At 36.1% G+C, this 72089-nt stretch overlaps 1 long non-coding RNA gene across 1 annotated transcript; it reads right to left on the reverse strand.

Annotated features, from left to right (window-relative positions):
* Window positions 1–6343: 6343 nt before the first annotated feature.
* Window positions 6344–42758, reverse strand: LOC103092325 (uncharacterized). The gene is made up of 4 exons (XR_008916721.1): window positions 42532–42758; window positions 14735–14937; window positions 8211–8391; window positions 6344–6668 (listed from the first exon to the last, which is right to left on the reverse strand). It is a non-coding gene; the product is annotated as an uncharacterized LOC103092325 (long non-coding RNA).
* Between the last annotated feature and the right edge of the window lie 29331 nt (window positions 42759–72089).

Below are 72089 nucleotides of genomic sequence, written 5' to 3' on the forward strand. Positions count from 1 at the left end.
TCATCTCCATCTATTGACTACCCTGGCTTCCAATAAGTCCAATAAACATCCATCTTCTACAAGAATCCTTTCCCAACCTTTCAACTCTAGTGCCCTTCCCACCATCAATTATTTCTTACTTATCCTGTGTATAGTTTTTTTTTGTAAATATATATGTTTGCTTGTTGTCTCCACCAGTAGATTGTGAGCAACTTGAGAGCAGAGACTGTCCTTACCTGGTTTTTTGTTGTTTTGTTTGTTTGTTTTTATCCCCAGTTCCTGGATAATGTGATTTACAGAGCAGGTGCTTCACTGTTTATTGACTGAGAATGCAGCCAGTAGAGGAATGGCCAGCTGGGTATCAACCTGCCTTAAATGTAGATTCTGGCAGGAGCCATCCAATCAGAGAGAGGATACAGAGGCAGCAGAGGATACATTAATAAGTAAAACTTTCTGGTGAGTGCTTCCAGGATGATGAGGTTTCTGTAGTATGCTGGAGAAAGTCCAGTGTAAAACCTGGAGAGGAATGAAGACATGTATCCTTCCTCTCCACACCCCCATTTTGCTTTGGATGTTGAGAGTAAATCTGGTGCCATAGATGAAGCCTTGGACCTGGAGTGAGAAAGATCTGAATTGAAATCCTGCCTCAGACACTTAGTAGCTGGGTAACCCTATACAACTCAAGCACAGTTTCTTCATCTGTAAAATGGGAACAAAAGCCCTTGCCTTCCTGAGGTTGAATAGATCAGAGGAGATAGCATATGTTAAATAACTGACTTGAAGAACTGAAATGCTCATGTTTGTTGATATTTGAATTCATATTTGAAAAAGAAAAGCAATTTCAAATGGAGGATGGGAAGGGAAATGGTTTAGGAATTTTCTAAACTGGGCGGGTTTGTTTGCAGAATCCATTCAAGTGTTATAAGCTGGAGTAGTCTGTTTGAAGAGGAGAGGAAGAATGTTGTCAGCTTACTGAGTGTTTATAATGTTAAGCCTCAGAGATCTGGGATGCAAGGCTCAGACACACCCATACTGTGACATTTCAAAAATAGTATTGCTGCATCTGGTATGACTCAATATATAGGATACCTTGACCATCCAGTTCCCCAGGAATCTTTGTTTCACTCTTTTAAGTTTCATAAATGCTTGTTGACTGACTTAACCATACCTCATATCAGCTCTACCTCTCCCCACCTAATGGAGGAACCTGTTTTCATCCAGCGCCCAAGTGGATGTCCTCCCTTTTACAAATCCTTTCAAGGAAGCACATATTTTCTGAGCAGAGATTATGTCATCTGAGTCATTTTCTCTTGATCCTGGAACCATGTTGCATTTCAGAAAAGGTTATTAGAAGTCTATATTCTCCTAATGTCTTAGAACTAGTCATTTCACACTAAACAAATATGCTAGGAGGAGAAAGTCTGCCCTTGCCATCTGGGCCTGTGAGAATATATTATGTTCCATGAATGGATATGATCATTTAAAAACCAGCTTCTTTTATTTTGGAATCCCACCATATCAGCTTTCAATTCCATAAAGCAGGCTAAGCTTCAAAGCCTCAATTATTCTAGCACTTACCTCTCTCTTGCCCATCTTCTCCCCTAAGCATTCCTTTTGGGAAACTGTTCTGTACATTTTATTTAATTTTGTTTCTGATTCAGTTCAATAAACAAGGTCAAGACTGTTCCCAGGGAGGCGCAGGGTTCTGAGCAAGCCACATGGTACCCGAAATGCTGCCATTTTTAATCAAGAGAAATCTGATTTGTAAAAATAAAGAGTTGGGATAGCACAGTGGAGAGCCAGACCTAGATGGGGTAGCAGGTAGCTCTTGGGTTCAAATCTGGTCTCAGATACTCCCTAGCTGAGTGACCCTGGGAAAGTCACTCTGCCCCAACGGTCTAACCCATATCTCTCTTCTGCCTTGGAATGGACACTCAGTATTGATTCTAAGACAGAAGGTATAAAGAGTTTTTTGTTTGTTTGTTTAAACCCTTACCTTCCATCTTGGAGTCAATACTGTGGGCAGAAGAGTGGTAAGGGCTAGGCAATGGGGGTTAAGTGACTTGCCCAGGGTCACACAGCTGGGAAGTATCTGAGGCCAGATTTGAACATAGGACCTCCCATCTCTAGGTCTGACTCTCAATCCACTGAGCTACCCAGCAGCTGCCCCCTGTGTAATTCTTTTTAGAAAGGATTCCAAATAATTATTGTCCAAGTAATTGAGAAGTGACCATGTTTTATCTTCAACCCTCACTGTGGCTTCTTTCATTGAGATCTGCTTGCAGGAAGAACTTAGGCCTAATCATTCCAGACAGATAAATATCTACCCACATCTGATATAAATCTAGACAAAGAAATTCCAAAGGTTTTTCTTGGCTAGGTCTAAAGCTTTCCTTGCAGTCACCCAATCCTTAGACCTGACCTAAATCCCTCTGTCTGCCACTTTAGATCCTTTCCCCTGTTTTCCCATGAGTCCTGATGAAAGGAACCTGGATTTACAGTCAGAGGAACAAGCAAATGAAAAGGTCCCCAGTAAAAATTGCTGAAACCAGCTTTCATCTTAAATATATGGCATAAATAAAATATATGATTGTGTGATACAGCATAAAATTTTTTTACTGTGCTTACTTTGGGTGATAGACATAATTCACTTTGGCTCAGCCACAGGTGAGTAATGAGGCTGTCCCAAATTCTGACAATAACAACTTCATACTCTGTCTCACAGCCTCATGCTGCAGACAAATAGCCAAGCCTGCGTAGATGGATGACATTTATAATAAACTTAGTAATACCCCTCACTTCAGAAATATCTTTTTATTTGTGGGTTTCAAAGCACTTGACAAAGAATAATTAGCCCTCATAACACCTTCATGAGTTTTTATTATCCATTTAACAAATGAGGTGATAGATGAAGTTAATTTCTCCATGCCACACAGCTCTCTGGGTCAGAGCCAAGACTAAACTTGACCATCTTGCTCCCAATTCTAGCTTCAGGTTTACTCCTTGGAGTTATCTTCTTAAAGCCTAAAATTTTTAAATTTTGAAAAGACTCCAAAATACCTACTATTTCCTCAAGAAGAAATGCCCAAAATAATATTGTTTGAAGCAAAACAAAGCCATTCTCCTTGTTCTATTTCAATCAGGCACCCATACTTTATGGGTTTTTTTTTTCATAAATGCCTTTTCAATTCGATCTCTCTTCACCGTTCCCATAGTTATTGTGGTTACTTAAATATCCTTCTGGGTGACATTCCTGACACTGGTTTTTGTAGGCAAGTTATAGACCTCACATTCTTCATCAGTGATCTGAGGGTATTGGACTAGATGATCTCTATGATCCCTTGAACTCCAAAACTCTAATGCCAAGACTGCTCCACAAGATATCATACACTGACCCAAACATCATGCCCCTCTTCTGTTCCAGAATGTATAAAGGTTCTCATCGCCCACCCCTAGACCACAGCATTTAGTCAAAACTCTACAGCCTGGCTTTTAAAAACCTCCCTAATGTGTCCCCACCTATTTATTCCACATTTTCACAATTTCCTTACATGGACCATAGTCAGAATGGACTCACTGTCACCTTCCCTCCGCCAAGCATATAAATACTAATTCTCCACATCTTTCCTCAACCTTCATTGAGTTTCTAATTTGTATCAGCAATGATACTTGATCATGAGGAAAGATACAGTATAAAATAAGGAGACTGTGCTCCAGGGATTTATAGTCACCACAAAAAGATGATATAAACTGTACACATAAAAAGATAACTGAGGATACAGGAAGTAAATGGTTCATAAAAGCAGTAAGTAATATAGGAATTCACAGAGGGGAGAGAGACAGAGACAGAGACAAAGAGAGAGAGAGAAGAGAGAGACAGAGAGAGAGAGAGACAGAGACAGAGACAGAGAGGCAGAGAGAGAGAGAGAGAGAGAGAGAGAGAGAGAGAGAGAGAGAGAGAGAGAGAGAGAGAGAGGGGAGAGGAAGGGAGAAGAAATGAAGGGAGGGAAGGAGAGAGAGAAATGAAGGAGAGAGAGAGAAAGAGAGGAGGGGGAGAGAGAATGGAGGGAGAGAGAGCGGTCTGTGGCTCAACTGGCTGGAGTCAGAAAATTGGGTTCAAATTCCACCTCTGATATTTACTATCTGTGCCCCTTAACTTCCTTTGACCTCAGTTTCCTCATCCATGAAGTCAACCAACAAGCATTTGTTTATCAAGGACTTAATAGGTGGGAGACATGGTACTAAGCACCCAGGATTCCCCCCCAAAAAGGCAAAAGGCAAAAAAAGGATTCAAAGAAGAGTAATCCCTGCCCATAAGGAGCAATATCTATTATTAGAAGAAGGGATGCTCTCCTAATGATCTAGATGGCCCCTAAACTTTACCTGTCCAGCTCTAGATCTATAATTCTACCATCATTTGAAACTGAAGAGGTAATTGAAAGACTGTGGGTTTTCAATAGAGTCCAGTACAAAAAGTATTCTAGATAACCCAAAAATGTTGCCTGATTTTCATATTCTTTAAGCAGCTGATGGTCCTAGAGTCAGAAAGACCTCAATTCAGATCTGGCCTCAGCAATGTCAAATAACCCCTGTTTGCCTCAGTTTCTTCACCTATAAAATGGGCATAATAATAGCACCTAGGGGGCAGCTGGGTGGCTCAGTGGATTGAGAACCAAGCCTAGAGACGGGAGGTCCTAGGTTCAAATCTGGCCTCAGACCCTTCCCAGCTGTGAGACCCTGGGCAAGTCACTTGACCCCCATTGGCTAGCTCTTACCACTCTTCTGCCTTGGAGCCAACACACAGTATTGACTCCAAGATGGAAGGTAAGAGTTTAAAATAATAATAATAATAGCACCTACTCAATTGAAATAATATTTGTGAAAGTGCTTAGTAGTGTGCCTGACATATAATAGATACTATATAAATGCTTATTCCCTTTCTCTTCCCAAACTCCTTCCATAGATCTGGCTTTTTTTTTTCTGAATTCCTACCTCAGATACATAAAATTAGCACTTGATTATATACTGAAGTTTGTTGATATTTGTTTTATGTAAGTAGATCTTGTCTCCTTCAATAGATTATAAGGTCCTTAAAAGCAGAGAATTTTGCCATTGATAAGAAAGTCAGGGTACCTCAATAAATAAACATTAAGGACCTTAATCAATACTTAACAATATAAATATTGAATCATAGAGCTGAAAGGAAACCTAGAGATCTTTAGTGGAGCACCTTCCTTTGTACAAATGAAGCAACAGATCCAAGGCAGGGAAATAGATTTGCCTAAGCTGTTGATTCTTGCCTTCCTCCAATCTCTATGACATTTGTAACAATAACCTTACCAGTCTGACAGTTTATCAAATGACAATGAAAACCACATTTGATGTATTAGTTCCAAATATGAAATGTCTAGTCATTTAGGTTTTCAAATAGTTTTCACATTTTACAGTATCTCAAACTGGATTTGACAGGCTTTAGCAAAACTGATTATTGGAGGATGGTATGTAAAGCCAGTCTCCCTCACCTGCCTGCTCCTTCTCAGCCCCCTGTTATTCTCTACCATGCTCTCTTTGTTCATAATCATCAATTCTCTGGCATCTCTGCCACTCCCTTCCCATTTGCCCTAAACTCAGCTTTTCCCCTTCCTTTGCAGAGTTGTTAGAGGGTGGAAAGAAACAAATATTCCCTATGGAGGTGCTGCTTCCATCTTGGTACAATCCTTCATGCTACCTTGACCTGGAAAATGATGGGAAAATATTGATAACATCCTGGCCCTGGGCACTATTAAACATACAAACATACACACATGTAAAATGAAATCATATATAGTTCTGATCCAGTAATAGAATATAAAACTAAATCTTATTAAAAATTTAATAAAAATTTTGTCAATGATTCAGTTAATTATAATTATATAAAAATATATCTAGATAATTCTATTAATTATAAAATGAGTCAAAATATAGACAGTTGGCCTAAAAATACCTAAATACTTTCCCAAAGTCTCTCTAGCACCTAGAGTTAACCATGCAATGCAAATGAGCAGATATTTCTTTAAAAGTTACAATATTCAGGGCAAGTTCCTACCATCAATATCCATGGAATGAGGTGGCTAATACACTTTCCCTTGTGGAGATTGTCTGGGGCCTCTGGCTCATCCAAAAACCACCCAGCATCACTTCTGGTTCCTGCCTAAACTACCTCCCTTTTGGCCTCCAGGTATTAGCCTTCCTGCTCTCCTTTTCAGCTTTGACCCATTCATTCCTCTGTGGTTTCCTTTCCATAACCACTTCCAGTGCATAAATTTTTCCCTTCCCCATCTTACTCTTAAATACTACACAAAACCCTTTAAAGGTATTATCAAGAGTTTTATTGATAATAACAGGGAAACAGACAGGTATTAAAAACAAACAAACAAATATGATGAAATTATGAAGTTGCAACATCTTAAAAGTTTATAGTTATGATTTTAATAATAACAGCTCCCATTTATGGAGCCCTTTAAAATTTCCAACGCATTTTACATATGGCAACTCATTTGATCCTCGGTTGATTAATTGTCCATGGATCTAGGCCAGATGCTTTTAGCCTCATACCATTTCCTTGTCCCATCTCTAGGTTCTTCTCATAGTTGCTCCAACAAGAATCCTTTCCGGTTTTGATTCCAAAAGGCTCTGGAGTCTCCTCCTCCCTAGATGATGATAATAACAACTGGAATTTAAATAGTACTTTAATGTTTGCAAAGCATTTTACAAATAGTATCTCTTTGGATCTTCACAACCCTGGGAGGTGAATGCTAGTATTATGCTCATTATACATATGAAAGAGCTAAAACAAAGGTTAAGTGATTTGCCCAAGAACACACAGGTAATGTATGCTTGAAAACCGATTTGAACTCAAGTCTTTTATATTTTAGGTCCAGTACTCTATCCACTGTACTTCTTGGCCCATGAGGCTTTCCAGATTCTCATCCTAGGTTCCCCCCCATCTCATTCTTTTTTCCCTCACAAGAAGACCTAAAATAGAGAGGTCAACAGGTATTAATGGCTCAAACTTCAAACTGAATATCTGACCCTAAAATATTCTTGTATCCAAATAAAAAGTCATCTAAAATCACACTTACAAAGATATCCTAATACTTATTTAGTTTATGCTTGAATTCATGGGTCAAGGGGATATGATTGGGGATGTAGACTCTAAATGAACATCTTAGTGCAAACACCAACAACATGGAAATAGATTCTGATCAAGGACACAAGTAATACCCAATGAAATTGCAAATCGGCTAGGGGAAGGGTGGGTGATGGGGAGGGAGGGAAATAATGTGATTATTGTAACCAAGGAATAATGTTCTAAATTGACTAAATAAATTAATTTTAAAAATACTTATTTAGTTTACAAATTGGAAAAATAAAGTAATGCCTTACAGGCAATCAGATTCATACAAACTCTAGAATCACAGAATCTCAGAGTTGAGTGGAACCTCAGCATCTAGTTCACCTATATCTGTCCAAGAATTTTCTGTAGCATCCCCAATAAATAATCATTTGACCTTGACTTGAAGAGCCCTAATGATGGAGAACCCAACACCTTTAAAAGCAGCCCATGATATTTTTTAACAACTTTAGTTAGTAGGAAGTTTCTTCTTAAAATGAGGCTGAATAAATCTCTAAGAAATTTTGAGAGAAAGCATGATATAGTCGAATGAAAACTTAACTGGGATCAGAATAAACCTGAGTTGGAAGACAGCTGCCTATATTTACAAATTGTGTGACTGTGACAGATCATTTAATTTGATCCTCACAGAGGACCCTATTAAAAAAAAAAACAATGCCTGTAATACTTATTTCATCAGGTCTTTTGTGAGAATCAAATGAGACAATATTTGTAATTTTTTTATTATTTTGAAAACTGAAGGCAGTATATAAATATTGGCCATTAATATTCCATCTAGCTCCTGGTTCTGCCCTCCAGAGTTAAACAGAACAATCTTATCTCTTCAAATACTTGGAGATTGCTTTCAGGTCTCTCTTAAGTCTCATGTTCTCCTCTTCCTCAATACATCCACCACACTAATTTTTGTCTCATAACTCTCATCTCTCTCTCATTCTCACCCCTCATCCCATTTGTTGCCTAACACTGGCCACCTCTGATGGAAGTTTGGGGAACTTGAAGATCTTGTTGCTCAAGTGCTATTATTTTTAGCATTGTTGTCCTTTGTCTTCTTAAGTACCTTCTTGTTATGCTTCTTGGCAAAGCATAGGTCCCTCAGAAATTTGGGTTTAACTCCTTTCAAAGACATAGCTCTATGATCCAGCTTTCTGGATGCCACTTCTTGAACAGATTGTGGCTGCTGTGGTTTTTAGGTGTGGCTATTTTTACACCAAGATTTGTACCTCTGGGGAGTCCACAAACTGGAAGTGACAGAGAATAAGAGACAAAAACAATCAATTTCATGTTTTAGGACCTTATTGGTCATATACAAAGTTAGAGTTCATAATTAACTATTCAAACAGTTCCTAAAATGCAATAAATAATTATAAATTGCTCAGAACTCACAAAAATTGTGAATGCACAGGAATAAACATCTTACTTCCAAAAGATTGTATTTGAATACTAGATTGTTCAAATAATTGTTTATGTGGGTTATGAAAGACTTAATGGATACATGACTCACAGACCTTTCAACTCATTACTTCACTCCCACCTGAACTTTTCCTTCTCTTGGTCTTCAAAAGTAAGAGGAGGTGTGTTCAAAAAGAGTCCTAACTAGCCACCTACCTTCTTTGAAATGAATGCATGAGAGAGAGAATTCATGCTTATAGCTGAAGCTCACCAGATGAATTCTGCAATACAAGGAATTACTGATATTCACAGAGTCCTGTTCTCTTTGATGTTCTTAGATAAAAGTCAAAGACTGGTCCATAGAAACCTAGAGAATCTTAGTCCCTGCTAGAGGACACATGTATAATACAGGTGCAGCCTTACTTTCTGGACTAAAAAATAAAGCTATGAGTCATCACTAATCAATAAAAGAAGTCAAATACCACAGTTACATAAAATGAAAGTTCTCAATCACTTTTGAATTTTTCATTTTCTATTCTCAATGAGGGCCAATAAACCTCATGGCTATATATTAGACTGATTAATCTATACATATATAATATATGATACAAATAAAATAGTATTTATAATTATGCATAATTATAAATAAAACAAAATTATATATATATATATATATATATAATCAGCCTAATACACATATTAGGCAGATTAAATATATGTACATATAAAACCCAGGAAAAGCTATATAACATTACCTTGGTGATTGAACTACCTCAACTAATGAGATCTGGGAAATTCCCAAGAGGCTAGAATTTCCCAGTTTGGTAATGGTAGCTTATTATATAAAGTCAGAAGCCCACTGAAGTTATGCCATTAGTTATTCCATTTGGGCATATATGGAACAGATATGCGTTTACACATATAGATATAGCTATATATCTTTTCAAAGTTTATTTATTTATTTATTATTTTTTAAACCCTTACTTTCCATCTTAGAATCAATACTATGTATTGGCTCCAAGACAGAAGAGTAGTAAGGGCTAGGCAGTGGGGGTTAAGTGACTTGCCCAGGGTCACACGGCTGGGAGGTGTCTGAGGCCAGATTTAAACCTAGGACCTCCCCTCTCTAGGCCTGACTCTCAATCCACTGAGCTACCTTTAATTAATTAATTAGAATAGTTTTCCATGGTTACATGAATCATGTTCTTTCCCTCCCCTCCTCCTACGTCCCTCCCATAGCCAATGAGCAACTCCACTTGGTTTTACATGTGTCATTGATCAAGGCCTATTTCCCTATTATTGATAGCTTTGTTCAAAGATCTTCTGATTATCAATATCCAATGAAGCATAAAACAGAGAAATATATACTCACCAAAGGTGTTCACCATAGTTATGATGGATTTCCTATGCAAAATCCAAATATAAGAGGGATTGGTGGAGGGTTGGAAGTCAGAGGATCTGGTTTCTAATCCTGCCTCTGATACTGACTGACTGACTCATTCCATTTCTCTGCATCCAGCTTCATTATCTCTAAAATGAAGTCATTGGATTATCTTCTGAGGTCGCTTTCAGCTCCCTTTTGTGTATTACGATGGGTTAATTACACCCGTTCCTGAATACTGCAGCTTCTTCTGCAAGACCTACAACCATGCCAAAGAGTGCAGCCTAACAATTCAAAAGAATAAAAACAAAAACAAATGAAGGATGCCTGGTGTCCAGGTTATGTCTCGTAGTTAGACAGACAGCCTGTTCAGATGGTCCAGGCCAGATGGAATCAATCGCTCTTCTCTGCCTCTTCTTTCACTGAAGTTCAGACACTTCCTTGAGCTCTGAAAATTTGTTTTCCTTTGTCCTACTTTATTTCCCAGTGTTTTATAGGGAACAGCAAATGGGATAAAGTACATAAAGCTCTTTAATAGCTTTAAAATACTTTAGCTGTGGGCTAGAAAGTGGTATAGAAGTGTGAATTCTTTCTTTCTTTTTTTTTTAAACCCTTAGCTTCTCGATTAGTGTCCCTTCTAAGTCAGAAGAGCAGCAAGGGCTAAGCAATGGGGTGAAGTGACTTGCCCAGGGTTACAAAGCTAGGAAAATTCTTATTTCTTCAATATCTCTTGTGAGTCCTTCTGGGGCACAAAGTGAAACATTTTAAGGTCTTCACAAATTATTTTTGAATGAATTTGGTCGATGTTAAAAACAAGAGTTTTGGCACTACAATGAAATGGTTAAAAATCATTCTCAAGAGGTCTGAGAGCTCGCTGGCTGCTGTGATTACTCCATGATGCTGTTGGAGATTTACAGATCACATTTGTTAATGCCAAGTTCTGGCTTCATTTGTATGTTCTGTTTCATAGAATCTTCGCTGCCTAAGGTGGGTGACCTTTAATCCAGTAATGCTGGCTTCCTGGCTAGTCCACAAACAAGTACTCCAGGCATTCTTTCTGGTTGTCCTCCCTGCCTGGAACATTCTCCCTCCTCTGCTCCAACACTGACTTGCCTAACTTTAAGTCCTTAGAGTCATATCTAAAATCCCACCTTCTACAGGAAGCCTTCCTTGACTCGTCTGTGCCTCCCCTCTGTTAATTATTTACTGTATATCCTGGATAAAATGTTCTTCCTATATATTTGTTTGAATGTTGTCTCCCTCATTAAAATGTAAGCTCCTTGAAGACAGTGAATGTCTTTTGCCCTCTTTTTTTTTTTATTTCTAGCTTTTGGCACAGTGCCCAACACATAGTAGGCTCTTAAAAAAGAAAATCCTTATCTTCCATCTTAGATTCAATACTATGTATTGGTGCTAAGGCAGAATAGTAAGGGCTGGGCAATGGGAATCAAGTCACTTGCTAGAAAGTATCTGAGGCCTGATATGAATCCAGGATCTCCCATCTCTAGGCCTGATTCTCAATCCACTGAGTAACCTAGCTTCCCCCACAGAGTAGGCTCTTAATAAGTGTTTATTGATTAATTGATTGATTCTATGCAAGCAGGAATTCTGATTCTTTTAAAAGAAATAGTTCATGGAAGAATTCCATGTGAACTGGAACAACCTCCAGGAATTGATCCAGAGTGAAAGGAGCAGAACCAGAAGATCCTTATACACAGAAACTTATATGTGGCATAATCAAATGTAATGGACTTCTCTACTAGCAGCAATGCAGTGATCCAGGACAATTCGGAGGGACTTATGAGAAAGAACACTATCCACATTCAGAAGAAGAACTGTGGGAGCAGAAACACAGAAGAAAAACAACTGATTGATCACATGGGTCAATGGGGCTATGATTGGGGATGTAGACTCACCCTAGTGCAAATATCAATAATATGGAAATAGGTCTTGATCAATGACACATGTAAAACCCATTGGAGTTGCTCATTGGCTATGGGAGGGAGGCAGGAGGAGGGGAGGGAAAGAACATAAATCATGTAACTATGGAAAAATATTCTAAATTAATTAATTAAATAAAAATTTCCAAATCAAATAAATAAATTAAACAACGATTTCACACGTATTTTTATCTTTTACCTTCTCACTAAAATCCTAATAAAGAGAACAGAGATTACTATATTCTAAAATGCAAATGCAAAAACTAAGTCAGAGAGAAAAGCTGAAACTAAGCATTACATTTTCCATCATTGAATATCTGATGTAGAATCAGAATTAGATTCTATGCCATTCCACAAGCATTTATTAAGTGCCTATTGTTTTCCAGATGCATTATTAAGAAACTTTCTTATGTCCTGGAACTTTTCAGCCAACATTACTTCTACTTCCTTAGACTCAATCAAAATGGGATATTCCTAAGGATGCCACATCCTTTGTAAATCCCTCCACTGGGAAGTCTCTCTAACTACACAAGAGAGGAGGGCATATTCTTTGCTCCTTACTGCCACTTCTAAAATTTTACACTCCCACCATCTCTTAATGATCTTTCTAATTTTGGTATCCTTATAATCTGTTTGTACTACCCACTTTCCATTCTCTTTGATGCTATCTAGAACACCCTCCCAACTTTTTCATTGATTTTAATACTTGACTTGATATTTTTCTCTCCTCTTCTTCTCCTATCATCATTTCCCAGGCTTTTTTATTCACATTTGGCAAGCCCTTTCCCTAGCTAATCACATAATTCCCTCAACCTCTTCAACTTTAAAGAATTTTATAAAAATTTTCCTTCCCTTTCCACCTCCAAATCATTAAGATTAGGTTCAAATTTGGCTCCAGACACTTTCTAGCTGTGAGAGCTTGGGCAAGTCACTTGGCCTTTAATGCCTAGCCCTTACTATTCTTCTGACTTAGAACTAATACTTGGTATCAATTCTAAAGATTATTTTTAAAAATCAGTAAAATTTTATAAGAACTTATTCATTGGGCCTTTTCATTAATAACTTAATTTTTCAAATGGCTTCTTGTTCATTTTGACAGGTTTGTTTTTTTTTTTCTATATATGCCAGCAGCTTATTGCTGACCAAATAATTAAATAAGAGTGACCAATCTGATTTGGTCATTTAGACAGAACTTAACAATCGTGGTGCAGTTAGTTGTGTTGGCTATAGAATGGTTTTCTCAGTTGCCCTAACAACCTAAGTGAATTGAGCACACAGAGATCTGATTACTTGATTTTGTTATTTGTGGGGTTTGCATCTTTAGTCATTAATCGCTTTTAAAAATCAGTAGCCCTTAGATCAGAAGTACCAACAGGGGACTCAACTCAATAACCAATTTCTGGGTCCCAACAAGGCATTGCCTTTAAGATAAAAAGCTGTAGATTATGATCACAACTCAGCTTTCTATTTAAAAGAGACCACAAATAGTAACTCCCCATTATGAGTCAATCTGCAACCCTCATGATTCAATATATTCCTGATTGTCCTCTGGCTTGCCATATCTATTTCCCATCACGGTTCTTTCATCATCAATCTATCTGGCTCAATTTACTTTTCTCAGGCTCACATTTAGGTTACTTCCCAGGCTTGCTCCTTTAGATTGGGCATTTCTTGGTTCCCTTTTCCCTCATCCCTATCAATGAATCAGTTGATCACTCCATAAGCATTTTTAAGTTCCTACTATGTGTCAGGCACTGTGCTAGGCTTGGAGATACAAGTACAAAGATTGAAACAGCCTCTACACTCAAGGAGCTTATATCCTATGACCCATCAGTTTTGAAGAGTTATATTATTTTCTTTCTAATTAATTTTAAATTGCCTTTCCATAGGGTCTTATTGATGATGATTTTTATTATATTATGATCTGAAAAAATGCATTTATTATTTCTGCTTTCCTACATTTGTTTGCAATGTTTTTATGTCCTAGTACATGGTCAATCTTTGTATATGTGCCATGTGCTGCTGAAAACAAGGCATATTCTTTTTGATTCCTATTTATTTTTCTCCAGATATCTATTCTAATTTTTCTAACATTTCATTCACTTCCCTTACTTCTTTCTTACTTATTTTCTGGTTCAATTTATCTAGTTCTGATAGGAGAAGGTTAAGGTCCCCCACTGGTATGGTTTTACTATTTATTTCCTCCTTAAGGGAGCTTATATTCTAAAGGGGAAGACAATAAGTACCCATACAAATATACACACCTATATATAATATAATTATAAAGTGAACAAATGCAAATATATACAAAGTGGTTGAACACAAAGTAATATTAAAAGAATAGCTCTAGTAGTTGGACTATCAGGATAGACTTCATACAGAATCTGATACTTGAGTTATATTTTGAAGGAAGAAGTGGAGGTAATGAAGGGAGGGTGAAGACATAGAGACTGGAGATGGAATATTATGTGAGATGAACTGAGAGGCCAGTTTGACTAGAACACCAGCTGTGGGAGTGGGAGTCTCTCCATCGAAAACTATAAAGATAGGTTGGGGACAAAGCACGAAGGGCTTTAAAATCTAAACAGAGGAGTTCGTTTTGTTGATGTTTTTGTGGGAGGTTTTCCATTTTTTAAATTATTATTCCAAATTTTACAAAAGCAAACAAAACAAGTATTTCTATATGCAAAGAAAAAAGATAGTACATAAATGAAATCACAAATCTTCTATATGTTTAGCTTACTTTTCTTCATATGTACATAATAAATCCCATTCACGAGTGTCCCAGTCCCTCCCCATCCTCCCTGTATCTCAGAAGATATCATCAGGGATACCAATACATATACATAAATTAAGTCTTGCACATTTCACCTTTCTGTTCTCTTTCTGGAGGTAACATTCACAGTTTTAATTCTTCCAGCATTTATTTAATTCTTCCAGCATTAATTCTGTGGCTGTATATAACGTTCTTCTGGTTCTATTAATTTCATTGTTCATTATCTTGTGTAGTTCTTTCCAGTTTTTTTTTTATTTTAATCTGTTGTTTCTTGTATTGGGTTTTGATTTTTTTTTCCCTAGAGGCAATAGGAAGTCATTGGAGTTGATTAAGTAGGGTAGTGACATGGTCAGATCTGTACTTAAAAAAAAATTACTTTGGCAACAGTGTGTAAGATATACCAGAGTGGTGAGAGACTTTAAAAAAGGAGACTAATTAGGAGACTACTGCAATAATCAAGGCAAGAGGGGACAAGAGCCTGAATTATGTGTGTAGTAAAAAGAAAAAAAGGGGGCTCAACTACAAGAGATGTGAAGATAGAAGCAGCAAGATTGGGCAACTGATTAGATATATGGGGGGACAGAGAGTGAAGTATCAAGGAAAATGTTGAGTTTATAATCCTGGGAGATTGGAAGGAAAGTGAAGCATTCAACAGAAGTAAAAAGTTTGAAAGAGGAGAGAGTTTAGGGAGAAAGATAATGAGTTCTGTTTTGGATATGTTTAATTTGAGATGACTCCAGTATAACCAGTTAGATATGTCCAATAGGCAATTGGTGATTCAGGAATGAAACTCAGAGGACAAAACTAGGGAGATATTAAACAATCTCCAAATGCCTACTAGGATAATATGACTCTAAATAATCTGAAAAATTTAGGCCTTACAAGATAAAATTCCTTTTTTTCCCCTTTCCTTATATTTTTTTTAATTTAAGTATTTTTCCATGGTTACATGATTCCTGTTTTTTCCCTCCTCTTTTCCTTCCCCCTTCCTAGAGCCAACAAACAATTCCACTGGGTAATACATATATTATCACTCAATTGCTATTTCCATATTATTCATTTTTGTAATAGAGTAGTCATTTAAAACCCCAAATCCCATACCCAGTACCCATATAAACAAGAGATAAGTCAAATGTTTTTTTTCTGCATTTCTAGTTTCATAGTTCTTTCTCTCAATGTGGATAGCATAAGTCCCTCTAGATCATCCTGGAACATTGCATTGCTATCAGTAACAAAGTCAATTACCTATGATCATCCCCAATGTTTCAGTTTCTGTGTATAATGTTCTCCTGGTTCTGCTCATTTCACTCCACATCGGTTTGTGTGGAAGTCTTTCCAGCTTATATGGAAATTAAGTAGTTTATCATTTCTTATTGCACAATAGTATTTCAAAAACCCTTTCTTTAATATAAAAATTTTAATCTGAGAGAATTATTTAAAAATTGCTTTCTTCTACTCTAACCATTTAGCCATATGCCTTCATTGATGTAAAATACCTGAAAAGAAAAATGACATTAATTGCAATGCTTAATTTTTCATGGAAACCATAAACATTCTAAAATGGATTTTTTTTACTCCATATGTATTAAGCAAAATGTATTGCTTATTAAGCAAATTTTGACCCATTATCACAAAAAATGCTATGAAAATAAAAATGTAAATAAAATCAATAAATAGTAAAAGTCAACCAAAATGAGATTAGCTGAAATGATTAATCTTGGTTCCAGAAAATAAATTTCAAAGTATATGAAGATGTAGAATGTTGCAAATTCCATTAGATAGTCAATTGGGGCAGGAGACTGGGTCAGTTTTGCTTTACTATATTCATTATTTTTTGGCAGGGGATATGTTGGAAAATATCTGATGTAGAAAAAAATAGATTAAAAAATTTTGGGAACTCCTATGTAAGTGCAAGGATACCTTATAAACAACGCTTATCTTAAACATTTTGACCAACTTCTAAACAATTATCTCCTTAAAATGCTCACTGAAAATTTGAAATGGCATTCCTTAACTTGTCCTCATATTGCCCCCTTCTAACCCGATGCCTAGTATATCAACAACTTCCGAAGCTCCTTGAATGGGAAGAGAAAGAGAGTTAGCAAAACACCTGGATGGATTTAACATTGAGTATCCAGGCATGTTCTATTTTAACATTAATGAAGCTTATGCATGTACTAGTATACTGTATCTCTAAAGAACCTGTACCACTTAATTTCACTACTTGACACACCAGCCTCTCAGAACCTTTCAGAAATAACTTCATTTTTATATATAGATATATAATGTCTTTGTACATGTTTTGAGAGAGACAGGTGGACAGAGACAGAGAGAGAGAGAGAGAGAGAGAGAGAGAGAGAGAGAGAGAGAGAGAGAGAGAGGAAGTCTGATGGATGGACTATTTGATCTGATACTATTATTTTCCTTGCTGTTGCCTCTGATTTCTAAAAGAAATTTAATTTTTTTTAGATAATTTTCTCTTCTGTGCACAACAGTATGATGCATACTGGGATTGCCTAGTCATTGAATCTTTGCTGATACATATTTCCTACCTAATTTAATAAACTTGTTCTGAATGAAAATTGAAATTTACACAAAATTTCATATATTTTTCCATTCTACTTCAATACTTTAAAAAAAGTTTAATTGAAGCATTGTTTGATACTATTCTTATTTACCTTCATCACCCTACCCCCAAGGAATAAGCAAAATTGATTCATGACTATTTTCGGTACTATATGCCTAAATTCACATTTTTAGTCCACCACCTCTCTACCCAGCAGAGAGATCTATATTTCATCTGAAAGCTATGATTGATTAAGCAGCTGGGTGGAGCAACTAAGAAAGTGTTGCACCGAGAGTCAGAAAAAAACTAAGTTCAAATTCAGCTTCTCAGTCACTTTGTGACTAGTCAGTGTTACTCTGATCAAGTCACATAGCTATTGTCTCTCTAAGTTTTCTCATTTGTAAAATGGGGGAAATAATGGCACCTACCTCCCAAGACTGTTATGAGGATCAAATGATATAATATTTACACCTTGTTTTGCCAACCATGAAGTGCTATATAATTCTAGCTTTTTATCCAATCCTATTGTCAAGAAATGATCATTGGAATGACTTGAGTCAATATATGTTTTAGTGTTTTCCTTTAAATTATTGTTGATGATTTGTACATATTATTAGTAGTAGTAGTTCAATTTGTTCTGAATTCAGTCATAAAAATCTTTCCATGTTTCCATGAAGATTTCCACATGAATTCTTTTAATTCACCATTTTTCCCAACACAATACTAATCCATCATACACATATGCCACAATTTACTTCCAATATTTCTTTTGAAGAAGCTGCAACTTTAAAAAACTGCCAGACCAGGACACTAGCTCTTCTTTTAGGACCTATGATTCTGTTTGTATGGTACTCTGTTCACCAACACGAACTGCAACCATTCTCCAGTTTAATAGATGGTCTTTAAGAATCCTTTTGGACTAAAAAAATCATCTCTCTGTAACCTCTAAATTTAGCTAGATTTTCTCAGTCAATAGATTGTCCCTTGACCTACAATTGTTTCTGTTTTGAAGGATCTGTATTCTTAATATAAAAAATATTTGCATCAGTGATGAATATCATAATCCATCTTGTCTAGTCATCCAGGGCAACTCACTGACATTAGCTCATAAATTTTCCACAAAAAGTCCACCCACCATGCCAGAGGCCTTCCTCTAATTCTTTTTACACTTTGCAAATACCAATAAAGTATACATTTAGCTATTTGGCATGGCTAGTCCCCACTCTATGGCTGGCTCACTTTTTTTTCAGTTGTACATCTCTCTCTGATGACCTCTTTGACCTCAATTCACTTGCATGATGTTTGAATGGGGTACCAGGTTGTAACCTACTAAATCCTAACATATATTTCTCCATTGCCCTTTAGGTCATTGCCAACTCAAAGTCTTCAAAGAGTGCGGTATCGAATGATTCACAATCACACATCAGAAAAAAAAATTGTACTGCTCTGGCAAGTTCTACCATGATGAGAAGGTTTAAAATTCAGTTCCAGCAATAAACAATATCTGCTTTCCAGGGATTACTCTTGCTAAGTACCCAGAAGCTCAACAAATTGGTGATTCATTCTTTGGCCATGGCAGCCCATGAAACTTTCCTTATTCAGGAAAGTATAAATATATTTATTCAAAGCAATATTTCATTTAATCTTTCAATATACTGAATACACAGAAGTTCTAATTTATTATTATTTTTTAATTACGAAGCATAACTTACTTTTAAATGCCTAATGCTAATCATTCTTCTCAATGTTCGTTTGTATAAGTCCTTTTTCATGCTTTGATCACAGGTACTTTCACATGAAAGTATTGACTGAGCTTAACTCCCTGGTTTAATATTCAAACATGGGTATGAAATGCAAGTAAAGTTATTTTTTAATTAATTGTTACTATTAGTTTCTATTAAAGGAACAGCCTGTTAAATAAACTAATAAATTATAGCAGGCATTTTTCTGAGCCTCTCCCAAATCCTCCTTCTCAAACCATGCTTGCCCATGGGGACCTCTCCCACTTCTAACTTCCTATGGCAATTACTGACTTGACTACTTATTTGATGTGGAGTCATAGAGGCAGTGGGCATAATGGATAGAATGCTACATTTGGAGTCAGGGGAACCCATGTTCAAATCCAGCCCCTGAGTTTATTTGTGTGTCCCTGGACAAGTCACTTCACCCCAATATAAATGAATGAATCCATCAATGAGCACTTATCCAAACTTATTATGTAATGGCACATATTTGATGATACCAAACTAAAGGAAGACTGTGCCACCCTCATGTAGCTTATTCTAACAGAGTAAGATAAACGGAATAGAGGTATAAAGGACAGGGAAGGTTTTGTTGGTCTGGAAAGTCACAAGAATGAAGAATGGAATAGTAAAGACTTTTCTAGGAGTAATAAAAATGTTGATTTTTATTTCAGACCCCAAAACAGAGACTTAAAGTTGCCTGGGGGCAGGAGGGTGGATCTAAAAATGTTAAATATTATAATGATGTTATTTGAAAGATAACTTGTTTAGTATGACCATCTCCAGAGAAGAAATGATAAATAAAAATAAGCAAGACATATATATATATATATATATATATATGTATGTATATTTGTCAAATGATGTCTTCTCTAGTACAGGGAAGTGAGGGAGGGAGGCAGCAAGATACCAGAGAACTTTAATGTAACAAGAAAATCAATAAATACGTTTAATAAAATAAATAATAGCTAGCATTTATATAATACTCTACAATTTGCAAAGCACTTTATAAATCAAATCTCATTTTATCCTCACCACATCTCTGGTAGATAGGTATTGTTTAGGGTTCTTTCCATAACCCCTACTACCTCTCTGAATGAAAGGGGCTGAGGCTGAAGGATATTTTCCTCTTCCTGATAATTAGTATAGCAATACCAGAAACTTAGGGCAGTTAGGTGGCATAGAGGATGGAATGCTGGACTTGGAATCCGGAAGACTCATCTTCCTGAGTTCAAACCTGGCCTCAGACACTTATTAGCTGTGTGATCCTGGGCAAGTCACTTAACCTCAGTTCCTTATCTGTAAAATGTGCTGAAGAAAGAAATGGCAAACCACTTCGGTATCTTTATTAAGAAAACTCCAAATAGGGACACAAAGAGTTGGACACAACTGTAAAAAGACTCAACAACAACACACAAGGTACTTAAGAGTACATCTGAAATGAAAGGTAACAACCTGTTAAGTACTTCCCTTTGCCTGACTTGCTCCAAGTTATGTGGCTATCAGGATGTAGTTGGAACTTCAGTAAAATGCCTTTTTTTTTAACTGATAACTTCCTATTTGTGGATGATTCAAGTGTACTGCAGCAAGGTTTTACTGTATGAACCATTTTCATCTTAGCAGGATCAGCTTCATTTTGAGAGGTGGTATGGTATAATAGGTAGAGTGTTGCGCTCACAATAAGGAAGACCTAGGTTTGGATCACATCTCAGACATCAACTATAAGACCTTTGATCAAGGGTTTTAGCCTTTCCAAATCTGTTTCCCTCTCTGAAATGTTTTGTTTTGTTTTGTTTTTAAACTCCAGAACTATGTGATTCTGAGTCTCAAAAGAGATATTGTATCCAAGATACTTTGAAACTTTAAGGAACTCTACAAATGTTGGCTGTCACTAATCTTTCAGAATTAAATATTTCAAATGTTTAAAGGGCTCTAAGCTAGGAGTTCTGCTGCCAAGAAATCAAGTCTTCAGAAAGGCTTTCTTTTAAGGGTGTAATTGTTCAAATGTCACCACAGACAGTATGGAAATTTTGTCTTCAGAAACCTAAATTTTGACAAGAGCCAAGAGTATTTTCTGATCCGAAGCATTTTCCTTTGATAGCAAGGAAAGCTATGTATTTAATATAAGGTCTTGACAAAATATTAACCAGTTAATGTGAACATGGTCACATTTTTTTTCCCAATCCAGGGGGATCATTTGGGCCTCAGTTTGTTATATTCTTCTCTAGCCTATTTGAAATTCCTCAAACACAGCTCTCCCTTCTCCAAGCTTTTGCCAGAACCTGCCCATGCCTGGAATGTTCTGTTCCCTCACTTGGACCTCTGTTCCTCCAATCTCCTTCAAGACTTAGCTCCAAGCATTCTTTCAGTAGGAGACTGGTCCATATCACGTTGGCTGTTAATGTCTTCATCTTTCACCTTCTATCTGTTGTTGTTTAGTCATTTTTCAGTCACGTCTAATAATTCATGACTCTATTTGGACTTTCTTGGCAAAGATGCTAGAATAGTTTGCCATTTCTTTTTCCAGACTATTTTACAGATGGAGAAACTGAGGCAAATAGGGCTAAAAGGCTTGCCTTGGGTCACACAGTTTTTAAATGTTTGAGATTCATTTTGAACTCAGGAAGATGAGTCTTCCTGACCTCAAGCCTGTCACTCTATCCACTTCACCATCAGCTACCTGAACTGGAAGTAAACTTTCCACCATTTACTTTATATATATCTTGTATGTACTTATTTATTTGTTCTCTCCCCTATTAGAATATAAGCTCCTTGGGGCCAAGAACTGTTTTTTTTATCTTTCTTTTTGACAGTGCTGAGCCTGGCACATAAAAATCAATGAAGCTTGTTGACTAATTGACTATTGATACCACTTAAATTACCAGAGGTTTGAACAACATCAGCATTCACTCAAAATCATAGCCAATGAGCCCCCCTCCTCTACTTTTATCAGTAAGTTAGAAGCCAATTCATTCAAAGCAATTCCATTTAATTAAATAGTACAGTAAGAAAAGTAGCAATAGAAAATTTCTACCATAAACCTGGGACACCCTTGACCACAGGTATTCACAATATATGTGGGAGGAGTGGACACAAGAAAAAAGAGCCGGACAATTCACAGTAGCATGGTAACAATAATATGAAGAAAAACAACTTCGAAAAACCATGAAACTGATCAAAGGAATGAGGAATAATAACTTCAAAAGGATGATGATAAAGTGTTCCTCCCATTTCTGCACAGAGGTAATGGATTTGAGATGAAGGATGAGGTATGTATTCTGAGACTTAGCTAATGTTTACTGTATTTTACATATTTGTTATAAGGGAGGGATTCCACTGAGGGAGGGGAAAAGAAAAAAGTAAGTTACTAAGTAGGGATAAATGTGAAGGGAAAAAAAGAGCACACTTAAAACATTTTTAAATGTACAAAAAGAAAAACAAGAAAGCATGGAAGAAGACACGAAAAATGGGACAATTTTGTTACTACTTTGTAAAATTTTATCTATTTGTATATATTCTTTTTTATAACTATATATAAACAGAAGCTATTTTTATATAAACCTCTTTCTTGTTCTCTTTTATATATTACATTTTTCATAATTGTTGATCATTATTAGTTCACAATGAAAAGAGACATTTTTTAAATTTAAAAAGTTATTTTATTTTTATTATCATGCAAAACACTTCCATATTGGTCATTGTTGTAAGAGCAAACTCATACAAAACCAAAACCCAAAAATAAAACCATAAATACAGTGATATACAAGAGAGTATACTTTAATCTGCATCCAACTCCAATAGTTCTTTCTCTAGAGGTAGATGGAATTCCTTGTCATAAATCTTTCCGGATTGTCCCAGATAATTGTATTGCTGGGAGTAGCCAAGCCAATCTGATGATCAGACATTATTGCTGTTACTGAATACAATGTTCTCCCAGTTGTGCTTACTTTGCTCTATATCAGTTTCTGCAGATCTTTCCAGCTTTTTCTGAAATCATCTTGCTTATCATTTCTTATAGCCCAATAGAATTCAGTCACCAATGTTTATCACAATTTTTTCAGCCATTTACCAGTTCATAGACATCCCTCCAATTTCCAATTCTTTGCCACTACAAAAAGAGCTGCTATAAACATTTTTGTACAAATAGGTCCTTTCTCCTTTAAAGAAAAAATTTAAAAGACTAATTGTTTCTAGGGAAGATTTGTGACCAGGGCAACAGCAATGAAAGGACATATATAATTAGAGTTCACATATTTCTTACATGACACGTATCTGTGATCAATCACCAAACTTGCATTAAGCACCTATTATTAAAGCAAGGCATTATGCTGAGCCCTGAAGACACAAAGACAAAAAGAAAATTAGTGCCTGACCTCAAAGAGCTTACATTCTATTTTTTTGTCTTTTGATATTTTACTTTTTCCCAATTATATGAAAAATTAGTTCTTAACATTAATTTTCTAACATTTTGAATTTCAAATTCTCTCCTTCCTTCCTCCTTCCCTGAGATGGCAAACAATTTGATACCAGTTATGCATGTGATATCATACTAATATATTTCCCTTTTGGGGTGTATGGGGTGCTCAGGGAGGGGTAATATCTCTGGTATGGAGGGCTTGTCGTGCCCTTCTAGGGCAGCTCTCCAGCCTCTGACCCTCACCTGACACTCAGCTCTCACTTGTGGCTCCTAGTAGCTGCTAGCATGCGGCAGCGGCCACACCCCGGGCAACGGCTTCGACAGGTCGGCTAAACCTTGTGAGGGTAGCCATCGGGTTGACGTCAACCCCTGGTGAATCAGGGCTTTGCTCACCCAGCATGTGAAGACTGCTTCGCCGGAATAGGCGGAAGAAACCAACAAGAAGGTTCAACGGCTGAGATGGCAACACAGCAAGGCACTGTGGAGTGCTTAGGGCGTGTTGGAGCACAAAAAGACAACATGGCCATCCAATGCAGCTGAGGAAGTCTCCAGGTGTAACGATTTTTTGTCCCACTGGACCCAGGCTTCCAACGCCGAGAGAGTGGGACTGTCTCTGTGCATCGACTTTTCCACTTAAATCTTCAAGCACAGGTGTCTTTGTGCACAAAAACGCACAAAGACAATCGTCTTCCTCGGTTCGAGAGACAACCAACCAATTTCCCTTTTGGTCATGTTGTGGAAGAAGTCATATAAAAAAAGCATCCATGAAGAAAATAAAATGAAAAACAGTATGCTTCCATATGAATTCAGACTCTTATCAGTTCTTTCTCTGGAGGTAGATAGCATTTTTCATCATAAGTCCTTCAAATGGTATTTGCTAAGAATAGCAAATAGAATTGACAGTTACTCATTGTACTGCTACTCTATTGCTGCTACTCCATACAGTGTTCTCCTGGTTCTGCTCCCTTCACTTTGCATCAGTTTTGCAAGTTTTTCCAGGTTTTTCTGAAAGCATCCTGGAGAGCTTGCATTCTATGGGTGGAGGCAGCATATATAAGCATATATTATATATACATATAAATATATACAAAAGAAATACAAGCTAATGGGAGGAGGACCTAACAGTAGCTCTCTTGGAAAGGCTTCATCTACTATATGTGGGGCTTCAGCTGCATTTTGAAGGAAACAAGGGATTCTGAGAGGAGCAGATAAAGAAAGAGTACATTCCAGACCTAGAATCTAGCCAGTGAAAATGTACAGAGATGGATGATGCAGTATTGTGTGGGAGGACCAAGAAGGGGAGTGTGATTGAACCATTATGTGCAAAAAAGGAGATTAAAGTATAATAAGGCTAGAAAGGTAAGTTATGTTCAGATTTTGAACACAGGGCTGCCCCATCTCCAGGCTTGACTCACTAAGCAACTTAGAAGAACTTGGTGGAATAGATAAAATCAAGGCATTACAATTTCACGAAAACTTTGATTTTTCAAACTTCCTGCAACGATATTGAGAATTACTTTTCTGAGATGGAAAATCTCCAAGATCAACCAGATATAAACTAAGAAAAAAGTATCTTCAAATTTTCTGTGGAAGAGAAGAATGGTAAATTTACCTTGTAAAACAACTAACGTTTCCAGATGTAAAGATTAAAATTTAGGGGAAACGGGGAGACTGAGGCAGGTAGAAATTAGTTTCTCTCTGCAAGGAGTATTATATTTTTTAGAGTTTTTTTTAAAGGCTAAAGATTAAAGAATATACAAGTAAGAAACATGTGCCTAGGCCAGAGGCCTAGACAAAATAACCTCACATCACGCAAGAGACAAGCCTGCTCCAAAACGGAAGTCCAAAAAGAGCCAAGAGAGTGAGAGAGCCTTTGAATCAGCTTAAATACCTTCTCGATCTCGGCCCAGGTGAGATTACAAGGCATTCTGGGGAAGTGGAGCAAAGGCTCGTGGGGATTGTAGTCCTGTATTCGAGTCTATTTTTTACACAGAGAAAGTGTACTTGGTAAATGGGAAAGGGAAACACTTTTTTTAATTACTTTACCATGTCACAGAGGTTAAAGATGTAAAGATTTTGTGTATTTATAAATAAATTTTTTTCAAGACTTAAAAAGAAAACCCACATTCATGTTTTGAAGGACTTTACAAACCAAACAAAAGAATTCATATTTGATTCTAGAGGTCAATAGGGAGCCACCTGAAGATAATGAGTAGAGGAGTGACAGATTCAGATCTGTACTTTAGGAAAATCACCTTACTACCTCTATGGAAGACAGAGAATTGAGCGAAGGAGATAAATGAGGCTATCACAAAATTCCAGCTGAAAGGTGATAAGAAGAATTAGGTAGGCAACCATGTGGAATGAGAGAAGCAGAGTATACTGCAGAAGAACCCATTTTGATCAAATTTGGAGTATGTTCAAAGAATCAGTGATAACACCAACTTTGTGAACATAGATGAATAGAAGAAGCATATTGGTATCCTCAATAGAAATAAGAAAGTTTGGGAGATGATGCTAGATGATGCTAGAAATTTGTTGGATTTAAATTTGTCCCTGGGAAAGTGCCTTTTTTAAAAACCCTTACTCTCTGTCTTAGAATCAATACTAAGAATCGGTTCCAAGTCAGAAGAGTGTAAGGAATAGGCAATTGGAGTTAAGTGATTTTCCCAGTGTCACACGGTTAGGAATTATGTGAGATCTGATTTGAACCCAGGACCTCTCACCTCCAGGCCTGGCTCTCAATCCACTGAGGCACCTAGTTGCCCTGATCAAACCACTTCCTGATGAGTACCATATTTTCACTGAGAGAAGGAAAGGGAATAAGAATTTATGAAGCGTCTATTATGTGCCAGGTGGGGTTACAAGATGTTTAGGGAAGACAAGTACCTCTGGTGGGTTAGGGCTTGCTAAGCCCATTTCAGGGCTGCTCATCCTTCTTTGGTGTCCATCTGCCACTCAGCCCTCACCTGTGACTCCAAGAAACCACACTCTGGGAAAACCATCTTGGCAAACCAGCTAACCCAGGTTGAAGTGAACCAATAAGCCTCAAAGCCATCAGTGAATTAGGGGGATATCTACCCCAAACATGTGAAGACTTCCCCCAACAGAAAGAGCAGATAAGAATTTGTTCCAATGACCATGAAGGTGGCTGTGGAAGGCTTAGAGCTTTCTCAAACATCTAAGATGCCAAGATCATCCACTGCATCCCAAGCTTTTGTCAATCATCCTGACTTTTGCCTTGACACTGGACTTGGGTGACTATAGAAGAGTGAGTGAGACCGATGGCTTTGTACTACCTCACTTAACTCCAATTTATGCTGGAGTCAAAAGATAACACTAATGATGACATTCTGGTCCTCTTCAAGTACAAAGAACAACAATCAACTATGTGCCAGGCACTGTGTGGAATTGCACATCAGTGACAGATGGGGGGTTGGGGAAGGGCAGGGAAAGAACATGAATCTTGTAACCATGGGAAAATATTCTAAATTAATTAATTAAATAAAATTGATTTTTTAAAAAAGTTTATTTATTTAATTAATTGATTTGGAATTTTTTTTCCATAGTTACATGAATCATGTTCTTTCCCTCCCTTCCTCCCACCCCCCTCCCATAGCCAAGGAGCAATTCCACTGTGTTTTACATGTATCATTGATCAAAACCTATTTCCATATTGTTAATATTTACACTAGGGTGACCGTTTAGACTCTACATCCCCAATCATCTCCCCATTGAACCATGTGATCGAACAGCTGTCTTTCTTCTGTGTTTCTACTCCCACTGTTCTTTCTCTGGATGTGAATAGTGTTCTTTCTCACAAGTCCCTCAGAATTGTTTAGGTTCTCACTTAAAAAATTTTTTTAATCAAGAGTTATGACACTTGATAGCATCCTAATAGTGCATTATACATGCAACATTTGATTTTTTAAAAGTTTAGCTCCACAGATTCTTCTCTTCAGGCTTCAGAGTCTTCAGTAGGTTCAGTGGTGGATGATTAAAAATCTTAGGCATCCAGAGATGGGAGGTCCTGGGTTCAAATCTGGCCTCAAACACTTCCTAGCTGTGTGACCCTGGGCAAGTCACTTGACCCCCATTGCCTAGTCCTTACCTCTCTTATGCCTTAGACCCAACACACAGTATTGATTCTAAGATAGAAGGTAAGGGTTTAAAAAAAAAACTCATACTATGAGTGGCAAGACCTACTTTTATGCTTCTGCTTCCTGCCAAAGGCAATATCTCCTTGAATATAGCTTGTTCTCAAAGTCTTTATATTGGTCAGAGTGGATCCTGGCATAGATTTACTGCCCCTGAGACATTAGCCCATACACAAATTGGAGTTCTTGACTTGGAAATGAGCTGTCAGTCAGTCAGTCAATAAATATGCTATTATGCTACTATAAATGAGGCACTAACCTAAGCTGAATTGAGTCTCCTCTTTGAGGCCCCATACTGTGGCTCTCTCCTGGGAATGATGCAATAATAATAATAATAATAATAGCTAACATTTATATAGCACTTACTTTGGGTCAGGCACTACATTAAGCACTTTACAACTATTATCTCTTTTGTTCTTCACAACAACCCTAGCAGCTAGGTACTAATATTATCTCCATTTTACAGATGAGGCAAACAGAGGTTAAGTGACTCACCCAGGCTCCCACGACTAGTAAGCGTCTGAGACCAGATCTGAATTCAGGTCTTTCTGACTCCAGACCCAGCACTCTATCCATGGCAACATCTAGTTGCCCTATTATTTCAAGAGACAGTCCATCTATGCTCATTCATTCTCCTTTGGCCTCATTTTCTGTACTTTTCCACACTTCCTGAGCAATCTCATGCTCCCTCTCTTTATAACTCCCCTTCATCTGTTGCCTTTTACCATTCGAATTAAGTTCCTTAAGGGTAGGATCTACTTTACTTGCTTGTGTTTGTGTACAGAAGCAAACACTTAAAAATAATAATATTTTTATTTGTTTGTTCTGAAATATATGTAAAAAAAACTTTTAGATTGATTTTTAACAATTTTCCATAATTCTCCAAGTTCCCTTTCTCCTTTCCCCCCTCCCTGAGAAGGCAAGCACTTTGATATGGGTTCTACATATATATCATATCAGCTAAGTTGCAAAAGAATATGCAGATCAAAAACAAAAACAAGAAAAATAAAGAAATTCTTAAAGGTAAACTTTGATTTGCATTCAGATTCTATCAGTTTTTCCCCTGGAGGTAGACAATATTTTTCCTTAAAATGTTCTTACAAACAAATTTTTCATTAATGTTTTATTTTTCCCCAATTACATGTAAAAACAAATTTTGGCATTTGTTTTTCTAATATTTTGAATTCCAGATTCTCTCTCCCTCCATTCCTTCCTCCTCCCCTCTCTGAGACAATGAGTAATTTAACATTAGTTATACATGTGCTACCCTACAAAACAAATTTCCATATTCATCATATTGTGGGAAAAGACACATACACACAAAAAAGTAAAGAAAATAAAGTGAAAAGGGCTTTGCGATGATGATGATGGATGTTCAGACTCTATCTGTTCTTTTTCTAGAGGTAAATAACATTTTTCATTATGACTCTTTTGGGATTTGGATCGTTGTATTGCTAAAAATAGTTGTCATTCTCAGTTGTTCATCTTATAGTCATTGCTTTTTAAACCCTTGCCTTCTGTCTTAGTATCAGTTCTAAGAAGGATGACAAGGGCTAGGCAAAGGGAGTGAGGTGACTTGCCCAGGGTCCCAAAGCTAGCAACTGCCTGAGACCATATTTGAACCTAGGTCCTCCAAATTCCAGTCCTGGAGCTCTATCCATTGTGTTACCTTATCATATAGTATTTTTTTAAGCCCTTATCTTTCATTTTAGAATCAATACAGTGTATTGGTTCCAAGGTAGAAGAGTAATAAGAGCTAGGCAATGGGGGTCAAGTGAATTGCCCAGGGTCACACAGCTAGGACGTGTCTGAGACCACCTTATCCTATAATATCGATGTTACTTTGTACAATGTTTCACTCTGAATCCATCATAGCTTTTAAGATTTTTCCAAAAGCATCTTCCTTACCATTTCTTATAGAATAGGATTCCATTATAATCATATACCATAATTTGTTCAGTCATTCTGCAATTGATGCCATAATATAGACACTTAATAAATTCATAATAAATAAATTCATAATAAAATGTCAATAAATTCTTTATATACGTTCTAGGGAAACAAAAAAAGGGGGAAATGGACTTAGTCTACCCTCAAGAATCTCACATTTCAACAAAGAATATATGTAAACAACCAAATGCATATAAGATAGATTCTGATTAGATGGAAGGTCCTCTTTGGGGATAAACTACAGGCAGGGATATGGAAAGGCTTTCCACAGAAAATGAAATTTGAGCTCAGTCTTGGGGAAACCAAGGAAAGGTAAAGAATAGCCAATGGAAAGTCATGGAAATGGAACCAGATTCCTGTGGCATATCAAGGAATATCAAGTAAGAGAGGAGCTGAAACAAAGGAAAGGTAAAGAGGTAAAGAACAGCCAATGGAAAGTCATGGAAATGGAACCAGATTCCTGTGGCATATCAAGGAATATCAAGTAAGAATGGAGCTGAATTGCAGCAGTGGAGAGAAGTAAAGCTTACATAAGACTGGAAAGCAGGAAGGGACCATATTATGAAAAGCTTTGAATGTCTACAGAAAACAATGAGGAAGCAACAGAGAATCACTGGGGTTTACTAAGTAAGGGAGTAACATGGTCAGAATACAAAATCACATGAGCAACTCAGAGAAGTGGTTGGGGAATGATCAAGGAAACCAACCAGAAGGCTTTTGCAATATTCCAAGTGAAAGGTGATGAAGGCATAGACTAAGAGAATATTCGTGTTAATAAGAGACAAAGAGACATATACAAGAAATATGGTGGAGGTAGAAACACCATTGGGCAATCGATTAGATATGTGAGGGCCAGTAAAGAATCAAGGTTATCCAGGGGAGGATGCTGGTGCCTTTTAATAAGAAGAGAATCAGGAAGAGGACATGGTTTGGGGAAAGAGAGGAATTCTATTTTGAATATGTTGAATTTGAGATCACTATAGGATACCCAGTTTGAAGTACCAAAAGACACTTTTTGAGGGGCCATAGCTCAGAAGAAAGACCAGGACTTTCATATATTGAAGTATAAATTATCTGCAGAGAGATTCAACTCACAGGAGATAATATAGAGGGAGAATACACAGTAGGCACAGCCTGAATAAAGATCCAGCAAAGGGGACTGGAAAAAGCATGCAGACAAGTAGGAACAGAACCAAGAAAGAGCAATGTCATGAAAATCCAGGGAGCAGAGATTATCGAGGAGGAGAGGGTGATCAACAGTGTCAAAGACTGCACATATCAAGAAGGATGAGGTTTTAGGAAAGATTTGGCCACTTTAAGAGATTTTGGTAACTTTGGAGAGAGTTTCAACAATTGAATGACAGAAGTGGAAACCAGTTTTCAGAAGGTTTAGAAGAGAATGAAAGGGGAGAAATTGGAGAAATAGGAGTGAGAGAAGTCAAGTCAATGCTATCACTGATAAGTTCTGAGACCAGGTATATAGAGTTCAGTTTCAAATATGGACAGAAAATATGGACCTGACTTGGGTCTTGAAAAGTGTCAAGCTGGCTCCTGCCAACCTGAAATACTATAGCCAATCTGGTTCAAGAAACCAGAGTCGTTAAATTGTTAAGGGAGAAATATTCTTTGCATGCAGCTTCGTTGACATGGTTCACTCTGATCAAGGGGAAGACTTTGAGAGATCAAACTGCTCGAGATGGTGGTTGGAACAGGTATCAGGAAGACTCAAGCTACATCTTACTACCCTCAGGGAGATCCACATTCTGAATGTTTTGGGTATACGCTATTGAACATACTAAGGACCCTGAGACCCAAGTAGAAAACAAGTTGAAGTCAACAGGCAATTTTTGGCTACATAAAGAAGATATAGCTTCTCTCCCCCAAAATGTGAGAGTCTTCTCTGCCATGGTCAGAATACATCTATTCTCTTCCTGGCATTATAAATAGATCATAAATAATAAACAAATATTAGAATATTGAATACATAAGAGCTCAATCCTCCCTCATTAAATACATAGTATTCCACAACAAGACTTCATGCTTTGGCTATGTGAATATAATACATGCACAAATATATATACATATATACATTAGCATAGTAACACACAGCAAAATGTGAAAAGTATAGTGCATAGCAAATACATGGATTTGTACCACATAAGAGCATTCATTTCGGTTCCATACAACAAGCATTGTTTTTGTGTACTCCCCAGCCACCAGTGGTGGCATCTGGCTATATGGGTAATCATTTTTCTTATTGCTCCCAAAACAATGCAATTTTACCAATTGTATTAACTTTTTGGCTGCCATTTCATGCTGTTGATTCATGTTGACCTTGCAGTCCACCAAAACCCCTTTAATCCAAAGAGTAGACACTATAAACTGTGAGGGTAGAATATCTCAGCTGTCTTATTGAACAATGTGGCTCACAAAACCCCCCTTCACCACACACAAATCAGATGTCTTGAGGGGAATATACTATTCAGTTGTTAACACACTGCAGGGAACTATGTACAATATTCTATTCCCTCTTGAAATATTTGTTTTCTGCAGGCACGGTTAGTTCTGTATGAATTGGGTACAGAAAGATTCACTGACTTCTGCCTTGGTTCCGTAATTAAAATTATGTATCTTTGGATGTTCCAAATCTTTTCTCTCTCCTCAAAATGCTTGTGCCATATTTGTTGTTTGGATTTGTATTTTTTGAAAGTATATTTTGCTTTATTGATAAACTTTAGTTTACCACAGAAGACAAAATAAATATCCATAGCATGTGTAGTGAGGGAAGTTACAAAGTGCAAAGAAGCTGCACAGAATTGATTGACAGCCCTCAAGCTTCAGAATTCTCCCAGAGCTGCCTGGGTCAGAGCTCTAAGCTGTTGAAGGGACAGGTTTCTAACTGTCTGTCTGGGAATAGAAGGTCAAGCCTGAAGGATGTGGATCTGGACTCTCCCTGGACAACCTCATCTTGTAAGTCGCATGCCTTAGAATAAGATCAAAAGGCTTGAGAAGATCCCCCATACATTCTGGTGGACAGAGTGATTTTGGAGGAGCCTTTCTCTCTCTTTCCCAGAACATCTGAGGACTCAACAGCTAGATTCCTGTTACCTGACCACCAAGAACTCTGTGTGCAAGATTCTGGGTTCCCTGTTGGATTTATCCTTAGAGATCTTTAGTTGAGTTAGTCATACAGGTTAAGCTTAGGAAATTAACTCTAGTGGGTTAAATATCTTGGGGCAAATAGATGCAAACCTTTCCCCTTTTCCTTCCCCATCATCCCTTTCTTTGTTAATAAACTCATTTATTTAAGAGTGTTTTTCCCCTTTGTATAAACCTTTTTCCCCTTCCTAAATTCCCTATAGCCCATGCTTCCTGAAAATAATTAAGCAAAATAACACTAAGGAGTAACTATAACTGATGATCCACAAAACTGTTCATTGAAAGAAAGGAAGATTGTGCTTTAACCTTAACAGTACAGTACCACTGTGTTGTCTATTTGTTGCTATTTAATGTTATATTTTTTATTTCATTTTCTTTTTCTTTTTTATTTATTTTTAAGTAAATTTATATAAATAAATATATAAATAAATTTTGTAAATAAATATTTATTTATATTTATTTTATTGTTTTGTCTCTTTTCTACTTCCCGAGGCATTGTGGGAAGGGGAGCAGAAAAAGGAAAAAACAAGTTCCCTGCAATAAATAATCAAGCAAAACAAAGTCCCCCATTACCTATGCTATTTGTCCTTTTCTCTTTCTTTGATCTCTTTTAGATATAGATCTAATCATGGAATCACTGGATCAAATGTACTATTTAATAATTTTGTACTATTTAATAACTTTTCATGTATAATTGCAAATTGTTTTCCAGAATGTTTATAACCATTCACAGATCTACCAATAGTGTTCATCATATATTCCTATTTTCCCCACAGTTCCTTTAACATTTGTAGTTTTCCTTTTTTGTCTCTTTATGCCACATCTGTGGCATATTCTGTAACAATTCCCCGAAAGTTACTAAATTGTACGTTATGCATTGGTACCACTACTTGGCCAATACCCTAAAGAAACCAAGGAGGAAAAGGACCTATATCTATAGCAGTTCTTTTTGTAATGCCAAAGAACTGGAAACTAAGAGAGTACCCATAAATCAAGGAATGTCTGAACAAATTGTGGTATGTGAATGGTATGTATAATGTGATATATGTAATGGAATATTATTGTGCTATAAGGAATAACAAAAGTAGACGGTTTCAGAGAAATCTGGGAAGACTCCTATGAATTGACTCTGAGGGAAGTGAGAAGAACCAGGACAACGATTTATACTCCAATAACAACATTGTAAGAAAACAAACAATTTTGAAAGTGTTAAGAACTCTACCAAGGGTCAATGATAAAGAATGCTATCCACCTCCTGACAGTGGTAATGAACTACATATGCAGAATGAGGCAGATATTTTTAAATATAGTCAACTCAGAAAATTGTTTTTAATGAGTATGCCCATTTGTTAAAAGAATTGTTTCTCTTCTTTTTCTTTTCTAGTGGAGGGGAAATGGTGGGAGGCAAAGAGAATATGAGTTTATTGATTGAATAAATTTTTTAAAGTATTTTAATAGGCTCTCTAATCCTCCTTTCTTGGCAGGTTACTTCCCTTTCTTTTTTCTTTAAAAAAAATTGAGATCCTCTATCATGATCCTTCCACATCTCACCTCATTATTCCTTACCTCCTTATATCTTCAGAATCATAAAAACATGGGGTTAGAAGGGAAAGCCAAGACAATCCAGTCTTGAATAAGAATTCCCTCTACAACATATGTGGCAAGTGATTGTCCAGTCTTTGTTTGAAGATTTCTAGGATCATAGATAAGGAGAAGAATGAATTCCTTTTTTATTTAGAACAATTCTTTACCTTTTTGCCACCTCTAGGTCTTCCAGTTTTCATTTCTAGCTCTGCTCTCTGGAGCCAAACAACTAATCTTATTCCTCTTCCACATAACAACCTTTCAAAAAAAAATTAACAGTTATCATTCTCTCTTTAGTCTTCTCTTCTTCAGCTAATATAAATAAGGAATCTCTTTAGAACTTTCACCAACCTGATGGCCATCCCCTGGATATTACTGGTTCTAAGGCAGAAGAGTGGTAAGGGCTAGGCAATGGGGATTAAGTGACTTGCCCAGGGTTACACAGTGGAAGTGTCTGAGGTCACACTTGAATCCAGGACCTCCCGTCTCCAAGTCAGCTCTCAGGGCAATTAATCACCCAGGTGCCCCCAACAATATATATTTTTAATGTTTTATTTTCCCAATTATATATAATAACAACTTTTATGTATTCCAAAATCACAAGATCCAAATTGTCTCCCTCCCTTTCCTTCCTTCCCCCCTCCCTAAGGAACTAAGCAATTTGATGTGAGTTTTTCATGTATGATCCCACAAAATACATTTCCATATTAATAATGTTGAGAGAATATTCTTCTAAAACCAAATCCTCAAAACACACAGAAAGAAAATAAAACAGAAAATGTATACTTTGATCTGCATTCAGACTCCATCAATTCTCTCTCTGGAGGTGGATAGCATTCTTTGCAAGACAACATACTTTAAAATCCTTTTAATATTTCAAAAGATGCCTTACTTCTCCAGGAGGGGCAGACTTGAAATGTTATAAGGAATTTCCAGATAAGGAAACTCCCTTTATAAATGTAGGTTAGCACCTTCTCTGCAAATTATAGTCTTAAAGAACTGCCTAGAGCTCTAATAGAATAAATTATTTACATGTGTCAGAAGTAGGAATTGAACCCAGGTCATTCTCACTGTGAGGCCAACTTTCTACCCATTCTACCTTTCAGTCTCTCTGACTAAATTACAACAAACAATAACAGGCCAGGGCCATACTCAAAACCATTCCACTGACAGAGCCTTCAAGAATCCAGGGTCATCTCTATGCCCTGATGAGTCATTGGAATATGTCTTGACCCTAAGAGGCTTGGGGCACTAATGATCTCACAAGGTCCTCCTGCTATTTCTAGTAACAACATATGCTCAGGTTATGCCATTTTTTTTTGGTCTTCACACTGAATTCTAAATAGCAGATGTTGAGTAAAGCTGAAATTTAGTTAAACTGAATTATTATTCATTCAGTTTTTTATTAATTTTATTATTTATTAATTCAGAATAATTATTTTATTCTGAATTCTTAATTATTTTATTATTTCTTAATTCAGAATTATTAAACTTAATTATTATCTATGTATAAGTCATTATTCTATGAGGGTGATATGGCATGTACACAGATAAATATACTACAAGGTTGGTGGTAATGGGGCATCTAGGTGGCTCTGAGAATAGGGTTCCAGGTCTGGAATCAGGAAGACTCACCTTCCTGAGTTCAAAGCTGTCCTCAGACATTTACTAATTGTATGACCTTGGGCAAGTCATTTAACCTTGTTTACCTCCATTTCCTTATCTGTAAAGTGAACTAGAGAAGGAAACAGCAAACCACTACAGTATCTTTGCCAAGAAATCCCCAAATAGGGTCACAAAAAGTCAGACACAACTGAAAAAACAACTGAACAACAAAAAAGGTGGTGATGGGATGATATGGAATGTACAAAGATATAACCCAAGGTAGACATAGGACCTAGAATCCAATTGAAGAATTAGAGGTAATTTAGATTTGTGTCATCTGTGTAGCTAATTGAATCCCTGGATATAGATGGGATCAGTACCATAGACAGAGAGCAGGATAAGGATAAGGACAAGGATAAAACCTTGGGAAACAATCCTATTTGGGGAGCAGGAAATGGATGTTGATCCAGCAAAGGAAACAGACAAAGAAGAATCAAAGAGATAAAAAGAGAGCCCAAGGAGAAGAGTGTCAAAGAGATCACAAGGTAAAAGCCATTTAAAAAAAAATCAAGGATCAATGATATATGGAAAACCCAGTGGAATTGTGCATCAGCTACAGGAGGAGGGAGGAAAGGGGAAGGAAAGAACATGAATCATGTAACCATGGAAAAATATTCTAAATTAATTAAATAAAAATTTCAATTTAAAAACATTAAATAAATAAATTTTAAAAAATAAAAATAAAAAATCAAGGAGTATAAAGCCAAAGAGGTAGACATTGGACTTAATCACCAAGAAATCATTGACAATCTTTAAGATAGCAGTTACAGTAAATTGGTAAGGTTAGAAAACCAACTGCAAGAGAAGGGACATAATGAAAAAATAGAGGAATCAAGTGAAGGTGACTACCAGCTCAGCAGTGAAGGTAAAGAGAAATTTAGGATAATGGCTTAAGTATACAGCAAGACTACATGGAAGGGAATAAGAAAGAAAATTGAAGGAGAAACTGAAGTTTATTTTTATTTTTGTTTTTTTGGAGGGGTGTTTTATTTTCTTTTTAAATTTGGAAAATTTTATTTGATATTTTTCCATGGTTACAAGATTCATGTTCTTTCTCTCCCCTCCCCCTACCCCTTCCTGTAGCTGATGTGCAATTCCACTGGGAAACTGAAGTTTAGAAAGAAAGAATAGGATTAATGACATAATCTTTCAGAGAAATCAGGAAGTGATAGGGTCAAGGAGACAAGGCACAATGAATTAGCTTTGCCAAGGGAAAAGATCACCTAATTATCCGAAACTAGCAAAGGAAGAAGACATAGGTAAAGTTGGAGGAAAAATTGATAGACAATAATTTGTCTGAAAAAAAGGTCTGAGGACTTTGGTGGACTACAAGCTCAAGAGGAATCAAAGTGATAGGCTTCCACAAAAGTAAATGCATTAAGAACAGTATAATGTGCGGCAGCTGGGTAGCTCAATGGACTGAGAGTCAGACTTAGAGATGGGAGATTCTAGGTTCAAATCTAGCCTCAGATATTTCCTTGCTGTATGACCCTGGACAAGTCACTTGACCCTCATTGCCTAGCCCTTACCACTCTTCTGCCTTGGAACCAATACACAGTACTGATTCTAGGACAAAAGGTAAGTGTTTTAAAAAATAAATGAATAAATAAAATTTTTTAAAACAACAGTATAATGTTTAGAACTAAGAAGGGAGAAACTTCTATCTTGTACAGGTCAGACAAAATCTGGAAGACTGTGGACATTCCTAGGTTTCATATTTTGAGGAGGCCACTGATAAATTAGATAGTGTCAAGGAGAACTTGGGACATTTAGCCTAAAAAAGCAGAGGGAAAATAACAATTGCCTTCAATTATCTTCCATGTTGCTAAAATCAGGGAAAAACAATTAAGTCCAAATTTAGGAAAAGAAATGTCTTGTCATAATGTCATAGGGTAGGAGTGAGGCAGCTGTATTTAACAAAGGGTTAGGTAATAATGCTTATGACTGCCAAGTTGTAGTCTTCTTTGAGCCAAAACTGAATACCATACATTGATATAGGTTAAATATGACTTTCCTCATCTCTAACACTTTCAGTGTTGGCAAAATTTTCTTTTGGGTATGGAATTTGTACAATGATTCATTTTAGCTTCAAAAGTCTGGTATCTTTTTACCAAAGTATCTACATATTCATATATTCAGTTCCTAGCTTTCGCTAGTGGTTCCTGACCTTTTTAGGATTTATAACAGACTGTTTTCTTTAAAAAAAATTTTTTTTTAATTCTTAAGCCAACAAACACTTCCATGTGTGCAGCAGAACACAAAAAATGATTGCATATGATACTATGAATCTCCATTTCACACTTTGCTTTAAAGTATATATATATCATAAAACCCACATATTACTTTCAAAACTGTCCTACTTTTCTGTGCTTCTTTCTGAACTTCTGTCTGTTTTCTTCTGTATTTTAAAAAAATATTTCAATGATCCTCTTTTTTTTTTTTGCATCAATATTGCTAAACCACCATCCCCTCCAAACTCCTCTCTCAATTGTTGTTTATCCTTTGAACTCACAGAGGACAAATGACACATCACAATGTTTGGATATGGACGAAGACTTAACTTGCTTGTGAATTGGATTTAAGTGAGACAAAGTTCTGCAAAATATTCAGCCTCATCCTCTCTTCCAGAGTCATAGAAGTTGAGTGTCAAGGCAAAAGTCAAGACAATTGGTGATGGCCTGGGATGCTATGGATGACCTTGGTGTCTTTGGAGTCCAACCAAGCTTTAAGGGTTCCATAGCTCCTACTTCAGACATCTTCATGGCCATTGGAACAAATTGTTCTCATTCTCCCATTCTGAAGGGAAGTCTTCATTGATAGGTTTGAGGGTTTTTTGGTTGCCCTCAACTAGTTTTATGATTTTACTGGGATCTGGCCTCTGCATGCTATAGTTACATGGAGGTAAAAGGCACAAATCAAAGGAAAAAAGCATCCTAAAAAGGGTTTGTTAAGCTCTCACACCAGAGGGACTATTCCTTCCTGAACACCCCATCCACTACCTTCTCCCAACAAAAACCAAGAGAAAGAGAAAATTCTTAAAATGAATAAGCATAGTCAAGCAAAATGAGCCCACATAGTGACTATGCCCAAAAATGTTTGTCTTTCTGAACTTTGAGTCCATCATCTCTTCATCCAGAGCTTAGCACCTTGCTAGGCATATTGTAGGTGTTTAGTGTTTAGTTAATTTTATTTAATTGGTCAACATACTGTATCATAGGTCTTCTGGAGACATTGTTGGTCATTGCCTTGTAATAAGTTCTTGTCTTTTGAAGTTGTTTTTCTATACAATGTTGTTAACCTTGAATATTTTGATCTCCTGGCTCTGTATACTTTATTCAGAATTTTTTATACTACCCATAATTCTGTTAAATAAGTTCATGTCGTTTCTTATGGCCCAATAATATTTCACTATATTCTGTATCAAAATGTATTCAGTCTTTCCTCAATTGATGCATACCCTTTAGAAACTTAGTTTTCTTTCTTCTCATTGCAATATCCTCTTTGCTATTTCCTTCATTACCTCTCTCTCTATCTTACTTCCAATCCTCCCACAATTACCTCCCAGATCCACCAAGTGACTTCCAATTCAGGTGTTCAATATCCCCATTTCCACACTTCTTGTCCTTCCAACCTCCTATCACTGATCCTATTCTTTGGGTAGGTGTTCAGCCCATTTTCAGAAACAGAACAACCCTATAAAACTGTATCCTTGAATTTTCCACTATTTTCTTAGTCCTTTGTAAAAGTTTTAGCCCAGATACTCACTAAATCAATGAATATTTTGAATTTTAGGCAATTGCCATTTTGCAAAAACCCTTGAGATAATTGGTAACACCCTATGTTGCCATAAATGCAAGGTTTGGTAAACACTAGAGCCTAGAATGAAATAATATTATTCCTATCATGTTATAATTCCCACAAAATGGAAGAAAAATCCCATGACAGTCAGGTTTAAGACTTTTGTGTTGTGGTTTAGGACAACAGGGAGGTTTGAGAGAGCCTGTGTGAATCAGGATTTTATTGAAGAAAGTGCAGCCATTATATTGGCTCTTTTTGAAGAAGTAATTTAAAGTATTATAGTAGAAGTAAGAGTCCAAGAATGTCCACAGATCAATAAAGAGACAATTTTGTAGAATTGTAACATTTGTTGTTAGATGTAATCTGTCTCGTTTTCTTTTTTATGTTTGATAGATGCTTGTTTGGGCACATTGACTATTTGAAAGAAGGGTTTTGCGGTTTTCTTGGCTGTGGATTCTCTCTCATTTCTCTTTCTGGAAATATGTCAGGGCACGTTGGCTTATTTGTATAATTTTCCTAAATTTATCCTGTCAAGACTTTCAGGGGCCTCTAGGCAGGGATGTTGATAAACTAAAGCAACACCTAGCTATATAAACATACTGATGACAATGGATTCTCTCCCTGATATTGACAGATGCCATGTAAATGAAAACAATTACAAAACTCAAACATGACTATTTACTACCACAGGAGCGCCTGTGGTTTGGTACCTTAACTAAGGAATCAGTTAAGTCTTTTATGAAGCCACTATACTGAAACTGTTGTATAATGGTATAGTAATTCTCAATCTCTCATCTCAAATGCTGAGAATTCCAAAGGGAAATTGTTATTAGGGTTTGCAATAATGTACCTAGATCTCAGAAACTTCAGAAACTTTGGTCATACCATTCCTTCAAGCTACTATCTCATATCTGACTTCCCTTTCACAGACAATTCCTAGAAAAGGTTTCATGTCCTTGATGTCTCAATTTTTTCACCTCACCTTCATTTCTCAACCCCTGGCCTCATCACTCAACTAAAACTACTCTCTCCAAAGTTGCCAATGATATTTAAATGTTTATATCTAATAGCTTTTTCTCAGTCCTTAACATTGCTGACCTCTCTGTCACAGTTGACTCTTTTGATCACCACATCCTTTGGGATATTCTCTTTTCTGAAGGTTTTCATAATGGTGTTCTCTTCTATTTTTGCTCTTTCTTATTTCACCCCTTTTTTCAGTCCCCTTTGCAAAATCATCATCTTTGTATAGCATCCCAGAAATGGATGTGTCCCAGGGCTCTGTCTTGGTCCCTCTTCTCATCTCTCTCTGAGTCATCTAATCAACTCCTCCAAATTCAATTATTTCTATGCAGGTGACTTCAAAATCTACATGTAATTGGAGGAATGGACTTGTCTCTCTCCTAAATTCCACTGCCCCATCACCAGCCACCTTTTGACCCTCTCCAACTGGATAGTCTACAGGCATGCCAATTCAACATTTCTAAATTAGAACTTATTACTTCCCCATCACCTCTTCCCCAACTGTTTCTTCTTTCTAATTTTACTATTTCTATCAAGGAATTCTTCTAGACACCCAGATTTTCAATCATAGAGTCATCTTTAACTTTTTCCCCTTCTTTACTTCTTGTGCCCAATTAGTCACAAACACTTAAAGAATCTACCTCCACAAATATACTTTCTTTCAAGTCATGTCACTCTGACCCTAGTTTAAGTTCCATTACCTCTTGGGTGGACCGTTGCAAAGCCTTCTCACTGAATTCCCTGCCTTCCAAACTCTTGCTTCTCCAAAACATCTTCCTTATAGCTCTTATTCCTCTTCTCATATCATTTACTTGCTCAATATGTTCCAAGGACTCCATTTTGACTCTAAAATAAAATACAAAGTTCTTTCTTTGGCTTTTAAAGCTCCTTACAGTCTGGCTCCAGATGACCTTTCCAGAATTATTGTACATTACTCTCTCATAAACTATGTATTCATGTTAAACTGGTCTGCTTTCTGTCTTCTCTGTGTAATAGAGGCTGTCCCCCATACCTCTGCCACATGGAATCCCTAGCTTCCTGACAAATTCAGATGATGTGCCTCCTTCTAGTGGAAGCCAATCGTGATTCCCATCACCTCTACCCAGTTGCTGGTGTCCTTCCCAAGAAAATGTAGGTAGGGATTATTTTATTTTTGTCTATTTATAACCAGAGCAATTCCTAGGCTAGTTTACGATTACATATTAATCCACTACTCTATTTCTTAGCTACTACCAGATTACTTTGATGGCTGCTGCTTTATAATACAATTTGTTAATAAATGCTCATTAAGTCAATCAAGAACCCCATTCAAAGTTAACTTGTAGTTACTGTGTATGTGTCTAAATACGTAGGCATATCTAGATATTGTAGATGTTTTCTCCCCTATTAAAATGGAAACTCTTTAATGTCAGGGCCTGCCATTTCTGTCTTTATATCCCCAGTACTTAGCACAATCCCTGGTACATAGTAAGTGTTTAACAAATATGTCTTGGAAACCTTGAAATGGAAGGCACTAGTAGCAGAGGAGGAAATTAATTCCATTCTCTAACTTCCCAATTGGGACCTGTAAAATATTCAACCAACCAGTCATTTTTTAAGTGCTTCCTATATGCTAGGTACTGTGCTAAGATCTGAGGATACAAGGAAAGGGAAAAAAATAGTCATTCTTCAAACTCACACTATTATGATCATAAATAATCTTGGAAACTATATTTTAAATTATTATTTATTAGTAAAAAATTAGTATTTATTAGTAAAAGTGAAAGAGAAAAAGGATGAGCAGTCTAAGTATAAGGTCTCCAAACTGTACCACATCTCTTTGATCCGAAGTTACCTGTTTGGCAATGATGGCTTCTACTCCAAGAGGTCCTTTCTCCAAGTGCCTGCCTTTTAGAGCTTGTTCCCCAGATAAGTGCTTCAGCTTCTCTTTGGCCCCAGTGGGAAATATTGTGAGGTCAGATAAGAGTGGGACTGTTTGGCAGAGACAGAGGAGAGTTGGTCCCATTAAGAAAAAATGGCAGAGGTGCCATGGCAGAGGGAATGACTGAACAAATTGTGGTATCTGTTGGTGATGGAACACTATTGTGCTCAAAGGAATAATGAACTGGAGGAATTCCGTGTGAACTGGAATGACCTCCAGGAATTGATGCAGAGTGAAAAAAGCTGAACCAGGAGAACCTTATACACAGAGACATTATGGTACAATCTAATGTAAAGGACTTCTCTACTAGCAGTAATGCAATGATCCAGGACAATTCTGAGGGACTTAAGAGAAAAAACACTATCCACATCCAGAGAAAGAACTGTGGGAGCAGAAACATAGAAGAAAAACAACTGCTTGATCACATGGGTTGAAAGGGATATGACTTGGGAATATAGCCTTTAAACGATCACCCTGGAACAATTATTATCAATAATATGGAAATGGGTCTTGATCAATGACACATGTAAAACCTAGTGGAATTGCACATTGACTTTGGGATGGGGGTGGGAAGAGGGGAAGGAAAGAATATGAATCTTGCAATCATAGAAAAATATTCTAAATTAATTAATTAAATAAAATTTTTCAAAAAAGAAAGGAAAAATGGCAGAGAACCTCATGTTTCACTCACTGGCTGTTTAAACCTACTTTAATTGCTCCTACTCAGATTTTCTAATTGGCTGGGGTTTTACTTCAGTCCCTACCTTTTGCAGACATATCACATATATTGTTTGCCACTGGTCAGGAACTCTACTGACATGCTGGCAAATGAAAATACATGGTTCAATGTCATCTATCTATAAGATGAGTCTTTCTGGAACTAGAGTCCCCTAGATATTTAATTCACACAACACATAGGAGCTCACATTCTAAAGAGAACATCATGCAAACATGTACATATGACATATATACAATGTAAATGGGAGGTAATCCCAGAGGACAATCTCCAGCATTGGGGGAGACAGGGAAATTAAGGGAGTACCCATCAATTGGAGGATGCATAAATGATTAAAATCCCAAATTATTCAAAATTAGAAATATATATTATTACTATTATTATTATTATTTTCACCAAATTTCTTTACCAGTGAAAGAATATCATGGTGGATACTCAAGAACCAATGACAGGAAGAAATTTTCCACCCCATCCTTTTTGAATTCTCCACTTAAAGCAGACTCATGCCGTTTTTAAGCAGAAAAGTGTTTGTAGCATTTAGCAGTCTCCATCGCTCCATCTACTTCCTAAGAAAATGTCGTGTCAGGTTCAGAATTACCATTATAAATAGTAGAATTCCATAGCATCCGTGAGCCATTATACTTGCTTACTGTTTCTGATAGGTTGGTTTAATAATATTTGGCTCCTGTATGATGCTATCTTGTAACAATATTGAACATAACTGTTTTATGGGTTGATAATAGACATCTCCCTAGAAAGAATATGTTTCCTAGGTAAATGGGTTTGACTAGCATATGTGATTGTTCAGTAAAATTTTAAAATGTACTTTATTGATATTTCCTACCACCTCCACCAATAGATCAAACCTTTCTTTGTGACAAAACTTTTAAAAAATAGGCCAAAATATCCTGTCTAAGCCAGGTGGAGGTGAAAGTGAAGAGGAAGTACCTTTGAGGCGACCAACCTATGTTGTAGTGGGGAATGCATTGTATGTCATATTGGATATTGAATGAATGGACTGAGAATCAATCAGTTTCAAGTCTTGCATTTTATTACTCATCATATCACTTACTCACTGTATGACTTTTCAAGAGTCACATAATCTTTTTTTGCCATTATTCTTATCTGTAAATGGGGGATTTCAGGAATAGTCGGTAGCATCAAATTCAAATAAAAATAGAGGCCACTGTGCTGTACCTATATATAGAATATTTTTTTAAAATAAATTCAGGCATCAAGTTAAGAATTCCTGTACAGGAGGAGGAATAAGACACAAAATCATATCGACTACTTCTCATTTAGTATGACCTATATGAGGTTACAAAAAAAATAAAAAAAGATGGGGACAAAATAAGGCAGATGAAGATCATAAATTAAGAATGAAAGAGTTGAGGTTTTTGACCTTACCTGGCTTCAAGGAAGACAGGATTTGTTTATTGTTTTTAACAACAGGTACTCAGCCTATACCTATTACACAGAATGTCAAAAGGCATGAATAAAACTGAAGCAATGCCCATAAGCATGCTTGAATGCAATTTCTTGCAACCAAACCAAAGGACAAAAGCAAGACTCAAATCCAGTCATAAGGAAAGGTCTCCATGTGTCTCTGATGATGAGTGAAGAGTTCAGGAACAATCTAGAACTGCTGATTGCCCAATATTCTTCCTGTTGTAATAAAGGCAGTCGGAGAGAGATGCAGCACCGTTCTGATCATCCCTCAATTTGTCTGGTTTGGGGAAGCATATGGTAACTCTGAGTTCATGAGAGAGAGCTCATCTGTCTTCCTACCTGGAATCAAGTGGGGAGTAGATGTACACCAGCTCAGTGGGAAGCTACCATCAGGAGTCTGAACTTGTCTCTTCTTCTTATCAGAGGCCAGTCAAGACTCAGGCTGGATGGCTGATAGACTACAGAGTTGCTAGCTGGCTCCCTTGGAGTGCTCTTGCTTCCATGTCCTGGATGCAAAGAGAAGAATGCAGATCATTTCCAGGCAGGGATTTTCCTTGCAGGGAGCATCATCTCATATATTTCTGCAATAACTGAGCAATCCCAAACTGGGACAGGAATGAGTACAGACAGCAGGAAAGAGGCACTCACTGCTTCTACTTTGTCTCCAACTGGGACCTCCAGCTAATTGAGTGATGTCTGCAACCACTGGAGTCCGGCTGCTGCTTCCCCTGATCTCTACTTCAGCATCAAGCTGTTCTTGGCTGCTGAGTTACGATTCCACCATAGGGATTTTTCATAGGTCAGTGGAGTTTTTATCAGTGCTCATGCCCCTCTAAATGTCAGTGCTTATTTTCAGAAATGAAATGGCAGATTGACTACTTAAGAGCAGGAAAGCCTTAACAAATGATTAACTTGCTGGGGGCTAAATACTGAAGTTCATGTCCCCACATATACATTTAAGCATGTCGTATAAATAAAAGAGATATAGAAAGCATTTAGGGGATAGTTAATGGGTCAGATGCAAGTATTTATTAAAAACTTATTATGTAGGGGGCAGCTAGGTAGTAGGCATAGAGATGGGAGATCCTGGGTTCAAACCTGGTCTCAATTATATGAGCTGGGGCAAGTCATTTGACTCCAGTTACCTAACCTTTACCATTCTTCTTCCCTGGAACTCATACATAATATCTATTCTTAAAAAAAAAAAAAAGTAAGTTTTTTTAAAGTATTTATGTGTCAGATACTATGTTAAACTCTAGCAATAGAAAGAATGGGGTGGGGAAGTCTCTGCCCACAAGAAGAATGCATTCTGGGGGAAGCTGGGTGGCTCAGTATCCTAGAAACTGGACGTATGTTCAAATCTGTCCTCAGACACTTCCTAGCTGTGTGACCCTGGGCAAGTCAATTAACCCCCATTGCCTAACCGTTACCATTCTTCTCCTTTGGTAGTGATACTTAGTATTGATTTTAAGAAAGAAGGCAAGGGTTTAAAAGAAAAAAAATTTTTAATTCTAATGGAGAGGACAACATGTAGATAACTAAGTCCATATAAGATAATAACAGAATAAATGGAAGATAATCTGAAAGGTATAAAAATCATTACCCAATCACACTTTTAAAAACTTAATTTAACTTTATGTGGGGACCTTGCTTAAAATTTGAATATAACATAGAACTGCCCTCAGAGTAAAACTAATACTATTAGTATTAAATAAATTTAGAGTAAAAATAAATATAGCCCATGTAAACTCTGAGGTATCTTCCTCCCAACTTTTATGCTCATAAAACAGATAGCTACCTAGATCTTGGCTGGCTACACCCTATCTTCAGGACTCCAGAGATATCCCCGAAGAGTCAGGGGTGATTTCTTAATTTTATTTTTTTAAATCCCCACTTAATGTGTCCCACCACCACCACCACCAGATTATCAATTGACAGTCATTTTAGTCAGTCAGGCTTAAATAGCTTTTAGCTGTATAGAAGTAGTGAAAGAAGCTTAGGGACTTCTATTTAATGACCTCTAAGTTCTCTTCCAGCTCTAAATCTATGACCCATTGTTCTTTGATCTATGACAAGATTTGGCAATATCTTGGTTAAATGAGGAATTAAGGATAAGTCTCTCTGTGCCTACAGAGGAATCTGAAATATGGGAGTGAGAGTCATTTATCATTAACTAATCCAGGGAGGATAAGAATTCATGGAGTTCCAAATAGGTCACAGCTTTGAAAATATATGTAAGAAGCATCTCACAAAATGGCTCTCTTGCACCTCTGACCTAATAAAGGGCATACAGCTAATTGGTGATATTACACAATCCCAGTCTATCAAAGTCAGCTCTCTTCCCCACACTATAATACACACCAAATAAACATAGAAACCGTCAAGACACCACATAGAATCCCGTAAATCTCAAAGACTTTGAGAGAATATCAATTTTTGAAGTGATCCTACCAAACTCTAGAATCTCCTAGACCTGTTCATTTATAATAAGAATGGATCCCTGAATCATGAGCAGTCAAATAGTACCCACATGAATTCAATTCAACATTCGTTAAGCACCAAGGTGCAGAGGATAGCAAAGTTAAATTTAATCTAAATATTGTTCTTAAAGTATCTAGCATCAAGTAGGTAGGGAGGAAAGTGAGGCCAGAAAGGAATTTATGGGCAAGAAGAATAGGAACAAATCAAAAGTCATAAAGAAAGTGAAGAATAGATATGGAAGGAGTAAAGGAATGGGAAAGGTAGAAGGAGGAGAGAAGATTGAAGTCAGAGAGGGGACTTTCAGAGTTCAAGGTTTTAGCAGTAAGATAATTTAAAGTGATAGGGTGGTTTAAGGTGTTAATGACCTGGTGGATAATTAACTATTTCAATAACCATGCCAAAAGTGTTGATTAATGAACAGTTTCATAGTATTTAAACCTAGAGAGGACCTTAGAGATCATCTGGTACAGCCTCTTCATTTTACATACAAGGATACTGACACCTTCTATATCATACAAATAGGAGAAGACTTCTGACCAATAAGAAAAGAAGGTGTATGAAGAAATTATATATGCATACATAGGGTAGAAGTAAGAGGATGGAGCCAAATCTATTGGGCATCAACTGAGAAAAAGAAGGCAGGAGTCACAATCATGCTATCTGACAAAGCCAAAGTAAAAATAGATCTAGTCAAAAGAGATAGGGAAGGTAATTACATCCTGATAAAAGGCAGTATAGACAATAACGAAATATCAGTACTCAACATGTATGCACCAAATGACATAGCATCCAAATTTCTAAAGGAGAAACTAGTGGAGCTCAAGGATGCAATAGATAGAAAAACTATACCACTAGGAGACCTGAACCTTCCTCTATCAGAACTAGGTAAATCAAACCAAAAAAAAAAAGGGAAGAAAGAAAGAAAGAAAGAAAGAAAGAAAGAAAGAAAGAAAGAAAGAAAGAAAGAAAGAAAGAAAGAAAGAAAGAAAGAAAGAAAGAAAGAAAGAAAGAAAGAAAGAAAGAAAGAAAGAAAGAAAGAAAGAAAGAAAGAAAGAAAGAAAGAAAGAAAGGAGAAGGAGGAGGAGGAGGAGAAAAAGAAGAAGAAAGAGGTAAGAGAAGAAGAGAAGTGAATGAAATCTTAGAAAAATTAGAGTTAGTAGATATGTGGAGAAAAATAAATAGGGACAAAAAGGAATACACCTTCTTTTCAGCAGCACATGGTACATTCACAAGGATTGACCATGTACTAGGGCATAAAAACATTGCAAAACAAGTGCAAAAGAACAGAAATAATAAACGCAACCTTCTCAGATCACGGTGCAATGAAAATAATAATTAGTAAGGGTACATGGAGAGGCAAATCAAAAATTAATTGGAAATTAAACAATATGATTCTCCAAAATTGGTTAAAGAACAAATCATAGAAACAATAATTTCATTGAAGAAAATGACAATGATGAGACATCCTTTCACAATCTATGGGATGAAGCCAAGGCAGTACTCAGGAAGAAATCTATATCCTTGAAACCATATATTAACAATTAGGGAGGGCAGAGGTCAATGAATTGGGCATGCAAATTAAAAAACTAGAAAGCAAACAAATTAAAAATTCTCAGATGAAAACCAAATTAGAGATACTAAAAATCAAAGGAGAAATTAATAAAATTGAAAGTCAAAGAACTATTGATTTAATAAATAAGTCTAGAAGCTGGCACTTTGAAAAAACAAATAAAATAGACAAAGTACTGGTCAATCTCATTTTGAAAAGAAATTATATATGCATGTGGAAATACACTAAACTTGAGAAAAACAATATCTGGGTAAAGAATTTAAAAAAAAAGAGTAACAGAAAATTTTCTAGCTCAATGGCCCACTGGGTAAGATCAAAGAAGAATTTGAATCCCCCAAAAGTTGTCTTGGTCAGTAAAGCTCATGATATAGAGCAAGGAAGGTGAATCTTTTAAAGACCGAGTGTCCAAACTGTAATCCTCATGCCACAGGTGAGCCCTTGCCTTACTCCCTTCCTTTATTCCTTCCTTCCTTCCCTCCTTCCTTCCTCCCCCCTCCCTCTTTCTCTCTTTTTCTTCCTGTTTTCTCCTTGCACTTTCCTCCCCCATCTGTCTGTCTCTCCTCTGTGAACCTCCCTCCTTAGCATTTGCATATGTAATTTGTCCTGTTGGCCATATTTATTGATATGCTGCCTTGTAAATAGTTTCATATTGCATAATATATATATATATATTTTCCCAAATAGATTATAAACTTCTTAAACAAAGTGATTGTCTCTGACTTTTAAATTCTTATTTCTTTTTCCCTCCTCCTCTCTGGCAGAAACAGCCATTCAATAAATGCTAGTTAATTACCTATATCAGCAAGGTGTGTCATATTCCTGGCAAGTTGCCAGTATAAAGTTCCTTGAAGAGGTAAGGCCAACCCTAAGTAGGTCACTGGAATGTCTATAAACATTTCCTATGGAGTGAAACAAGATTATACGGTCAAGAAAGAAAAAAGATATGGGAAATACAGTATACCTAGGTTAAGACAACTCATTTTTTTTTCTCAATATTGAGGAAAAACTGAATATTTTCTTTTTTTAAACTCTTACCTTTTGGCTTAGAATCAATATTGTGTCTAAGTCACACAGCTAGGAAGTGTCTGACACTAGATTTAAAATTAGGACCTTTTATCTCAGGTCTGACTCTCAATCCACTGTGCCACCTCATTGCCCCTTCAATATTTTCTTAATAATAATGTCCAGAAAGAAGGGGACATAATGGACAGACTTTGGAGATAAGCCTTGGAGCAAAGAGGACCACAGTTCAAATCCTATGATCTGGCACAAATTAAGCTTGTAGCCAATGGACAAATCACTTGGTTCTCTTCACACCCCCTAAGGACTCCAGGCTTACCTTTTTACAGAAGTTGCTGATCTTCAATTGGAAGGAGTTCCCCCTCAAAATTAAGGAAGTGGATTAACAATGATCAAAGTCTATTTGTAGCAGTTATTTCTGCTAGCCACTGTAATGGGGTATTAGAATTACATAAAAACCTTCACTGTACACCATTTGGTCCCCCACAATGAGCAATTTGTCACTCAAAAAAAACTGGCATTAGATATTTCAAGCTTTGGAAGAAGGTGTATTGAAATAAAGGATTACTGCCAATTACAAGTTGGAAAGGAAACCGCTAACAAGCATCAAACTGTGGAGAGCTGCTGCATGGAGCTATTGCTTTAAACATTCTTTGGGATAAGTGAAACCACACAAGTAATTTGAGACTTGGAAGATTTCACATGAGGTGAAAATGGTTTATTTCCCCCCCCTAAAATTGCACCCTTTAAAAGACACAATTTTGCCTTTAGACATAACATAATAGAAGTTTTGAGGACTGTGTATTAAAAAGACTTCCAAGAACAGTACATTATATTTCCTTAATGTTTCCATTTTATCTCACTTTTAGTAATATGATACCTTTGTAATATAATATCATGCCTTTCAATAACTGGATGGCTCAAAAAATTAATACGTAATTGTTTATTTGTTTCTTTCTTTTTCTCTACTGGCTAATAAATTCAGAAGGTAATTAAGCAATGTATTCTTTGGTTAGACAGCCAACCTCAGAGCCAAGATCAGGCATTAGGTTCTTCCTAAGTCCATAGGACTTTGGCAAGTCATTTTATTTCTTGGTAATCTAAGTTGGTGTTGTCAAACTCAGAGACAACTATTATTATTGCAGAGTCATTTTTCAGTCATGTTGACATTTTATGACCCCATTTGGGATTTTCTTGGCAAAGATATTGGAATGGTTCCTTCTCCAACTCACTTTACAGATAAGGAAACTGAGGTAAACGGACCTAAGTGACTCATCCAGCTTCACACAATTTTTAAAGTATCTGAGGTCAAATTTGAACTCAAGCCTTCCTGACTCCAAGCCTGGAGCTCTATTCACTGCACCAGTTAGCTACCTCTAACTAAAAGTAAACTACACCTAGCAGAGAATGATTGGGGTGACTTAATCATACATAAAGATCCCTCTGGACCACATATTAACTTAGTTTAATGTGTAATGTGTTATCTGTGTTTTGTTGCATTTTTATTTATTTTATTAAATCTTTTCCAGTTAAATTTCAATCTAGTTCAAACCATTCTCAGGTGCTTTGCGAGCTCTATGTGATCCATAGGCTGCATGTTTGAAACTTCTGTTCTAGGTAACTCTAAAAAAATGAGTTGCAAAGAAGGTGCTGATCTATATTAAAACAGGGAGTTTTCCTCATCCAGGAGCTCCCTATAGAAATGGAATCACAGATCCAATTCCTGTCCCATATTTATTAGCTGTTAAGTTTTTAGTGTTCCAAAACATCATGGTGGTCCTACTGGAAGTCAGATAGAAGGACTTAAAGAAATTTAATGTATTCTTTTTAGTATATTCACCTTTTGTTTGTTTCTATCACTTTGTTAATGATGGAACTCATGGGCTCTGTCTACAATATGCTAACACATATGGTCCATCTAGTTATTTCAGTTTTTTAAAAGGTACTTAAGTTGGTCATTTGGTACCATTTAGGCCACAAGTGTTTTTACTAGGTTCCACTGCTTATTAGTGTTTCCTCTGGTTCCTGAATTCCAACTGGTCTCTGAGTCCTTATGCTTCTGCAAACTAGTGATAAAGAAAATTGAGGAAAGAAACAAAAAATAGGTAGAAAATGAGACCTGTGGCATCAGTTGAAATAGGATCAAATTTTGGGGGTTAGGTATAATTTTCATGGTTCTAATGACTTTTAAAAATTATTTTCAAGGCTCATATTTGACATTAAAGAGAAGTGAAGTATGAATCAACATTTGTAGTACTAAAAACAATGTGTGTGACCCTGGGCAAGTCACTTGACCCCCATTGCCTACCCTTACCACTCTTCTGCCTTGGAGCCAATACACAGTATTGACTCCAAGATGGAAGGTAAGGGTTTAAAAAAAAAAAACAATGTGTAATGTAGGATTTTTAATTGGATTAATTTTATGTGGGTCCTGCTTGGGTACAGTTCTTTAATACTCTACTTGTGAAAATTTGTAAGAGTGTGAATTTGTTTATGAGAATAATGACTCAAATTAATCACTAGATTTTTTTTCATCTCTGGAACACTTCATTATCCAGGGCATGAGTCCTGGTGACTCAAGTCATAATCATTACCCTCATTTATTTAAAACTTCCTTTTTTGTGAAGTGCATGAAGATTTTTTAGCTGGGTCCAAGAAACCAAAGAAGCCTGCCTCAGACATGTAATGATAGCCTTCCTCAGATAATTACATGGCCATCATATACTTATAGAGCATCTTTCTCTGAGTGGGCCACAAAGCACATTCCTGATCTCATCTAATTCACCCTCCCAACAACCCAATGAAATAGGAAGGGCTAGGTTTTAAATGAGCTCCTAGCTATAAAGGCCTCAAAGGAATAGATGGGGAATTTATCAATAGCTCTCAAAGCCTTGCCTGGTAGCTCTAAGCTGGTTGATCCTGCCATGCCTCCTTCTCCAGGGTTTGCTGAGATTCCCCAAAATAAAAGTAAACAAAAATAAAAACAAGGGTTCCTTCCACCCCTTTGGGATAAAAGGAATGGGAGACAGGAAAAATAGAAGCTTGTTAATTTTTAAAAGTAATTTAAATTAAAAAACAAATTTAATTTCATAATTTCATACCTACTATTTTTCTAATTCCATATTAGGTACTAAATAATAAATGCAAAAGATGATTATATTGGAGACAAATTATGAAAGAAAAAAACAAGAAAAAATACAAGACAATAATAGGATTATTTAAGAAATGGTTCATTGTAGATAATTTGTTATAGGAAATCAGAAAAAGAAAACATGGGAATACCCCAGCTCCCAACTCTCATGTAAAATAAGCTAATTTTTCCTTAAAAGATAGTTCCCTGCCTGTGATATGAGAAATAGAAAACCCATCTTGCTCCTGATCAAGACCCTATTTCCCACTCCATAAAATCCAAGGTTTTGATCTCTTCCTTGGCCCTAATATAAAAGTATCAGTAATAGAATTAGAGCTAGTTCTTAGCTTTTTTTTTGTCATTAACCATTTTTTCAATCCGTTAACTCCTATAACCTTTTCTATAAATGCTTTTAAATGCATAGAATAAAATTCACAGACTTATGAAGTAAATCAATTGTATTGAAATGCAATTATCAATTTTAAAAAATAATTCATGAACCGCAGGTTAAGAACTCCTTATATAGGGGAAGACAGCATTAAGTCCAACCTCCTCATCTTAGAGAAAATTTGAGGCACAGAGAGGTTAAGTGACCAGAGCTCTATTCAGGATCACAATCTGTTCCTGAGGCACAGTTTGGACCAAGGACCTCCTGACTCCATGCCTGTCACCATCTTGTCTCTCTATATCAGCATGTCCTGGAAATGTCTCTGCTAGCCTAATTGTATTCCTTTTGCTGCTCCCCTATCCCTCACACACATGCACTTTAACTTGTCTGAGTTTACAGGTCTGTTGGATTCTTCTATGAGACCCCTTTAGATCCCATAGTATTATAATAACCTGGGAAACCAGTTGATCATGCAGAAATATTAAGACAAACCAAAACCATGATTTAGACATGATTTAGACGATTGTGCTAGTTACTCATGATAAAAAATCAGTGAGATTTAAAGCTTTTAAGCACCGAGTTAATATACTGATTATTTTTAAAATGCAATGAAGCTTCATCTAGTTGAAATTGTCAGAGAATAAGATATTTCAAGTAAGTCAATTTTTTGAAATGTGTGAATCCTCTCTAAAAACCAAAATTTATTTTTATCTAAACTTTGATAGAAACCCTTTACAAAAAAAGTGCAAATGCTGTCATGCTTTGTTAAAGAGTATATACACTAAGCAGAAATTAATTATGCTTTATGATTCAAGGTTATCTATTGTACTGCTATGCCATCAAAAGGTATTGGGGTACCCAAGACTATTTACTTTAAAATTCAATAAGTTTAGATTAGAATATGAATTATGAAATATAAAGATTAGATCAGAACTATGAATATTATTTGTATCTACTATTTATAACTTAATTTTTGCTTCTAACAACTCTTATACTCTTTGAATCCAATGTTTTAAAAATGACCCCAAAATAGCAAGGGGCAGCTGGGTGGCTCAGTGCATTGAGAGCCAGACCTAGAAACTGGACATCAAGTTCAAATCTGTCCTCAGACACTTTCTAGCTGTGTGACCCTGGGCAAGTCACTTAACCCCATTGCCTAGCCCTTACCACTCTTCTGCCTTAGAACCAATATACAGTATTGATTCTAAGATGGAAGGTAAGGGTTTAAAAAGTTACCCCAAAACTATAATAAACATGCTCTAATTGAGAGCATGAGCCATCCTTTCCTTCTACATCCTACCCCAACCCCTAGGGATAAAGGACATGAGCTTTATGTTTTAGTTTCACTATAATATCACTAATTTTCTGTTCTCTTATCTTATTTTCTTGCTTAAGGGTTGTCAGTGAAGATCATATGAGATAATATTGTAAAGCACTTAAACTTCAAAACACTATATAAATGTGAACTGTAACTATTACTCTTATTCTTATCTTATATTTAATGGAATTCCAATAGAAATGTTTTTTGAAAAATCACTATCCTAGTATTCTTCTTTTGTTGTTTTTTGGTAATTAAATAAATTGAAATATAAACATATATTATGGTTACACAGAAAATATCTTCAGATGACTCAAGTGACAGATGGAATGATGGATATGATATGTACTTCATCATCTTCCCACATGGATGTGATTACTTTTACTAGTCTATGTATTTTGAAAACTTCATTCTATGAAGCTTGAAGATTATAAATATTTGACATGGTGATATATATTTTTAAAGTTCTTAAATTTTTATGGATCAACATTATGCCCAGGCAACATTGGACAACTCTTTTTTTCTGTTAAGTGCTCCAATTCCAATATAGTTTATCAGTTGAATTCACAAGGATATATTTGTAGAACAGGAATTTATTTGTCTTTATTTGTAGAACAGGAATTTGTAGACTGTTTATGAAAGATAACAAGCTTAAGATATATGATTCTAGCCATCAAGTTGTTTTTCTAGAAGTTTTTATAGCCTGCAGTGATGCATAGTACAGTTTCTACCATTTTATTTTTTAAGCTCTTGCCTTCTTACAATCAATACCAAATATTAGTTCCAGGATAGAACAGTAAGGAGTAGGAAATTGGGGTTAAGTGACTTGACCAGGTAACACAGGTAGGAAGTAGTGTCTGAGATCAGATTTGAACCAAGGACCTCTTGTCTCCAGGCTTGGCTCTCTATCCATTGAGCCATCAAGCTGACCCTTCCATCTTCTTAATCAATAAATATGGACTTCTTAAGAATAATAATTTTATGTAACTTCTACTGGTAATAAGCTAATACTAAATTACCATCATGAACCTGTCTTGTTTCTAAAAGCAATATTCATATCTCAGAAATTTGTTTGATGCTTCTTTGTTGACTATTTTTGGTTGAGTTCATATCAATATTGTCCATGGAAGACCTTATTGTCCATGGAAGACCTTATAATTATACTGCTCCTTGGGATCCCTCCAGAAATAAAACGTTGTTTTCTGTTGCATTTATTAGAAGTGGGCATGTACCTATGGACAATTTTTACCATTGTTGGATGAAACAATATATGTTCCAAAATTATTTTTGTTAGTTTTAAACGTGTTTTCCATTTGGTCTAAAAATATTTTTAAATCCTTTATTTTATTTTTGGTGAGGAATATCACTCTCTCCATTGCTGCCTTAGGACAATTGGCCTTGTGTTTCATTAATAGTGAACATGGTTTTGTTAGGATTCTTCCTAATTCTATTTTTACCTATTTTTATAGTTCATTAATAGTATATGTTAAAATTAGAATGCATAAATGTTAATTTATTCAAATATGTCCTTTTCACTGAACTTTGATTCCAGGTTGCCAATAAGTCTCTTGACATACATAGTCATAGTTTTTTCCTTGATATTACTAGGGTAGATAGGTCTTACCTGAAAGAATCAAAGGTATTAATTTCATCTTAGGCTACTGGTTCAATTTCACCTCCAGATTCAAGCTCAACACCTTCAGACTCCATTTATTCTTGGGGTACAAGAATGATTTTATCCTTACTGAGTCCAGATGACATTTGAATACCAAGAACACTTCAATGGAGTCAAGAAGCTATTTAACATGGGGTGTTTGGGGAGGTTTTTGGTTTTTTGGTGGAGCCATATAGTCTGATGACTTCTAGGTATAATCAAGTAATTAATAAGGGGTTAGTATGATTCTCTATCATGGAAGACAAACTTAAGAGGGAAGATAGTGGGTCCATCAGATGTCAAGTCTTCTTGCACTTTAAATATAATTGGATGACTCTTCTACTTTTTGCAGCTGGAAGATGATAAGTCATGAGTCCAGAACCTTGTTTATCAAAGGCTTTGTGATAAACCAACAAGGGCTATACAGAGTGTGGAGTTTTTGAGTTACCTAGTCCAGTAATTACTGAATAAATAGCAAATTGCTACTTACTTCCTTGGGACTTTTAGGCCACCCTTTAGCTTTTAAATTAATATATTGTGTTTCTGTAAGTATTTACAGATTATTGTTATTATTATAATCCCAAACATAAGAATAGGTAAGAATGAGTGAGTTTCTTATGAAAATTGCCTTATAGGGATTAAGAAACTCCACCTTTCCTAGCGATTGTCCTCATCTTCCTCCCCAATATTTCCCTAAATGCTTAAAAAAAAAAGTTAGAATCAATACTGTGCATTGGTTCTAAGAATCACTCTTTTCCCTACCAGTTTAAAAAAAAAAAAAGCTTGTATTCTAATTTGTAAATTGTTCGAGTAGACACAAAGAGGCAGTTTGTGATTTCAGGGAGTGGTAAAGGGCTAGGCAATGGGGGTCAAGTGGCTTGCCCAGGGTCACATAGCTAGGAAGTTTCTGAGGCCAGATTTAAACCCAGGATTTCCCATCTCTAGGCCTGGCTCTCTATCCATTGAGTCACTTATTTGTCCCACCCCTCACTGCTTTTTCAAAGTGCCTGAAGTTTCACAAATAATCTAGATAAATTTTCAGTTATTAGTCAATCAATCACAATCATGACAAGTTTGCTATGTATCAGATAACAAAAGACAACCACAAAACAGTCCTTGACCTCAAGGAACTTATACTCTAATAGGGGTGACAAAATAGAAATAAATAGGTACAAAAAAGATCCAGAGTGGAATGAAGGTAATCTTAAAGGAATCAGGAAAGGATAAGGTGGCATTAGAGATGAGTCTTGAAGAGATCCAGGATGTTAGGAGGAGGAGGTGAGCAAGGAGAGCATTCTAGATAAGAAATATGGTAAATGCAAAGACCCAGAAACTGTGGATGAAATATAACATGAGGACAGCTAAGCGGCACAGTGGATAGAGGTAGGAAAACTCCTCTTTATGAGTTCAAATCTGGCCTCAGAAATTTATTAGCTAAGCGACCCTGGGCAAGTCACTTAACCCTGTTTGCCTCAGTTTCCTCATCTGAAAAATGAGTGGGAGAAGGAAATGGCAAACCATTCCAGTATCTTTGCCAAGAAAACCCCAAATAGAGTCATAAAGACTCAGACAGGACTGATCAGCAGCGTGAGAGGACCAATTAGAAAAGCAAAGAAGACTGGAAACAGACTGGACCTATAGGAAAGAGATAGGCTGGGGAGAGCTTTAACTTCTGTGGAATGACAAAGGCATAAATACTTAAAGCATTATCCCCAGATAATTTGGCCAAGAGAAAGTCAACTGAGAAAGCAAGGCCCTAGGGGAAGGGAAGGAGGCATTTCTCTTATCTCAATCTCCAAGACAAATATTGGCCAGTCTAGAGGGGGAAGCCTGAGGGGAAGAAGGAAGGAGAAAGGGAAGGAGGGCAGGGAAAGGGTTTTGAGGAGATGGAAGGATTGGCATCAAAACCGAGAAAGTGTCCAGGCCAAACTTCACCCACTTCACAATTTTGCTTGGAATTGATCCTATTTTTAGGCTTCATATTCAAATCCATGAAACCAACAATTAAATACCTGGGATGTGTAAAGCACTATTCTAGGTTCTGGGGATACAAAGATAAGCAATTGACAGGTTCTGTCTTCAGGGTGCCTACATTCTAAGGAAGGCCAATACTTTCAGAATTCTTTCTCTTACCCCTGGGAGGCTTTAGAGCTTTGTCCTGGCTTTTTGTTCCTTGCTGGGGAAAAGGGCATATAAACAGAGTCTATTTACAAAACACAAAGTAAATACAAAACAACTGGGGAGGAAAGAGTTTTAACCCTTAGAGGCCACAGAAAATGCCTCTAGTAGGAGGGGCACTTGATCTGACCCTTAAAAGGAGCTATGAATTCCAAAGGGCTGGGGTGGGGGTGGGGGGGCAAGGAAGAGGGGATTTCAGGTCCATGGAGGAAGGTTTAGACAAAGACAATGGGAGGTAGGAGATGGAAATATGTTATAAGGGAAACTACCTCACAGGCCTAGTTGTGGATGCTGGTATTTTCAGTGATTATCTGAACCTACTCATGAACTGATTCTATATTTAGTTGATGAGTATTAATCAATTATAAATATAATATAGAAGCATAGTAAAAGGATATAATATAGTCAGATCTATCCTCACCCAAACAAGTTAGCTTATCTTCTCTTCTACAATGAACTCCCAATTGTAGCCCAAAATATTCAAGTGGACAACAATACCAATTCTCTTAAACTCCAAGCAAGAAAAATTGGAATTATCATTGTTTCTTGTTTGTCTGTGTCTCTATATATTTAATCTGTCATTAAATTTTAACATTTTAAATCTTCTCTTCATTTAAGGCAAGGAATTTTTTTTTAACCCTTACTTTCCATCCTAGAATCAATACTACATATCTTCTCTTCTAAGGCAGAAAAGCAGTAAGGGTCCTGCAATGGGGGTAAAGTGGCTTGCCCAGAGTCACATTGCCAGGAAGTGTCTATGGCCACATTTGAATCTAGTTCCTTCTGTCTCTAGACTTGGCTCTCTATCCACCGAGCCACTCCACTGCTCCAAACCAGGAATTCTTAACCTGTTTTATGACTTGGATCCCTCTAGCAGCCTAGCAAAGCTTATAGACCCCTTCAAAGAATAACATTTTTGAGTGAATAAAATAAATTCCTGGGATTACAAAGGAAGTCAATTATATTGAAATATGGTTATCAAAATATATGAACATTCAAATTCAAGGACCTTAGATTAAGAACCCTGGTAATTTCTTGCCTAGACTATAGTAATAATATAACATAACATAATATGATATAATCTAATCTAATATGATATGATATGACATAATATAATATAATATGATGTGATGTGATGTAATACAATATATAATATAATTAATATAATATAAACATAATATAATATAAACACAATATAATATAACAACATAATATAATAGAATATAAAATAGAATACAGAATATAATATAGAATAATATAATATAACACAACACAATATAATATAACATAATATGACATAACATAACATGATATAATATAATTAATATAATATAGACAATAAGAACTGGTTCTGTTAAATGAGATAATAAAGGACTTGCAACTAACCTATCATGGTCCAATATATATATATATATATATATATATATATTGGACCATGATAGGTTAGTTATATATATATACCCTAGCAGAGTATTAGAGGTATTTCTTTTACACACAGCCACATTTTATGTATGGTATTATATGTGTTTGGGTGTATTTGTTAGCATATGCTTTTGTATACATATGTGTTCACACGTATATGTTCAAAATGTTCTCTTCAGAACCTAACATACACACACACATATGTTTAAGATGTTTGCTTCAGGTACTCAATATGTCTATTATTTACACAAATAAGGACTTGAGACTGAAGATAAAGGGCTTCAGTCAGATTGAGGGCTGATAAGCAAATGTAGGTTAGACTTTAGCCTTAGAGGTGAGTTCTTAGACTTGTCTTTTTCTACTCCTACCCAGAAGCACCTTCACTAGGGCACCCCACTTGGGCCTCTTTTCCATCTGCCAACAATAAAGTCTTGCTGTTGACTACAGTCTTCTTCCTCTTGGCCCCTCCAGTTCCTCAGCTTCTCCCCTTAGAGTTAGGACTCTCCCAGTCTTCTAAGGTAACAATCTGTTAAACTGATGAACTCATTACAGTATACTAATTTGCTAAGGAGAGATTATGGGACCTGCTCTGGATCTTCCCCAGTTTTCTGGGCCCCACATAACAAGATCCTCCTGGAGACCATAATAAGTATTTGGTCTATCTGATGTAATGGGAAGAATGCTAGTCCCAGTGTCAGGGAGAGTTCAAATTCTGCTTTAGTCCCTTACTAGCGTGCCCCTAAGCAAGTCACTTCACCTTTGCTTGCCTTAATCCATGGGAGAAAGAAATGGCAAACCATTCCAAAGTCTTTGCTAAGAAAACCCCATGGACAATATTAGCTTGGTTTTTGTTTTTGTTTTGTTTTTGTTTTTGTTTTTTTTTAGTTTTGGGGGTCAAAAAGAGTGGGACAAACACTGGAGATATAAAAAGAGGCAAAAGACAGTCCCTATCCTCAAGGAGTTTACTGTGGGAGGGAGACAAAATCCAAAAGGAGCTGTAAAGATTGGAGAGAGGTCAGGGAAGGTATTCAATGGCGGGGCACTGTGAAGTCAAAGAAGATGGAAAGGACAGTAGCCCTTCAGAAATGAGGAGCTGAGCTCCCTCTTTCAGTAGAGGTTTTGAACTTCATGGTGCCCCATTCCAATCAGAGGGTCCTACGGTAGTGATGAGGTGATGTACCAAGGCTGAAGGGATCCTGCAGAAGAGCAAGATTTTCTCAATAACGAGAATTATGGTAGAAAAGTCAGAGAAGTCCCAAAGTCATGTAGACCGGTGAGGAAGGAACGAGTTTAACTTCAGTAGATAATTATATTGTTCTAATTTATATGTAAAGAAAACACAAAATATAGATGAGAGCCAGCAAAGGAGTCAAAAAGATGTGAGTTCAAGACTGGTCTCTAATATAGACTCCACTGTGTGGCTCTGGGCAAGTCACTAAACCCCTTAATGTCAGAGGCCACCAAGACAATAAATTGAAGCCATAGTGTAGATTTCCAGTGTTAGAAAAAGTGCTTCCCTAGTAGCTCCTTAAACTAAAAAAAGTAAGACAGTTGTATAAGCATAGATGTATATGAATATGTATAGTATATTTTCTGAGGTAATATTGCCATTATGTAACTTTTTAAAGAGCCACATTATATAATACCATATATTTTATTATAATAGTCAATATATCGTGAAATATAATTACATAATCATTTTATATAATATTTTGGTTCTTCAATAAATCATATTATAAAATTACCTCACCAAATTGCTTTTCCTCTGAATGAATGGTCACATATCTCTGCCTTAGCTACTACTCCTGGAGAAAGGGAAATTTATCAGAGCCTTTGGTTTTTTCTGTTTTTCCTTAGAGTTCCTTTCTGTTTTCTGGCCCTGTCCTTCCCCTCCCATCCCTATCTTCTCGGTTAGTGCTCAGTATAAAAACAGCACAGGTGGAGCATAAATAAGTAAAACTTTTTTAAAAAATTATATGCTTGTCTGCACCTGATAAATATGAAGCATCTCTGAGAAGTAGATAGGGACAGATATAAAAACTGAACTACTCAGAAAATAAGTGACTTGTATACAAGGTCACAAAGCAAATAAGGACCAGAATGTTTAACGGTGTCCTCTCCATCAGTGGGACACACTACTGTATTGTGGAGAAATGTCATTCAGACAGCTAAAAATAGGAAAGCCATCTTATTAAGGTACTAGTAGTTTACTAATGCATCATTTTTTTATTTCAATTTTCAGCTTGCGAGTTCTATCACTTATTCCTAAACTTTTCCCCCATCAAAATTAGAAATGGAAGAAATAGGAATGACTCTTGAAAAGAGCAGAGGATAGATTTTTTCTTGTTCTCTGAAAAGCTGGAGATCACTGTTTAGGACTTAAAAGAATTCTAAAATAGAATCAATCAATCAAACACCATTTATTAAATATCTAAAAGGTACCAGGCACTATGCTAAGCCGTGGATATACACAAAATAGGCAAAAGACATTCCCTGCCTCACAGAATATCAGGTTTAGAACTAGAAGGGAATCTTGAGTTCATCTAATCCAATATCTTCATTCATAGTAGAAGAAAGTGATAAAAAATAAATTCACTGTAGATATTTCTCATATATTCATGTTTTCTTTTAGAGAAAGACTTCTTCATAAAGCTACTACACACGCATAATGTGTATGCTGTGCAGCAAAGACAGAGAGAGGAATGTGAAGGAATGTTAAATTAGGAGGGCTCTATCCCTTCTGCAAACAGTGATTAGACATAACAGGAAATGCCCAATAAGCATGAAACTCTATATAAACAAAAAGTGCTATTTGCAAAAGGATTTATGAACAGGCCTAGTTTTATCAGATCTCAAAATATACTATAAAGCAATAATTATCAAAATAAGGGTACTGATAAAAAAAATGAAAAAGTTAATCAATAGAATGGGTTTTGGCATACAAGACCCAGAAACAGTGACATAGAATTTGATAAACTTGAGGACTCCCAATGATGGAGACAAGGCTTCACCATTTAACAAAAACTGCTCAGAAAATTGGAAAAAGTCAGAGAGAAACTAGGTTTAAACCAATGTAGCATGTATATATGCTCTGGCTTGCTCTTTCATGGCTGCATCTTTCATTAAAGTGTCAGGGTATCCTGAAGAGGATGGAGAAGCTTTTTCCTCTAGTGTCATTCATTTCAGCATCCTACAGCTGTGTTCCTCTCATTGTTGTGGGTCCTGTGACTATCACCTCATCTCCATTTAACCAGTTCTATTTACCCATTTAAAATCATTTTGGTTTTACATTTTGGACTTAGACTTGCATTCTGCTGTCTTGGTCTCCTGATCTTTTTCTCCCTTCTCTTTTCATTAAAACATTTTTTCAAGGAATAAGTTATTTTTTAATTAATCTGTCCCTTCTACTAACCACCACCCCCCATCAAGCAAAAAAAAAAAATCCTTTGAAACAAATTCTTTAATATGTAACTATATAGCTGAGCAAAACAAATTCTCACAGTGACTATCTTAAATGTGTTTCTTTCTTCATTTCAAGCTCATCACCTCTCTGTCAAAAAATGAGTGCCATGCTTCATCTTCATTCTTTTGCAGTCTTAGTTGACCATTTTGTTAATCAGAGTTCTAAAGTCCCAAAGTTATTTTCCTCTCTAATGTCATTATCATTGTACAAATTATTCTCCTAATTCTGCTCACTTTGCTCTGAATCAGTTCATAAATAGCCCTTTAGTTTCCCATTTTGGGCTACTATGAAAAGAGTTGCTATAAATACTTTTGTATGTATAGGTGCTTTTCCTCTTCCTTTGATTTCTTTGGGGGTATTGACCTAGTAGTGAAATATAGCCTAGTCAAAGGATTGTTTTTTATAACTTTCTGGACATAGATCCAAATTTTTACAATGGCTAGACCAATTCATAACTCTATCAATGGTGCACTATTTCTTAAAAATCCTTACCTCCCAAAAATTTAGAGTCAATATTGTGTATTGGTTGCAAGGCAGAAGAGTGGTAGGGCTAGAAAATGGGGATTAAGTGACTTGCCCAGGGTCACACAGCTAGGAAGCATGTGAAGCCAGATTTGAGTCTAGGACCTCCCATTTCTAGACCTGATTCTCAATCCATTGAACCACATAGCTGTCTCCAATGGTGTGCTAGTGTGTCTGTTACCTCAAAACCCTGCCAATATTTATCATTTTCGTCTTATTTTTTTTGTTTGTTTTCCTTGTTAGTCTTAGGTATGAGACAGAGCCTCTAAGTTCAGACATAAGCTGGAGGTCCAGGTAGTAAGAACCAATTGTTAAATTTTCAGTGAGCTTTTATGTCAGAAATCAGAAAATGCTACACATCAGGATTTGTGTTGTTTGTCTGGACTTAAGAAGTAGTGGGAAAAATGTTATCACAGATAAAATTTAAAGTGTATCTTGAGTATGTTTTTTCCTACATAGTCAGGTGTTAAATATTTACTAGTACATGTGTCTAAGTTGTTTTAATTTATGGTCTCTAATTATTGCTGTTGGAGCATTTTTTTTTTATTTGACTATTGATAACTTGGATTTCTTCCTTCAAAAACTGCCTATTCACCTCCTTCCACCAATTATCTGTCACTTAGTCTTTCAAAACTTCTAAGGTTGGAGACTTTTTTCCCTTCACTGGATCCCATAAGTGAAGAAGTGGCCAAGATCAACAGGATAGTCACATAAAAGTCTAGAAAGACTTAACTGAACTGATACAAAGTGCAGTGAGTAGAACCAGGAGAACATCATATGCAGTGACAACAATAATGTACAATAATTGACTGTGAGTAACTTAACTTTTATCAGGAATACAAGGATTCAGGATAACTTCCAGGGATTCATGACAAAAAAAAAAAAGAGTATCCACTGCTATAGAAGCAATTGACAAAGTCTGAATGCAAATTGAAGCATACCATTCTTCACTTTATTTCCTCCATGAATTTTTCTCTATAGTAAGCAATATATGACATATGATGAACATGGAAATGTGTATTATATAATAATACATGTACATTGTATATCATATTACCTGCCATTTTAAGGAGGAGAGGGAAGATGGAGAGAATTTAGATCACAAAACGTTGGAAAACTATTATTAAAAATTTTATCAGCATGTAAAAAAATTTTAATTGAATTACATTTTGTAATTATAAAAGACTTAAAAAGAAATGACTGAGATCCTGCAAGATTAAATGGAGCAAAAAGGCAGTTGCTTATGGTTATACGAATGCTTTTAAAGATAATCAAAGATTATCAACACTGGGTTAGCCAACCAATGACAGAATGCTTATGCATGTTCCATAGTCTGACTCTCCATGGCACTTCCCTTACAAGTTATCCTGATTCTCCTAGAATTGGAGATACTTAGCACCTCCCATGTAGAAATCAGAGGTATTCTGTACATGCTCTAGACCCTCATTAACCCTTGTTAGTAGCATCTAATGCCATATTACACAAGGAGTTCCACTACCTCTACAGTCTAAAAATGAAGTCATAATATAAACAAATTAAAGGAAAAGGGGAGGAAATAGGTCTTACAACTATGAATAGGGGAATGGTTCTTTACCAAACAAGGCATAGAGTGGGTCATAGAAGATTGATAATATAAATTCAGAAAGTCTTTGCATGAAAGACAAAAACAAAGAAAAAAAATTCAGTTAGAATTGGGGAAGAAATAGTTTTCTGTGGAAAATGTTTGCAGCAAATTTCTCTGACAAAGGTCTGTTGTCTAATAAACGTGGGGAATTAATAGAGAATATAAGAACTAGAGCCATTCCTCAATAGATAAATTATCAGAGAAAACAAATAAGCAGTTCTCAAGGGAAGAAATGCAAATGATCAACAATGATATGAAAATATGCTCCAAATCACTAATAATAAAAGAAGTGAAAAGTAAACCATTCTTGGACTCTATTTCACATCAATCACAATGGCAAAGATCCCAAAAAATAAAATCACAGTTGTCAGAGGTGCTGTGGAAGGACTATTGCACTATTGGTAGAGCTTTGCACTGATGTAATCATTTTAGAAAGCAATTTGGAACCATATCCAAGAAGTCCCCGATTGCACATTTCTTTTTTGTTTGTTTGTTTTGTTTTTTTTTTAATTTGGTCAATTTCACACATTATTCCTTGGTTACAAAAATCATATTCTATTCCTCCCTCCCCTCCCCTTGCCCTTCCCGTAGCTGACACACAATTCCACTGGGTATTACATGTGCATACTTCTTTTTTTGACCCAGCAATACCACATTAGGTATATATCCCAGAGAGATCAAAGACTTATATGTACAAAAATATTTATAGTTACACTTTTATTTAAACTGTCTGTGAGGGTCCAGAATGAGTGGTATCTGTACAATACATTGTATTAAACAATGTAAGGTTTGGTTAGATATTTTTTAAATTTCAGTTTATTTATAACATTAAAGAAATTTTTTTTGAGTTTCAAGTTTTCCCCCTCCCACTTGCCCTTCCTCTATCCACTGAGAAGGCAAGCAATATAATTAGATAATATTTTAAATAACAATATATTTTAAAAATCAAGTTTATGACCCTCAAACATCTAGATGAAATGGGACAATTCTTGTCAGTTACCTGACAATACCTAGCAGTCACTAACTCCTAAATTTGCTATGACTTTTATAGTCATATTGCAATGCCTCATGTTATGGTTTTGTTGTCTTCCCTTTTTTAGAAGATATAGAATATAAGGTAAGGAAAATTAGAGTAGTAAGTCAATATCACAGAGTTAAATCATGGCAAAGTAAGGATTTCAGTTCCCCTGCCCATACTTTACATATTCAGTTGCATAGTAATAGATGTTGTAAAATTGTGGCAAATCAATGATTACTCCTTCACACCCCTCAACTGAATCATCATTGCCACAAGGCTAATAGTTGAAATTTATGTAACTATGGTTTGCAAAAAAACTTTAAATACATTATCTTGTTTGATAGTAATCAGAACCTTTTCAGACTAGTAGTCTTTAGGGCTGGGTCCCCTGACTAATCTTTAATTTGAACAATTCATAAAATCAATATCTGTTAAAATGATTGAATAGAGTTAGAAAATTTTTATGTCATCTATAGCTGTCCTAACCTAATGATTCAGTGTTTTTCAATTGTGTTAATTTTTTAGAACTTAAACAAATAACAAAGATCAATACTCTTTCTCCATAGAGAAAGATTCTGCATAATAAACATTTGTCATATTATTCATATTTGCTTATGAATTTTCTTTAAAATGTTTCTGTATTATTTATATGCACACATCAAATGTGCAGCACAATTGCTAGGGTTAGGTTTCTAAAAAGGATCAAGAAAAAAGAAAAATAACCAGATTTTTACATAACTCTTACCACCTACAGAAGTAAAAAACCACAACAGGAAACCACAGTGACCAGCTGCACACCATTTCCTGTACCTAGTGGTTAGGCTTGCAGATGGGCAGAATCTTGATAACTAGTTAGCTAAATACAATAACTCTGAGGCATTTTTAAAGTCTTCAAATAAAGTTTCTGTGGCTTGTTTGTGAAGTTTTCCATTTCTAGTTTTGTAGAAATGCAAGATGCCTTATGTTACAATTTCTTTCAAGAGAAGTTAAGGACATACAGAATTATACATTTTATACTGGTAACTTTTTTAAAGTATATTGCCACATTTCTTAAAATTAAATTTAATATTATTTCCCTAACAAATATTTACTGAGCACTTACTGTGAGTAGCCACCATGGATACTGGGAGGATACAAACATTTGTAAGAAAGAGTAAAAAATTATAGATTAATGATGTTTTAGAGATAAAAACTAAATTGTCATGAAAGGTAATATGTAGACTGGTTAAAAGGTTGGCTCTGGGGTAGGAAGAACTGGATTCAGTTTCTGCTTCTTCCACATACAAACTGAATGATTTTTTTTTCCCCTCAGGGATAACCATAGTTTTTTTGGTGCACATTTACATCATCAGAATTAGCATTATCAAGGCTCTTAGAAATAGTGATTCTGCCACATTCACATAGCAAGTTTATTTATTTATTTATTTATTTAACTTCTAACCTTATAAGTTACAAATGAATTGTTGATCTGCAAAAGTGGAGGGTTTCCAGACTGGGAGTTCCTCACACCTGTAAAATCACAAGTCATATGAGGTTAACAACTCTTACATTAAATCTTGAACTTAAATTATTACTTTAACACTCCCAAATGGATAAATCTCTAAATCTCTATCTGTATAAACATGGACATGTGTGTGTGTGTGTGTGTGTGTAGTATATATATATATATATATATATAATTATAGGAACTGGACCTATGATTTCATAGGATAGGGATTCCTAGTTGAAGGACATGTGGGGGGGGGGGTACATTTCTAAGTGTGTACACTTAAGAGGTAGAAGTTAAATCCAATCTGGGACTAAAACATACCTTTTGGCTAAATCAAGTTCTTACCATCCATTATTGTACTCTAAGCATAGTAATTCAGAAAGTCTGTGGAATCTTACATACATATTGGTTTAATCAAAGAAGCATACAGCTAAATTTAAACTTAACTACAAAAAATTGGACTCTTGGTAACTATTACTTTTATAATTTAAAATCTACTCATGAAATGATTGCTTACATCTGGGATTAAAATTAATATATTGATCTCAGTGTTTGGAGGAAGGTCTTTATTAATTTTATAATATTTGCACATAACAGCAATTATCAGAAGCAAAGTTACATACATAAACAACTACATCAATATCTGGTTAATTATCTAATGACATATATATATATACATATATATATATATATAGTTAAGTCCAATCCTCTTTAAAGCTGTTTGCTGCCATGTGATTTATTTATAAACTGAAATTCAAGTTGTCATCTTACTCCAGCTTTCTTTAATGTGGGAACGAGAGTTTAAAATAGCTCTCAGGAAATATACACCTATTAACAAGAGACTGAAAGTTTCCCAGTATTACAATGCATTCCAAAGTGAGCTGTGGAATTATATACAATTCTTTCACAGTTAGCTGCTAAAACTGTTTTTTAAAGCTATTAATGAATTCTTAAGTTTCTCTTAGAAACTACAACCATAAAATTATTGAAACCAATAATAGTTTTCTATAATCTAAAAATCTAATAATAGATTTCTAATGTTTTCTTTCCAATCAGAGTCTAGCTTGTGATAGTTTAATGACAAATAGACATGGTATTTTAAGGTAGTATAGCATAATAGAAAAAAAAGAGCGCTGGAATTGGAGTCAGGATGATCTGGTTTTGAATTCCTCACTCAAATATATTAGCTGTGTGACCCTGGATAAGTGATTTATCCTCTCTTGACATCGGTTTGCTCATTTGTGATAAGAGGTTGTAAGGATCATACATAATATTTGGAAAGTGCTTTGCAAACTTTAAAACCTACAGAAATGTTAGCTAACTGTGTATTAAGATGTTTATTTGATTGAATTTAGCATAACATATTAAACAACCCTTTTCCAGAACTAAAAGAGATTATTTGTATCATGTGGTTATATATTCTTTGAGTCAATAGGTGGAGTCGACCATTTGTATAAATGGAACACTGATGTCTGCTTTGTCCCTCGAGACCTAAGAATTGGGTACAATATTAAGGGCAGATCTTACAAAATCTCTCTTACTTGTGTCCCCGTTTAAGAAAACCCCAGAAACTTCAGTATGTAACTTTATTTGCTTCTCTAAAAGGGTCTTGAGATCCCCTAAAAATATTCAGGCTAATAAGAATATTCCAAAATGAGAAAAGGGTTTTTTTTATACAATAGACAGATAAGAGAATATTGAAATCAAGAAAACTCTTCCTACTTACCTTACCCTTCCTTTAGGGATCTATATCTTGGAGTCATTAAAGAGTCAGTCTCCAGGGGCAGGTAGGTGGCTCAGTAGATTGAGGGCCAGACCTAGAGACAGGAGGTCCTGGGTTCAAAATCAACCTCAGATATTTTCTAGCTGTGTAATCCTGGAAAGTCACTAAACCTCATTGTCTAGCCCTTTCCTTCTTCTGTCTTAGAATGAAGACAGAAGGAAAGGGTTTTTAAAAAAAGAGTCAGTCTCTCCCTGGATTTATAAAATCCACATGACTTAAAGTTCCAGTGAAGGGCAAGGTTCAAGTTTATTCATCTGTGGCTCTGTGACTCATAATTCCTTGGTTCTAGTCACTGCTCAAGTCATATCCTTTGGTTCCCTAACCTGCCCATTTACTCTTCCTCCTTTCCTCACTGGTTATAAAACTCTGGGAGACTTGAATATGGATTCAATGACCTTCAGTGCAGGGCTTTCTCCAGGTCCTGGCATTTTTTAACATCTCTTTCTCTCTTTTTCATGCCAATTCCTATCTGCTAGGATCATTTACTTGATGCCTCTAGTTCTTGAAAACAACTTTCTCTCTCTGTGCCTGCAATACACATAGTTCCTTCTTATAGAAGGCTCTCTATTCTTGTTCCATTCTATTTCACACAAGGGAAGAGGAATTTACCTCTTGATGCAAGATCACCACATTTAAAAAGCTTTAACAAATGTTTGAAAAAATTAGGATAAGGTTTAATGTAAGACACTTCCACAACTCTAAAATCAATTCAGACTATTTCCTCCCACTATTTTGAGCCTCTCTCATAATTTGATATAAATGAGTTAGATCATAATTTATGAAGAGGAAGAAGTCTGGCCTATCCAACATCATTAACGATAAGGCCTTTATCAGGACTTAAAGACATGGTTAGTTTATGCCCATCTCCACTGATACCAATTGGAAGTGATTGACAAAATTACCTTGATGGAGGTGGGCGGGACTTTAATCTGGATATTGTTGACTCTGTCACACTTTACTGATGATTGTCATTGCAGGTGATCTAGGTAATGGCCAGGCCTCCATTATAGAATAAATGAATAATCAGTCTTCCCACCCATTCAGAAGATCAAAGTCCCAAACAATGGTCTTGTTCTTTAAACTAATTAAATTGTCTTTCTCCTCCTGGTCTCACCTTGAACATTTCTGTTTACAAATCATATACCTTCTCTATAACTCTGTAGGGGAGGAAGCATGTTGGATCTCCATTTGGAGAGAAGCAAACAAGATTCAGAAAGGTAAATTAATTGCATATGGTCATAGATTATAAGTGATGGAATGGAAACTGGAATTCAGACCTTCTGACTCAGAAGTTCATGGCTCCTTCCACTATCCTGCCAAACTAACTCGGACAAACTAATTTTTAAAAACAAGTTAATTGCCATGTTACAAATGTCCATCGAATGAATGAATAGATGAAATAATGAATTAACGAAAAGCATTTTCTAAATGCTGAATTTGTATCAAGCACTGTGCTAAGTTAGCCAAAAGATACAAATATGTAAAAGCAAGACAATTCTTGCCCAGTTCTTTATAGTCTAATGTGGGGAGACTATGCACATGTGGGAGTGGTAGCCAGATAAAGAAGTTTTTATGGTCTGGAAAGTCACAAAGATGACAAGAATCATAGAGTACATTAATATAACCTTTGAGTTTTAAGCGGAGGCGGAGATAAGGTAGCTATGGAGCAGCAAAGCAGAAAATAGAAGGAATGAAAATGAGGTCCAAGGAGGGCAAAGCCAAGAAGGCTTAGCTCCTCCCAGGCCTGGCCTCTGGTGGTAGGCTCTAAAGGATGGAACAACAATAGCAAGCAGGGAAGAATATGGTTAAGGTTAAGGTGAGGTTTCAGGGAGAGAAGAAGCAAATGGTTTAGCTCCTTCCTCCCTAACCTGAGCTGACTGATTACTTTTGACTTCATTTTCTAGTAAAAACATCCCCTGGTTTCATTTAAATAACTCGTAATTTGGTGAAGATCTTGAGCAAAGGTTTTTTTCTTTCTTTTTCCCGTCTTTTAATTGTCCTATAAAAGAAATCCTAAAGAGAATTATTAAAACTTCATTTTCTGGAAATAATTTTCAAAACTATCTATTTCCTACATACTGCTAAGGGAACAGGACTCTCAGTATAGAATGTCTTGCTGATATTTATTAAGGAAACAAACAAATACCTAAGATATCTTGAAATCATAGAAATATCAACATTCATGTCTCATATGATTTTCAAATGAAATTTAAGCAGGCCTTTCTT

Source organism: Monodelphis domestica, chromosome 2 (genome assembly GCF_027887165.1).
Source record: "Monodelphis domestica isolate mMonDom1 chromosome 2, mMonDom1.pri, whole genome shotgun sequence".
Classification (NCBI taxonomy): Eukaryota; Metazoa; Chordata; class Mammalia; order Didelphimorphia; family Didelphidae; genus Monodelphis; species Monodelphis domestica.